The sequence below is a fragment of the Chrysemys picta genome, unplaced genomic scaffold (assembly GCF_011386835.1).
Source record: "Chrysemys picta bellii isolate R12L10 unplaced genomic scaffold, ASM1138683v2 scaf370, whole genome shotgun sequence".
Classification (NCBI taxonomy): domain Eukaryota; kingdom Metazoa; phylum Chordata; order Testudines; family Emydidae; genus Chrysemys; species Chrysemys picta.
The window spans coordinates 1-63,000 of record NW_027053077.1 but is presented as its reverse complement, the minus strand read 5'-3'; the positions used below and the strand labels follow the sequence as shown (position 1 = coordinate 63,000).

The 63,000-nt window shown below is 43.9% G+C and overlaps 1 protein-coding gene across 3 annotated transcripts; it reads right to left on the bottom strand.

The window, feature by feature from the left end:
* Positions 1-21,493: 21,493 nt before the first annotated feature.
* On the bottom strand, positions 21,494-57,287 carry LOC135978660 (centromere protein F-like). 3 transcript variants are annotated; one of them, XM_065579524.1, is made up of 11 exons: positions 57,184-57,286; positions 51,754-51,946; positions 45,499-45,600; positions 41,916-42,038; positions 39,567-39,689; positions 34,648-34,783; positions 32,363-32,508; positions 29,341-29,422; positions 26,324-26,404; positions 24,929-25,122; positions 21,506-22,078 (listed from the first exon to the last, which is right to left on the bottom strand). In XM_065579524.1, exons 2-11 carry the CDS (start codon positions 51,760-51,762, stop codon positions 21,872-21,874), a joined length of 1,203 nt encoding a protein of 400 aa, XP_065435596.1. In that variant the 5' UTR covers positions 51,763-51,946; positions 57,184-57,286; the 3' UTR covers positions 21,506-21,871. The 3 variants fall into 3 exon arrangements, with proteins under 3 accessions (XP_065435598.1, XP_065435596.1, XP_065435597.1); XM_065579526.1 differs by lacking the exon at positions 39,567-39,689 and having other exon boundaries at positions 21,494-22,078; positions 57,184-57,287; XM_065579525.1 differs by lacking the exon at positions 57,184-57,286 and having other exon boundaries at positions 51,754-51,968.
* Between the last annotated feature and the right edge of the window lie 5,713 nt (positions 57,288-63,000).

Below are 63,000 nucleotides of genomic sequence, written 5' to 3'. Positions count from 1 at the left end.
GCACTGGATGTATGTCGCCATGTCAAATTACAAACAGCAGTTGACTTTGAGGGGTTTTAGACATTTCAAGTGCAAACAGTGAAATGGGAAGAGGAGTGTGGAGCTCTGTTCTTTAATGGCTTTTGGAGGCTGTTAATCGAGTTGTGCTTCAAGAGGGTCTCTTTAGTTAGCCCCCCAGCAACACTAGGCATGACAGCAACATTTACAGAAGTAATAATACTAGTTTCTAAACCAAGATTGGGCCTTAACCTACAGATAGTGTAAGTAGGATACCTAGGAGTACACTTTTTTCGACTTGTTTTATGGATCTAAACTGGTGATTTATGGGCTTAAATGGGTGAATAAACCAGAAGAAACCATCGCTATAATTTTCTGCAATAGACACTCAAGCGCAGTGCAGTCCAAACTACATCTTTCAAAAAGTAAGGCATGAAAGACATGATTTGTACGTTGAGCACGTAATTGACATTTTCTGTCGTTTAATCTTAGGCGCAATTGCTGTAACCAGATGCCACAGTTCAGTCGCTTACTGGTTATATTTATATAATTGTCTGAAAGCTATACAAACAAAGATCTGGAAAAAGGTTTGTTTCTTTAGATTCTGGACTGCAAGTCTGAAACAAGAGCTGAATTTTCCTTGGCCAAGAGGCCAGTGTAAATCCAAAAATATTGTCAATTTATATTTTGAGATGCTGGAAAGAGAGATGGTTCAATTATGCAGCCCATAGAATACACAGAAGTGGATACTGTTTTCTTTAATTCTGTAAAGAACAAGTATTTCTGAGATACATGTTAGAGATAAACAGACATTTATAGCTGTGTGTGGAATTAAAGGGGGGAATTAGAGTCACATAAACAGAAGTTATACCACATCTGGTATTAAAATTACTGTTTTCAATTTAAAGATTTTTAAAAGTACAGCGATGTTTTAAAAAGAAAATATCTCAGGGGCGGGGGGCGGGGGAGGCTCTGCACTGGGAACGGTAGGGAGCTGTTAGAGGAGTTGTTGCAAGGGTGGTGGTAGGGGGAGAGAAATAGGCTGGGCTCCCCATGACCACTCCACCAACAACCACGCTGGAATGGATCATGGCCCCAGTGATCTAACCACATGGGGCAGGAACTACTCCATCCTAGGGGGCTGAGAAAACAGCAGGAAGAGAGAGAACAATACTGGGCTCCCTCCAGTCACCCCTCTTAGCCATTGTACATGTCTCTAGCAGCCCATCCCTCCAATTGGGGCACCACATGGGGTAGATACCCCGCACTCCTGGAAGTGGGGAGAAAGAGAGACAGATCAGTCTCGCCCACCCACCTCTGGACCCAGTACACAGTCTCTGGGCTAACAGCCTTCTCTGGCTGCCTGCTAATGTGAGCTCTGGAGCTAAACTTGTTCTGCAATACTGAAGATTCAGTGTGCATTATGTGGGGGTTGTTTCATTGCACAGAATAGAAATTGTTTTAAAACTTTTTCCAATTAAAAAAATACATAAAATTACACACAAAAACTACACTAGAAGAACATGACTTAGATTGCAAAGTCAAACACAAAATGTTAAGCAATGCCAGTTTTGCAGTTGTCCATGCCACCTTAGTTCAGCCTCCTTGTACATATGCCTTATGACAGTCTTTAATTACATGGTCACATACTGTTTTTTCCGTAGGACCCTTCCTTCATTCAGTGCACACAATGGTCACACAAGAGGGCAGAGCTTAGATTGCACTGACCTCTATTAATCCGACTACGTTTCCCAGACCTGAAGAAGAGCTTGGTGTAAGCTCAAAAGCTTATCTCTCGCTCACCAACAGAAATTGGTCCAATAAAAGGTATTGCCTCACCCACCTTGTCTCTCTAATATCCATACATCTGGCATTTCCAAATTAAGTACTTAACTTTATAACTTAAAGTTCTTTTGACATATTTTTGTATGTTATGTATTAATAGATGATATGCAGTGTTGTAGCCATGTCAGTCCCAGGATATTAGGGAGACAAGGCGGGTGAGGCAATATCTTTTATTGGGCCAGCTTCTGTTGGAGAGAAAGACATGCTTTTGAACTACACAGAGTTCTTCTTCAGGTCTGGGAAAGGCACTAAGGCCATGTCTACACTAGCGAGCTTACAGTGGCACAGCTGTGATGCAGCTGCGCTGCTGTAAGATCACTTGTGTAGCCGCTCTATGCCGATGGGCGAGAGCTTCTCCTGTTGATATAGCGCTGTGCACACTACCACTTATGCTGGCGAAACTTACGTTTTTTTCATACCCTGGAGTGACATAAATTTTGCCGACATAAGTGGTAGTGTAGACATAATCCAAGTGTGGCGTGCTAAACTATCTGTTCCATCTTGTATTTAGCTGTAAGTAGTTAGCACATATTCTAAGGGACCATTCAAGGTGAAGTGGCCCATTAACATATGACTACAGGGGGGTTAATGGGCCACTTCACCTTGAATGATCCCTTAGAATATACACTATCTGTTCCATCTTGTGTTTTAGTGGTGGGCATGACTACACTAGAGAGTTTACAGTATCATGCAGCTGCGCCGCTGTAAGCTCTCTGCCAATGGGAGAGAGCTCTCCCGTCAGCTTAATTAATCCACCCGCAACGAGAGGCAGTAGCTATGTCAGTGGGAGAAGCTCTCCCACCACCATAGAGCGGTCCACACCGGGGCTTAGGTTGGTGTAACATATGTCGCTCAGGTTGGTTTATTCACACCCCTAAGCAATATAAGTTATGCCGACATAAGCTGTAGTGTAGACATAACGTCAGTATCTTTCCCAGACCTGAAGAATTGCTCTGTGTAGCTCGAAAGCTTGTCTTTCTCACCAACAGAAGTTGGTCCAATAAAATATATTAACTCACCCACCTTGTCTCATATATTCATAGAGTTTAAGGCCAGAAGGGAGCATCAGATCATCTAGCCTGACCTGTATGTAACAGGCTGTTAAATTTCACCTTGTTGCATCTGTTGTGGAGCCCAGTAACTTATGTTTGACATACTAGTCATTAAGTTAAGCAAATAAGACTTTGAATACATCCAGGAAGTAGAATTGCTGCGGAAGAAAGTTACATTTTAATGTCACTTTTTGGGGTGGAGCTACACTTGAAGAGTGTGGAGGTAAATTAGAAAAAGCAAGTGAATTTAGAAAGCCATAATTCAATTAATTTGAGGTGAATAAGGAGAATTCCAGTTTTGTCTGGTTCTACAGAAACTTTGCCCACCAAAGCTTCTCAGAAGGATAACCAGTTACATCATGAGAACAATGTTTCATTGGCTAATTACAGCCAGAGGGTGGGATGCTGTTACTCTCAGATCTTCCTAGATGTCTCTAGCTTTTCTTACAGATTGGAGTCGGTTTCCCCCTACCTATCACAATCATTTTAATAGATTATGTAATTCTCATGGCCTTTTCACTAAATTTAATGAAGTGTATCTAGTGAATATAACTTGGGCTTCAGTGTCTTTCTTTTGCTAACTCTTTGTGGCAGAACACATCACGTTTTCGGAAATTTAAAATGGTCTGTTAAGAAATATTTATCTCCTATCAGACAGTGCCATCTAGTGACTAGATGTAGAAACGGATATAAGTATAATGTAACTAATGGAGCTTCTTGTCAGATAAATAAGTAGTTTCAGGATAAATAAGTAACATTTTCAAAATGAATGAGTTTTACAAATTGAGTTTATCATTGTAAGTTAATAGCATTTTGGCAGACGCAAAAATGTTATGCTTGTGCATACAGTATGTTGCTTGTATGGGGATCATCAATGGGTAGTAACATTTACTTATTTAGATTTTTATGGCACTAATTTCTGACACTGACACTTTGCAATATTTGAAATCAATTCTAGTAATGTATCAAATGTGTATATCGATAATTTGCTTCTGGCTCCACCATTATCAGTAGTTAAGCAACCTTTTCCACAGCAGAGGCAACAATCACAAAAGAAACCCACCACCTCAAGCCTGTCACCAAACTTCACCCTGAAGCCCCTGAAAAGATTGGGATCATAAAGGTCAAAGGCCCAATCCAAGGCTTATTGCATATATAGGCCCTAAATTAGTCTAGAAGAAGTTGATTGTAAATGTTAATGTCTTCATAATGATCTCATTTCATCTGGCCATGCTCTGCCTATCCCTCCTGCACTACTTCTATTGTTGGGCCACACCCCAGGCTGCCCTTTTATGCCTGACACAAAATGCTGCCATTCTCTCTTCATTCAAATCCCTCCGTAAAATACAATTCTTCCTCCATTCCCACCCCGAGTTAGCACACGCAACTTGTATGTGCTGCTACACACACAATACCAGGGGTACTCAAACTGGGGGTCGGGACCCCTCAAGGAGTTGTGAGGCTATTACATGGGGGGGGTGAGTTGTCAGCCTCTACCCCAAACGCCGCTTTGCTTCCAGCATTTACAATGGTGTTCAATATATTAAAAAGCCTTTTTAATTTATAAAGGGGGGGTGTCACACTCCGACGCTTGCTATGGGAAAGGAGTCACCAGTACAAAAGTTTGAGAACCACTGCACAATACTTTTTATTTTCTAGTTAAACCACTCTGATAGAATTCCACTGGTGATCCAAGGGAATTTGTATTGTTCTGCTTATCCATTTAGATGCTGATCTCCATAAGTAGGGACCGTGTCTTCCCGTGGCTTTTATGGCACCACACATGGAATAAGAATTTAACAAATATTAATATTTGTATTTAAAAGCGACAATAAAGGGACATTATTTCTCCTGTACCTTAGAGTTGCATTCAGCATTAATCAATGGGAAAAGATGCTCCCCTTTAGGCCCAAAGCTATTTCTGCTTTTTCCCCCTTCTTTCTTCCCCACGTTCCTTTCTTGTTTCTCTCTGCACCTTAGCTGAGGCTATGTCTACACTACTTATGTCGGGATAACTTATGTCGCTCGGGGATATGAATAAGCCACCCCGTGAGCGATATAAGTTACACCGACCTAAGCACCAATGTGGGCAGCGCTATGTCAGCGGGAGAGCTTCTCTTGCGGACACAGCTACTGCCGCTCATTGGGGGAGGATTAATTAAGTTGACGGAAGAGAGCTCTCCCATCAGCTTAGAATGGCTACACTTGAGAATGGCACAGCTGCATCAGTGCAGCCATTGTGCTGCTGTAGTGCTTCAGTATAGCCACTCACGGCAGAGATGGGAGGGGTCCTCCCATTGCTCTAGTTAATCCATCTCCCCACAAGTCAGGAGCTAGGTTGACAGCAGAATTCTCCCGCTGACCTAGTGCTGTCTACACCGGGAGAGCGGGGGGGAGATTAGATCAGTTTAACTACGTCACCCAGGGGTGTGGTTTTATCACACCCCTAAGCGATGTAGATGGGTATACTTAACTTTTTATTGGCCTTAGTTTTCTATATTTCCTTCCATGCAGCAACTCCCAGCTCCTGTCCCCAGCTCCAGTCCTATTTCATCCACTAAATGACCAGCAATGAAATAGTTCATGCTTACATTGAAGTGTCCTTGTTGGACCTTAGCATTAACACTTCATCAAGATTACTTGTGGGGGGGTGAAATCTGAAGATGTTCATACCCCCCAGCCTCATTGTTTCAAGCTGGCTGCAGACTCAGGAAGACAACACTACTTTGTTTACCCTTGGTTACATTTAGAAAGAAGGTTCTCTCTCTGACCATAAGGCCTAGTAACTTCTTTTTTGTTTTATTTAAATCTTAAATTCCAAACATTATCTGGGTCCCGTGTAGCCTGCCTACCAAGCGTTTGACACCACTGACACAGAGGGAGAGTCCCTACCCTGAAGAGTTTGTAACCTTGATTAAGATATAAAACATGAATGTATTAAATAAACGAAGAGAAAGAGAGGGTGAGAGTAAAAGTGAAAGGAACACTTGGCTCCATCAGTAGCTTTGTGAACAATTAGATCATCTCAACGCAAAAAAAATTAATTATAAGAAATAAACAAAAACCAAAATAGATTTCACTAATGGCTGCTGGCCCCCTGCCTAGCCATGGAAGAAAAAGTCATTATCATTTGAGTTACTCTGGTTACAAAAAATAGACTACAAGGTGCACAGCTACTCTCATTCCAGTGGGAATTTAATTTAATTAGTGTCTAATTTCAGATCACATTTCTGGCAGCTGTGTTTATTGCACATTCTTTAAAGCCAGAAATTAGCATGCATTGAAGTTACCATCAAAGCTCATTTATCCGTATGTCTACATCCTGCCGGCTTGTAGCAATCTGGGCTTGTGTGTTTATTTAGCACTTTATTAAAGTTACAGTAAATAAGATTTCAGTAGATATTCTAGGTTTGTCACAGTATTTAGTATGGACTTGTTACACTGTCATGTTACAGCCTTCATTGGAAGTTTGATCAGAGAAATGCTGTTCAGTATAGTAGATGGTATATTAATATGGTGGCATATTGGTAACAAGAATATGCTCCGATCTTGATAACAGCATGCTCGCTCTCTCACACACCCCTCTCCTGCTCTCTCATTAACAATAAAAGCTCTAGTTGACCTTTCACTCCTAAAGCTACTGAAAACTTTATGAAACTGTAAGTTGATCACGTTGTTGGTCTTTGTAACTTCTTATAGGTTTAGGAGAAAGATTTGCTCTTTAGTCAACCCAGCAGTCCCTGTCATAGCTGCTTGGTCTATTTGCCAGCACTTGCAGAGGCACTATCTGATGAAACAAGGCAGTGTGACAGACAAGGAACTGATATATATTAATTTATGAAGATTGATATGGAATAATGGTTTGAATATTGTAAATGACCTAGTCAATCAGGTAAAATTATTGTATAACTATGTTGGGTTATTAGAATTACCTGTATGGATCTAACTTAATAGGGGGTAGTGGGAAAAGCAAACAAGAAAGCAACACAATATATCTAAATAAGAACACACCACCAGCACAGATTTTAAACTCTGCGACAAACTATCATCTCCAAGGATGCTGTCTCCATCAAGTTGCAAGCCTTTTTTTGCCAACGCTAGGAGCCTTGAAATGAAATAAACACTAAAGAGTTTAAAAGTACTTCTCAAGGGAAGAAAGGAGTGTCAGCAGCTGTTTAGGAAGACAGGTAGAGAGAGAAAGATGCTGTAGAGGGAGCCTAAAGAAGGTTTCCTTCCCAGATCCAGGGAATGGTAAGACTTAGGGAAAAGCCAGAAATGCTTTCAGTATATTTGTTGTTTTAAGATCCATTTTCTCTTAAATGTTTTTGTTCAAAATAAATAATACTTTGCTCCAAGGAGGCTGTTCACTCCCAGTCACTGCTGTCATTGCTCGTGGAGAGAACAAAACTTCAGAGTCTGAGCCTAAGTCAGGCCTGCTGAGGTCTGGTTAATGCCTGGGGACTGCAGCCAAGGCCCAGTCTCGGAGTGGGAGAATTGCATGACTCCACTCAAAGCCAGGTGACAGCTGGAGGCCTAAAAACACGAAGGGGATGCACTCGACAAGACCAGAGGTCAGGGATGCAGTTTGCCTGGGAACTGTGACAGACAGCGTAAGCTGTATTAGGCTAGCAGGGTTGGGGAGAAATACAGCTTTCTGTCTGATGTAAACAATAATCTTCATTGAGGTAGTAAAGAACTCCCCATAGCTTCATTACAGCTGAGTCCTGTCTCTTCTTTTACACGAGGGATGCTCCAGGCCCAAATAGAAACACCAAATCCAGTTCTCCTTGAATCCTGAGGAAGTCCTAATTTGGGTCTACATCTGAAAATAACTGTTCTAGCCAGGAATGGCACTAATGGAGGAACATGAGAGTGTCCAACAACCTAATCCCAAATATGTATCTATAGGGGGATGTGACAGGGAGGCATCACACCCTCTACATTATAAAGTTTGCTGGCACATCAGTGATTGTGTTGGTACACTTAGAAATCCTGCAGAGGGAAACAAAATCAGTTACCAGTATTGTGCATTCCAGATTTTTGTATAGATTTATATTTGTTGTATTGTCCAGAACCACTGTTCTACAAACAAGGCTCAGGACCTTGTGTTTATTTGTGGCCTGCTCCTCTCTGCATAGTAGGCCCCTGTTGACACACAAACTTTCCAGTGGAAAGAGGGGGGGAAATGAAGATGTTCTGTGTTATCAAGGGGCTTATAAAGGGGATGGGTGGAGAAGAGGAAATCAGAACTTTTACAGATGAAGTCTGCATCTGACCCACTAACCTCCTGTCTCACCACACTCAGCACCTTGTTTAACTTGCAATCCTGGATTAAGCTCTTACCCTCTGTAACACACTGCTGGGGATACGCAGAACTGTGAGTCACTGTGTTACCTCTCTGCCTGAGCAAGAATGAGTTTAGCTGGCAATTAGAGTGTGTGTCAGCTCCCTGCCACACCAGCCTGTCTTCCTCAGTAGCAAACTCCTCAAGGTTCGTCCAGCCCAGACTTTGCCTAGCAGATAACCATCAGTGAACTCCAGCCCCCCAAGTTCCTCAAAGATGTTTCTCTGCAATGCACAGTCCCTACATTCTTCAGTCTTCATTCACAGAAGAGATTGTTTGCTGCTCTGTTAAAGAGTCAGTACGTCACAGCTTATTAATTTAACTGAGGTAAATACTCCCCTTCAAACACAGCACTGAATTGGTTTATAGTAAAAGTGAAAAGTTTATTAACAGAAGAGTATGGATTAAGTATATCAAGTAAAAGAGATAAAGATAGAAATGGTTACAAGCAAATAAAAGTGAAAACACACATTTAAAAGTCAAAAACTTGATCTAGCAAGATAGTTTCTCTTACCCCGAGTCTCCTTTCCAGCTTTTTACGGCCTGGCCTGGCCAGGACCCATCACAGAGATCCGATCACTTGGTTTAATTGTCTCCTTAAGGTGCAGGATCAAGATGGAGAGTCTCTCTGTTCTTTCTATTCCCAAAGGGATATCTTCGTTTTACAGGTCAGAAAGGTGTCCTGGGACTCAGTCACCTGTGTTCCTCTGGGGTGCAAGAGCCAGATTAATTCTCTGTCTTTCAAGTTCAGTCTCAAGATAACCCCCACTGCTTTCAATGATTTCAATGAAATCCTAGTGAACTTTAAAAATCCAAAGTACTAGAATCTAACTCAAAACATTCATCCTTGGTAATAATCCTACAAAGGAGCAGCAGCCAAACAAATCTCAGTTTTGTGCTTTTTCTTTCATTACTAGGTAAAAATGAGAAGACTATTTCAAGACCTGAAGGATGAGCTGAACCGCACTTATCAACTAGACCCTTCCATCAGCTACACTGGCATACAGCATAGTGATACCAGCACCTTTAAAACATGTTTTTAGCGTATTACTATCAAGTCACATTGATTTTTTTTCCATTTCCAGACACTTCAGGAGACAAACATAGAAAGACAGCAAACTAGACTAATTAGCATGAATTGTACTGCGAGCCTTGCACAAAAAGGAAAAATCCAGCCAATGCATTCTCTGCAACAGAATATACAATTGTTTAATATCACTGTTGTAATCAGGGCCGGCTTTAGACCGATTCAGCCGAATTGGGCCCCGCGCCAAGAGGGCCCCGCGCTGCAGCTGTTCACCCCGCCCACTTCCCCCTCCTCCCCTGCCCTGCACGCCCCGCCCCCTCCCCTGCTTCCCGCGAATCAAAGATTCGCGGGAAGTCTGAGACTAAGCAGCAGGGGCGGGCCGGCCGGCAGCACGAGGTAAGCTGGGGTGGGGGCGGGAGAAGGGCTCTGGGGAGGCGCAGCCCGTTCCCGCAGGCCCCAGCACGGCCCCCGTGGCCCGGCTCCGGCCCGGTCCCCGCGGCTCGGGCCCCCCCGGCCCCCCTGCGGCTCGGCTCGGGGCCCCCCGGCCCCCCTGCGGCTCGGCTCGGGGCCCCCGGCCCCCCTGCGGCTCGGCTCGGGGCCCCCCGGCCCCCCTGCGGCACGGCGCGGCTGGGCTCGGGTCCCCCCCTGCGGCGCGGCTGGGCTCGGCTCGGGGCCCCCCCGGCGGCGCGGCTGGGCTCGGGTCCCCCCCGGCCCCCCTGTGGCGCGGCTCGGGTCCCCCCCGGCCCCCCCAGCGGCGCGGGGCGGCAGGGCTCGGGGCCCCCCCGGCGGCGCGGCTGGGCTCGGGGCCCCCCCGGCCCCCCTGTGGCGCGGCGCGGCTGGGCTCGGGTCCCCCCCGGCCCCCCCCGCGGCGCGGCTCAGGGCCCCCCCGGCCCCCCTGTGGCGCGGCGCGGCTGGGCTCGGGTCCCCCCCGGCCCCCCTGCGGCGCGGCTCGGCTCGGGGCCCCCCGGCCCCCCTGCGGCGCGGCTGGGCTCGGGTCCCCCCCGGCCCCCCCGGCGGCGCGGCTCGGGTCCTGGGGGTGGGGCTTACAGCAAGCCCCGCCCCCAGGAATCGGGCCCCGCTCTTGCTAAAGCCGGCCCTGGTTGTAATAGTCAGATTACTGTACACAGAACAATACTGGAGTGCCAATGACAGCATTTGTATGGAGACTTTCATAAATCAAAATGGAGTGTTAAGGACAAGTGTGCTTTCACTGATGATTTATCAGCCCTGGCTCAGAAAGTTGCCTTAATTTATACAACCATCTTACCTGGAATTTACTCTAGGAATTCTTCTTGTTTTATGTACCACACACCTGATTAGAGATAGATTAGAAATTAAGAACTGAGGGTAAAATGTTCAAAATCACCTAAACAACTCAGGAGATCATGTCCCGTTTGTTTCCAGAGACTTAAGCTCCTAAGCAATTTGGGAGCCTTTGAAAATTTTATCATACAAAAAAATTAAGTTTAGAGGGAGTTAAGGTAGAGAGTCCATAGCACTAAATCACATTACAGGAATGCTTTAAATTTTCCCAAAACTAAGCACCACAAATGCAGGAAATTCAATGTTAAAGTTACATTTAAAAAGTAGTACAAATAGATTAAGAAATTAAAATACACAGTTAACACAACCTTAACTCTTCCCTGTAGTGACACCATGCAATAACCGTAGGACAATAAATGTTTTCGTTTTTGTGACCTCAGTTCAGCTAAAACTGATTTTTTTTAAAGACTTTTTTCCAAACTCGTCTCCCTCCTGTCGTCACTACAAAGTCAAGATGGGATGGGAAAAATTATAAAACCCCTATAATCTCTTTTACCCTTACATTACTGATATATACTCACAACCATAACTTCATCTTAATGTACATTTTGTATGAGTTTCGTTAATTTTTAATTACCAAAAATTTCACACATGATCACCAAACAAGGAATCAAAAGAAAATGCTACTACGATATTTCTAATTAGTAGAAGATATGCAGTGTCAATCTTTAATCATTTTATTTTAATTTTAACTTTCAAGGTCAGATTTGCTGGCATACCAGAACAGCCTAAAGCAGCCAGGACGCATTGGCCATTTAAACTTAATGCTAATTGGCATCACTAGAACAACACAAAGCCGATAAAGTATAGCGGTGAATCTGTCTCTTAATTTGCAATTGACTGGTTGCTTTAGAGAGCGGTATTATTGAGATTCATGCTATGTGAAAAGGGGGTGGGTAAAGCACAGTCTGCAAGTCTCAATATCTGTGAAATTTAAAGACTCCTCCTATGCGCCTCAGTTTCCCTGCAGGGGCTGCCTGGGTGCACAATAGAGATAAGGCAGCAGTGTCATCGGGAGCCTTTCAGGCATTGATACCCAAGCTAGTGTGCCAGCATGGAACCTTCAAAGAGCTGCGAAATTGGGCCAACTAATCTACCAATAAGCACTCCACTCATGTCCAGTCTCCTTCATCCAGAGTCATTACACCCCATAGAACTATTGCATGAAAAATAACTTGAGAGAAAGGGGGGTGGGATTGGTGAAATTGCATCTGATGTCACAATGGTCCCAATTAAAAGTTACCTGACCGGTTGAACTGACCCTGTGTGTAGTCTATATAACAATTAGATTAAAAAAATCCTTAAAATAGCTTAATTGCAACCTAATTTCTTGCAATATAGCCTACACACAAGTTTTCAATTAATTTTAACTATATAAAACATTTGAAGAGTTTATGTTAAGATCATTTGGGACATAGAAGAGAGTGATACAAATGCTAAATTTCTTAAGGGTCCCAGTTTTCAATTAATTTAACTAATTAATTTATTTTCTTGTAATTCTCAGAAAATTCATTCTGTGCTCAAAAGGAAAGTACTGTAAGTTTGAGCAGGCAGGATAATGCTGTGTTTTCCATACATAAAAGACGTTGAATCCTTATTTGAGTCTAAAGCTCAACCTGAATTATGCTTAATTTTTTCTTCCAACTCAGATCAGTAACAACTGAAGAAGAGAGACTGTAAAAAGTAGAAGATACAAAGAAAAAATGAAATCATCTATATATATTATGCAAGTTACAGTCTTACAGTGTTAATATTAGTGTCATAGCCGATCTGATTTTTCTAATACATGGCCTGGATAGGGAAACATGATCAGCAATGCTTTGGGAAAAGTCATTTCTACTCAGTTGGACAATTATTGATTTTAATTGATTCGGCTGATGTGACCCTTTATATGTTCCACTGCATTGCGGTGGGCTGCTAGATTGAGCCCACTGAGGCCTTTTGAAGTGATGAATACATTTTTTTAATGTAGAGTTTATTTGGAATGATTTATCCCAAACTCAAGTGCATTATGATGAACAAAGAGGAATTCCCATTTTTACTGAAATGCAGCTAGGCTTGTAGACATTCTACTGTGGACTTAATCATCCACTTGTATGTCATCCTTTGTCCATTAAACTTTGTTATATTTACAGTACATTCTATTAATAGCCTCAGGTAAAGATGGACTGAGAAGTTGAAATGATAAGAGCTGGAGGCCAAGACCTCTGGGAAACCCTTCTTCAGAGGTTTAGCCGTTAGATGGTATCTTCTGCCTTTCCAAGTAACTGGAAGGAGTCCAACACCATTCTGCTGTGCAAGAAGTGATCGTGAAGATCTAAAGAACTTTTGTCCAATATGCCTGCTCTCACATGTCTACAAGCGGTTCACCAAAATAATAACAAACCGACTCTCACAGAGTGTGGACGAGCAACAGCCCAGAGAACAGGCAGGTTTTCGGAGGAATTTCAGCACATGGACCATATTTTCACTATATTCCCTTTATGTATTGCCTTTGTCGACTATGAAAAAGCGTTGGACAGCATAGAGATCAATACAGTGTTGAATGCTCTTGCAGAGCAGGGCATCGACACAAATGATATCAAACTATTAAAGGAAGCAAATTGACGGCACAACTGATACAATCTTATTTGATACTCCCCATCCCAGTTAAGAACAGTGTGAAACAAGGCGACATGGTTTCACCGAAACTCTTCACAGCCTGCCTCAAAATAGTAATGAGGCAGATGAATTGGAAGGGTGGAATCAACATCAACAGAGAGCAGTTTTACCATCTTGGATTCATGGGCTATATTGTGTTGATTGCCAAAAATGCTAGCAAAACTACAGAAAATGCTGCGAGAACTCAACACAAAAAGCAGCCAAGTCAGATTGAAAATTAACCGCTCCAAAACAAAATGTATACGATATACCACCTTGCCAAAAGCCCAAATAACAATGAAGGGAGAACAAATAGAAGTTGAGCAATATATCTATTTGGGCCAAGGAATTAACATGCGCCACGATCAGGAAGCTGAACTCTCGCGAAGAAAGAACGCACATTGGTGTGCATTCAGTTCTATCAAGGATGTCCTCCAAGGAAAAATCAACAAGGCAACATGTGCCAGCCTCTTCAGCTAAACAGTACAGTAACTCCTCATTTAAAGTCATCCCTGTTAACGGTGTTTCATTGTTATGTTGCTCATTAATTACAGAACACGCTAGTTTAAAGTTGTGCAATTGTTAGTGGGGGAATGGTCCCGCTATTGTGGGGAACTTTCCTGGCTTCTGCACTACCCCGGTGAAGTGGGCTAGCGAAAGGATCTGAGTCCTCGCTCCCACTCCCTTTACCCAGACGCCTCCCTGCCCTTGAGGGCTCCCCTTCCACTCTCCTGTCTGGCAGAGTCCTCGTAACCCTAACAAGGCTGGGCCCAGGATTGCTGTGCCCAGGATTCCTGGGGGGCTCAACCCCCAACCCTGCTGTGGTCACCTAGGACAGGGGTTAGGGTGTCCCCACTCTGGGGTACCCTCTCTGCACTGGGCACCTCCCTGACCCACTGATTATTCCATACAATTTAAAGCAAATACAAGTTGTTTAATTAACAATTAATCTAAAGAAAAGAACAAGGAAAAATGGGAAAGGTTAAAGGAAAACACATCACCCTGCTCTGTGGCAGGGAACATCACAAACAGTGTCTCTGGACATCAGGGCACTTCGCAGTCTGTTCCTTGTAGGTCCCAGATTTCCTTCTCAGGCCCTGGCTGTGCTGCAGGTATGCTGCGGGTTGGACACTTGCAATGGTGGTGGCCACACACCTCCGGGCTTTGAGTGGTGGGACCCTTCTTTCCAGCGTCAGCCCCCCGTCAGGTTAAGGTCCCCCGCCCGGTCTGGCGTGCAAGGGCCCTTGGCTAGGGGTGTCTTTCTGTGCTGGGCCCTTTGCCCGAGGTCCCCCTTTGGCTGGTCCCAGTTGCTCACCACACCTGGCTCTGTGGCTGCAGCTCTGCTCCCAGCACAGGATCTGCTCTCCCTGGGCTGCGTCTCTGGCTGTGCCTCTGGGTCTGGCACAGTTCTGCTCTCCAGCTCAGCTTGGGCCCCTGCTTTCTCCTTAGCTCGGCCCCACTCAGTCTGACCCAGGCAATTCCAACTCACACGGAGGACGGGACCCACCCTGGCCTCCTGTCATGCTGATTAGCCTGCCTGCCCTGTCAATCAGGCTGACCTGAGCATTGGCCTCTCGCCATTGTTCCTGGGGACTGTCAGTCTCAGGGTCCTGATTTCCCATCGACCCCTCCCCTTTTAGTGCTGGGAGCTAGCCAACCAAAACACCCCCACTGAATGTTAGTAAGGGGCAACGGTCCCCTTACACAATGCTGCCTTATGTCATAACAGATAGTTAAGGGTTAATGCCTCTTTTATCTATAAAAGGTTAAGAAGTTCACCTAGTCTAGCTAACACCTGACCAGAGGAACCAATGGGGGGATAAGATGTTTCAAAAGGAAGGAGGGAAGTTTCCTTTGTTTAGTTTCAGTTTAAGTTTTGACCGGAGTGGGCAAGCTCCAGAATTCAGCCTCTTATCAAGTAGTGAGTATTAGTGAAGGAAATAAATAGGTTTATGTTTATTTTCTTTGTAACTTGTCTTGGGCATTAGGGAATAATCAAATTGGGTATTTTTTGTGTAACTAAGTTTTTGCCCAGGGGAACATCCTCTGTGATTTGAAGCTGTTGTCTGTGAGAGTAGCTGGTATGCTAATCTCTCCCAGAGGGTTTTCTTTTACCTTTCTTTTCTTTAAGTAAAAGCCTTCTTTTTAAGAACCTGCTTGATTTTTCCTTGTTTTAAGATCCAAGGGGGTTGGATCTGGACTCACCTGGAATTGGTGGTGGGAAAGGAGGGGGAATGGTTAAATTCTCCTTGTTTTAAGATCCAAGGGTTTGGATCGGTGTTCACCAGGGAATTGGTGAAGAAGTCTCTCAAGGGTACTGTAATAGGTCCTAGCCGGGGCTCGACCCTTCCGGGCAGGAGGGGAGCCACACCGACTCGCTACTGTGGGAACAAGAAGTCAGTTAGTCTCGAAGCTCCGGCTCTTTGGTGCAGGACCGGCGCGACCACAGTTAAAGCTCAGGCCCTTGACTGCAGGGGCCGCGCGAGCCAACAGTTCAGAGCCCAGGCCCTGGATCAGGGCGGGGCAAACACAGTTAAGCTCTGGCCCTTGTTGGCAGGGGCTGAGCGAGCAGGCAGTTCAGAGCCCAGGCCCTGGATCAGGGCGGGGCAAACACAGTTAAGCTCAGGCCCTTGTTTGCAGGGGGCTGAGCGAGCAAATAGTTCAGAAGCCCAGGTAAGGCACGCCTAGGCTTTCTGTAGCCGAGCGTTGGGTGAGGGGGAAACCTGCCACCCGTGAGCAGGGGTGGCAGGGGGGAACGCAGGCCCACCCACTCCACTGCGTTCCAGCCTGGGGCCCTAGCAGCGGTTACTGCCGCTGCTGGTCAGTGGGGTATCCAGACCGCAACACACTGACATAGGCTCACACTCGGTTGCAGCTGGACCGGGGTCGGCTACCCCTGGGCTACTTCCACGATCCCCCTCAAAGCCTACCTCGTTCGTCGCGCCGGGCTCGGGCCAGTCCATCTGCATGGGCTCCTCTCTGCCAGGGCTCGGTGGCAGGTCCGGTAGCTCTGCCGGGAAGTCAGGCCAACGGTCCTCAGGCGGCTCCTCTGGGTAGCAGCAGGGGCGGAGGGGTTCGGGTACAGTCTCACCCTCAGGGTTGGTGGGGTGGGGTTCCCAGGGATTCTCCCAGTGACGGGAGCGGACGGGCTCCGATGGCTCCTCCTCGTAGCGTGCCCGGGGTAGCTCGGGCCAGCTAGGGTCCAGGCCACGGTCTTCGGCGGTCTCCTGGCCGGGAGCTCCCGGCCACACGTCTGCTCCCTGCGGTGGTTGGCCGCCAACTGAGCTCTGGCGGCCGGCCTTTATACTTCCTGTCCCGCCCCTTGACTTCCGGGGGGCGGGGACAGGCGGTGGTGGTCCCACCCACTCTGGTGCCTGCACGTGGGCTCCCTCTTCTGGGCAGGAGGGGAGCCACACCGACTCACTACAGGTACCCAGGAAGGGAGTTAGCACTTGGGAGTGGTGGCAGCAAAACCAGATCTAAGCTGGTAATTCAGTTTAGAGGTTCACATGCAGGCCCCCATCTCTGTACTCTAAAGTCCAGAGTGGGGATGAAACTTAGGACACCTTATAACGTCGTTTGGCAGCCGCCTGCTTTGTCCACTGCTTGCAGGAAGAGCAGCCTGTTGCAGCTAGCTGCTGAGGGCTTAGAATCTGGGTGGACCAGCAGCCTCCCCTTTCAGCTCCCCACTCCCCTAGGTTCCCTGTGCAGCAGCTGCCCAGCCAGCTATCAATTGTGGGCAGTTCAGATGTCCCTCCGCCCACTGCCATGTGCTGCTCCTGCCCTCTGCCTTGGAGCTGCTCTTGGGAGCCTCCTGCTTGCTGTGCAAGGGGGGGGGCTAATATCAGGGTTTCCCCCTCTCCCCTGCTCCTGCACCCCACTTACCCCTTCTCCATATACAGCAGGGTGGGGACACTGATGGAGAGAGACAGAGAGAGCTTGGGGCAGCAGCTGCTGTCTCAACTCCCAATAGACTTAAAAAGACAGTGTACTTACGAGTGGGGTCAGCATACTTAAAGGGGCAATGTGCATATCTCTCTCCCTCTCCCACACACAGGGTGCGTGTCTCTGTTTGCCATGCTGTCTCCCCCCATTGGTGCTGCCTTGTAGAGTGTGAGGCTACATTAACAACATTTTAACCCTTGAAGGCTCAGCCAAAAGCTAGTTCATCATTTAGCAGTAAGGCATTCCCTGGGGAAATATCTCACTCGCTTCCACCCCCTCAACCAAGCTTCACAATCGTCATCGCTGTGTACAGTATTAAAGTGTTTGTTTAAAATATGGTGTGTGTGTGTATAGTTTTTCCTCTGGTGAAAAAAATTTCCCTGGAACCTAACCCCACCCATTTATATTAATTCTTATGGGGAAATTGGTTTTGCTTTCCAATGTTTCGCGTAAAGTCATATTTTTCAGGAACATAACTACAACGTTAAGCGAGGAATTACTGTACTGCAATGTTGTATGGTAGTGAAACATGGGTGCTGACAGAGGAGCAGCAACTGTTGTCATGGAGAGTGTGATGGAAAGAAGAATTCTGGGAATTTCAATCCACGACCGAGTCCCCAATGAAGAGATCAGACAGCAGAGTGGAGTGCTGAACGTCGTTGTTGAGAGCAGGCATAGTAAAATGCGATAGGCGGGCATATAGTGAGGCTCACTGACAATCGATGGACTAGCAGCTGCACTCGGCCAAACTCCAAAGAGATGGGAAGATGTTACCATGAAAAGACATGGCCGCACATGGAGAAGGAAGGCCATGATACAAGAAGAATGGAAGACGTGTTGTGATTGGTGCAATCGAGACGAGGGCTGAAGGACCAATCGATCAAGGTGATCAAGGTGAACTTCTAGTAATGAATAGTCTCAGAAATGTGTTTTGGAAATTTAATGAAACATCTATATACAGAAGGAATACTGCTAATGTAATATGTGGTTTGGTATTTAACTGCATTTCTATTAAATTTTATCTCAAACAAGTTTCTACAGAATTATTTACAGAACATTGTACAGCGATCAGCTATATTACCAACATGTTGTGAAATAAAAATGGATATGACCATTCTTTCAAGATAGCTTTCCTGACATAGTTCTCAGGAAATGTTTAACAACAAGACCTGTAAAAATGATTTAGTGTTCAAAGTATTATACAAATTATTTTGACAAAAAATAGTGAGCATATAGTTTTCATTCCTAGTCATGAAAACTATTTATCTTCCAAAGGTTATCTTGATCTGAAGTGATATAACTGCAGTGTAGAAGTTTCGTGCCGGGGCTCGACCCTCCTGGGCAGGAGTGGAGCCACACCGACTCACTACTGGTGGAACAAACAACCAGTTAGTTCAGGGCTCAGGCCCTCTGGTGCAGGGGCTGAGCAACCGTATAGAGTTAGGAAGCTCAGGCCCTTTGGTGCAGGGACTGAGTAACAATATAACAGCCAGTTGGGAGGCCCAGGCCCTGGATCAGGGCGGGGCACAAACAGTCACAGCTCAGGCTCTCTGGTGCAGGGGCTGAGCAAACAAGCAGCAAGTTCAGGTAGGGCCCAGGCCCTGGATCAGGGCGGGGAACAAACAGTCACAGCTCAGGCCCTTTCGTGCAGGGGCTGAGCAAACAATATCCCAGTTGGGGTAAGCGCAGGCTCCTACACCTCCTGCAGGGGGGGACGCAGGCCCACCCACTCCACTGCGTTCCAGCCCGGGGCCCTAGCAGCGGCTATCACCTCTGCTGGTCAGTGGGGTATCCTGCCCGAAACACGCCGGGCTCGGGCCAGTCCAGCAACATCGGTTCCTCTGGTTCGGGACTTGGGGGCAGGTCTGGCAGCTCCTCGGGGAAATCCGGCCACTGAGGCTCCGGCGGCTCCTCCGGGTAACAGCAGGGGTGGAGGGGCTCTGGGGGCTCCTCGCCTTCATAGTTGGCGTGGGGCAGGTCTGACTGCTCCTCCCAATGACGGGAGCGGACGGGCTCCAGCGGCTCCTCCTCGTAGTGGGCTCGGGGTAGCTCAAGCTAGTTAGGGCAACAGCCTCGGGCCTCGGAGGTCTCCCGGCCGCACGTCTGCTCCCTGCGGTGGCTAGGCCTCACTGAGCTCTGGCGGCCAGCTTTTACACTTCCTGTACCGCCCCTTGACTTTCGGGGGGCGGGAACAGGCGTCGGTGACTCCGCCCACTTGGGTGTCTGTAAGGGCTCTCCCTCTGCTGGGCAGGAGGGGAGCCACCCCGAGTCACTACATGCAGGCTAGTAACATAAGGGTCCTAAAGTCAATCCAACCCTAACCCTGTCCCTTGACCCATTAAGCCCCACCCCTTGACCCGTCAAACCCCGCCCACCTGTCAAAGGAAGTCCCGCCCCAGAGGGTATTACTTCCGGGGTCAAAGCAGCCACATGATTATAAGCAAGGTGCCTTCTGTGACCCCTGTAAGAACTCCTCCCACTTCCCTCTACCAATCACCATGGGTTTTGCCCTGATAGGACCTCCCAGAGAGGAGATTTGACCAGTCAGGGTGAGTCCTAGGGCGGGGTGACCTGTTCGGAAGTGGGTCGTGTTACCCCTCTAATAACTCCTCCCAACACCCTCTGCCAGTCAGAGTGCAGCACCATTACCCCAGAAGTCCCAGCTACGGGCAGAAGAGGCCGTCTCTTACCAAGGACACGTGTTTTAGAAATTGTGGAAAGGCTGCTGAGAGGAAAGGTGGACTCCTTTACCACCCCCGTGAGAACTTCGGACTTTGTTTTAGACCTGAGCACCTTTGGACGTGTGTGGAGAAAGCGCTACATCAGTGACAGTTCCAAGGAGGACCTTTTGACTCAACCGTTGATGGATACGTTGGAATCCAACCCCAAAACCCTTGTGAGGCACCCCGATGAGTGTGACGGCCTCTCATTGTTCAACCCCCTAGAGGTGGAAGGTGATCATGGCTTGGAGGAGTCACCGGCGGGCAAGGTGAACGGAAAAGACGTTGCTCAGGTAAATGAATGATTAAGAAGCGAAGGTCGAGGCAGGGCCGGCTCTAACTTTTTTGCCGCCCCAGGCAAAAAAGAAGAGCACCGCCCCGCCGTACCCCGCCCCGTGAGTGACGCACAGCTGAACCCGCCCCGACCAGCGCCGCCGAAATCCCCACACCCCCAGCAGCAGGCTGCCCGAAGCCCCACCCCCCGAGCAAGCCCCTGGCCCCCCAGCGCCGCACCGCCCGAAGCCCCGCCCCCTCCAAGTGCCGCGCCCCACCTCCGAGCGACGTGCCGTTCCAAGCCCCTGCCCCCCCTCTGACCGACGCGCCAAGCCCCCGCCCCTCCGAACGTCATGCTGCCCAAAGCCCCACCCCCGGAGAGCCACGCAAGCCCCCGCTCCCCCAGCGCTATGCCGCCCGAAGCCCTGCCCTTTCCGAGTGCCGTGCCAAGCCGCTGCCCCCCCCTCCGAGCGCTGTGCTGCCCGAAGCCCCACCCCCCGTGCGCCGCGCAAGCCCCCGTGCCCTCGGCGCCGCACCACCCGAAGCCCCGCCCCCTCCAAGCGCCGCGCCGCCTGAAGCCCCCGCACCTCTCCGAGCGACACGCCATGCCAAGACCCTGCTCCCCCTCTGAGCGCAGTGCCAAGCCCCCCGAGAGCCCCGCCACCAAACCAAAATAAATAAATAAATAAAAATCCTAGCGCCACCTCGCTGTAAGGTGCCGCCCCAAGCACGTGCTTGGTCGCCTGGTGCATGGAGCCGGCCCTGGGTCGAGGATGGAGTGTAATGGGGCTAGGAACCAGGGATTGCGTAAATTAACAAATTAAAGCCTTATGGGAGGTACCGTCACAGCATCGTCGAGCTGTTGAGAGATTTTCAGAAAAGCAACAGTGTAAGCACCCCACTGCTGCTTGTTAATTTACGCAATCCCTGGTTCCTTGCCCCATTATACCCCATCCTCGACCGTCGCTTCTTAATCATTCATTTACCTGAGCGACGTCTTTTCTGTTCAGCTTGTTAGCTGGTGACTCCCCTAAGCTATGATCGCCTTCCACCTCTAGAGGGTTGAACAATGAGAGGCCGTCACACTCATCGGGGTGCCTCACAAGGGTTTCGGGGTCGGATTCCAACGTATCCATCAACGGTTGAGTCAAAGGGTCCTCCTCGGGACTGTCACTGATGTAGCGCTTTCTCCACACAAGTCCAAAGGTGCTCGGGGCTAAAACAAAGTCTGAAGTTCTCACAGCGGTGGGAAAGGAGTCCATGTTTCCGCTCAGCAGCCTTTCCACAATTTCTAAAACACGTGTCCTTGGTAAGAGATGGCCTCCTCTGCCCGGAGCTGGGACATATGGGGTAATGGTGCTGCACTCTGACTGGCAGAGGGTGTTGGGAGGAGTTCTTAGAGGGGTCACACGACCCACATCCGGACAGGTCACCCCGCCCTAGGACTCACCCTGACTGGTCAAATCTCCTCTCAGGGTGGTCCTATCGGGGTAAAACCAATACCGAGGAGGAGTTCGTAGGCGGAGGGTCACATGACACACCTTGCTGCCGGTCATGTGGACGTCTTGACCCCGGAACTAACACCCCCTGGGGCGGGACTTCCTGTGACAGGTGGGTGAGGTTTAAGGGGTCAAGGGGCAGGGTAAAGGGGTCAAGAGGCAGGGTTAGGGTTTTATTGACGGTAGGGCCCTTATACTACTCAGGTTTACAGTATTATACAGTTTTGGCCTTCTTCATTTTGCTCAGGTGATGTTTGTGTGCTCAAGGAACATCTGCCTTTGTGAATGTTAATATTCTCCCTAGAGGTCTGAGCAACAGTTTTTGTGGGTTGTTCATTTATGCAAAGAGATCTTGAACTAGATTCCATGGGTTCAATAGCTGTTTCTGCTTCGCACTGTTGAGTATCATCTACCTGCAACACAACAAAAAATAGTCTTGTTAAGTACCAGCAGAAAGTGAGAGACGCATTCCAAGTAACCAAATACCATGAATTAGCAGACACCCGCTAAATGCAAGAATCTTCAGTGTTTATATTGATCACTTTGAAAATACAACAGTGCTGTGCAGAATGCTTTACAGCAACTACCTACTCCTCACCACGTTCAAGTTTTACAAATCGCAAGTCACATAATATAACAAGGTATAGGCAAAGCTAAGGAGTAGTACACAGTAATTCCTTGTCTAGTCTATTCTTGCTCAATCACTAATCTGCAGAACTGTATTTTGAGATATGTAATTTAAGTTTAATTACTGATATTTCATAATGAATTTGTAAATGTCCTATAGTTTATTCTGTAAATAGAATAACACTTGAAAAAGTTGTTTTCTCCTGAAGCATTTACACTGGCCTGCAGAGGATATCTTGTCCAGATGTTCTGCTGTTCAACACTAGCTCTGTAAAACTGTTAAAAAATTTCACAATATTTATACCTTTGGAGTTATCTCAAATTCCAGTCCCCACTGCTATTACAATCATCCTTGGCTCCCCTGCACTTCCCACCAAATGCTGACATGATTTTAGCATTAATTAGTTAAAACTTAAGTAGTTATAAATGTGTGCTTCACGACAATTGAAATCCCAAATGCCACAGCTTCTGATAGTGTAGGTAATTGGTCTCAATTCTCATCCCACTTACACTGATGTGGGTCCTGTGTGAGAGATGAGCATCAGGGCTTATCCTTCTAGCGCCGATATTTATCAAAATAAAAGCTGTTAAAATGTTGATGTCAAGTGGAAAAAGGGAAGACAGTCCTTACAGTTCCGTAATTGTAATAGTAGCTTGAGAAATCTACGGCTAAGTCTAAAAATAAATGATTTTTACCACTGAAAGCAGACACTGTGGAAGCATTCCTTTTTAGACCTAAGAGTTGTGGAGATAGTGTGCCACCTCTCTAATTGTTCCGTCACTCTAACAGTGTTTTTCTAGCAATGGGCAAAATCTCCGATTGTGGACATGCAGTTACCAGGGTCTGGTTGAGGTTATCACAATACAAGCATTAAGACAAAGTACAGTACCAAAACTTCTAAAGAATGAGATCAATTTTCATTCCAGTGTCCTCAATAATTAAAAGCAAAGGAAAAAAATCAGATCAAGTTTGCATAAGGACTGAGAAACGACTTCAGGGTCTGGCCCTAAAAAATGAAAACTCTGGGAACAGAATATCTCTTTAAACAATTTGTTGAAGCATGATTGTTTTTGTAGAGATTGTTACTTAAAGAATGATTTTATGTGTTGTTCACAGCAATGCAACAGCAAAAACAAAATTGTTACCAACATATATTACTGGCAAAGCTAGTAGGATCATTTATTATTAAGGTTACCTGTCTCCTCCCATTACAAGACCCTGTTTTCTGCTGCTTATAACTTTACAAACTTTAATTGCTTGGGCTGAAATTTTCCATGCTGTATGTCTGCCTCATGCTCTTTTTCTTCGGGGGTGGGGGACAGAGGCAGAATTTCAGCCAAAATGGCTAAGCTATTCCCAAGAGCAAGGCTAGGGAAATCTACATTTTTCTCATATTAAAATATTCTGGCAACTTTTCTTTGAAAAGCTCCATGTGTTGGAGCAGGAACTTGTCATTTGGCAGGGAGTGGCCTTTGTGTCAGAGAATGTGCTTTTTGCCATCCCCAGGAAAACTTGCCCAAATTTGGCCAAATTAGAAGCCTTTGAAAAAAAATCACAGTTCACAGACGCTCAGCAGAGAGAATTCTTATATTTTTAGCAGCTAAAATCCCTGAAGATTTCATCCTCGCTGCGTATACTTGGATCTCGCACAGCTCTTAGTGCTAACCAAACTGCGCATGAGCTATTCCCCACAGAGTGACTGCACATCTGCCATTTCCCCCACAGCTCCTGGATATGAAAACACAGCACTGAGCCATCCTCACAGAGCAACTGATATGCTCCAACCCAGGCCTACAGGGGTCAACGCCAGAGTTTCCCTGCAACGGTTCTTCCCAGCTGCTTTGGGCCAAGCACCAGAACTGAGACAGGAACCTTTCTTTCCTGTACTCCCAATGACCCCTCCAAGCTGGTGCACATGCCCGGTGGTGGAGGAAGATACTGGACTCAAATGCAGATGGGACAAAAGGCAAATGGGGGTGGGAGGGTGGGAGGGCAGACTGGGACAAGGAGTATGCCAAGATTGGGACTGGAACGGGGGTGAGGAGAGGGGGCCAAGGACAGGGAGCCAGTAGGCGAGGCTAGGGCTAGAAGACTATGAGAGAAGGCGGGGGTACGGGGAAAGGAATGTGTAGGAGACACTCAGAGAAGACACAGAGCTAAGAGGAGGAGGAGAAGAGAACTGGGGCTGGCTGAACAGAGAGATTGGGACAAGGAGCCTTCATTCCAGCATATCCGAACTTTTGAGTGCTTTTGTGTGTAATCCATCTATGCACGCACACACGCACCCCCTGCTCTAGGCAGCCAGGTCTTTCAAGAAATAATCAAATATTTGTGATGAGCATTAAAGTGGGAAGATTTACCTCATTTCTATTTACCAAGTTAATGAGCACTTGGCATGAGATCACAGATTTGATCACACCAACAATTTTAAGTTTACCATTATGCCCAGATCTTTGTTATATGCCATGCTTTATTGATTGTATTTACATTGATGACCTTGTCTTCACTATATTCATGGCAAATAGAAAGGAGATGTGAATAACACAGCATATCTTCAAACTCACTTGGAGAGATAAATACATGATGTGGATTGCCCATGCCCTGCACATTCAGATACATTTTTAAGATCAGTTACCTTTTGTGATTTGCTGCCACCAGCTGTCGGTTTACAGATCTCCCCAAGATTATCTGACCTGCCTTTTCGTAAAAGTTGGGAACCTGGTGACAATTTTTGGCTTTGGGCAGCAAGACGGGGACTGGTCCTTAGGTGAAAAGTTGTTCTGCACAAAATGTAAGGGTCGGTTTTCACAATAGGAATAGCAGGAAACCCTAAAAAATAAACAGCGTCTATTAACCAAGGTTGCTTAAATTACTTTATTGTTCTAATCAATCTGATCTTGCTCATTTCAAGATGGTGATGACAACTGGTAATAATTTAAGACAGTAAAATGGCATTTACTCACTGAATAAAATATAATGGGGGAATTATTAGGACTATCTTGCGTTCCTAGAATTTTATAGGTGAACTCAGGCAAGGGTGTGGATCTGTGCAACAGCAGCTTTACTAAAATGGCCAAAAGCGTTTTCCCCAAGAAAATGTTCTCTTTTTCCTTTAAAGGAACACCATTAACTGGAAAATCATTTCCATCTGAAAATGATGTCTCTTCTACTGTTCTAGGTGGAGCTGGCCGGAGGGCGACAATTCTGTTTTGCGACACCTTTCGAGGTTTCAAAATTTGTTTTTATTCTAGATTGGAATGAAAACATAAGCCTTTCAAATGCTTTCACAAAATGAAATTGAATCAAAAACATCAGGTTTTCAATTTGGGGGCCTTCCTCCTTGCAAGAGTCCACTTTGCACCTCAGAAACCTTCCCAGCAAAAACTTTGTCTGAATCAATACATCTCCGTGAAACATTTCGGCTTTGACAATGCAGCACATTTCAATGAAAAAACATTCAGTTAAAAATGTTTCAGCAAAAATTTCCCCCCTTCCTCTCAACCAGAAGAAAAAGGTGTTTTATACTGGGAATGGCTGGGCCTAGAATCCCTCTCTTTTTGCCAGAGGTCTTTTGCAAAGTTTTTGGAGGAGTCCCAAAGTCAACAACATGTATCTAGACTGATTTTCAAAACTACAACCTGATATTAGGATTCTGGATTTCAGAATTTTTGGCTGTTTTGCTTTTGTCATCAAATACTACAAAATTGTACAGATGGGAAGACATCACACAGACCAAAAACCAAAACCACTAGAAATTACATACATCTACAACAAAATATACTAGCCCCCTATAGCCTCAATTGTATACTAGGGCTTTTTTTTAAAGCACATGCGGCTAAACTCAGCTCTGACAAGCAGTTGAGTTAAATGGACTTATGCAACCTATACGAGGGCTGAATCTGGCCGATGATGTCCAAGTTTTTACAATGCTTCCAAGTCACGCATATGACAAGACGATTCTCTAGATAAGCGTGCGCGCACACACTCCCCACCAATGTGGTCTCTTCTCCTCTAAAGAAGTAACAATTACCTTTTTTCACCACCTCTGGGAGTCCGTCTAGCTCATACTCTGGCTCATTCTCATGTAGGGAGATGGCAACCTCATCAGCACCTGACCAAAGGAAAGAGTCATTACCTGTACAAATAACTTTAAGGAGACTCTGGAAAGATGAGTTTAGAATGCAATGATCTCAATCATTCATTTGTTAGTTAAGTACATAAGATGTGTGCTTGTGCAACCACAGTAAACTATACCAAATAAAACAAACCAGACATCACGTAAAGGTTACTTTACAGAAGAGATCTCTGTTGATACCATATTTACTGTCAGGGTGCCAGGTACCCCGATTCGTTGGAATCTGACCCTGGACACACAAAGCATGGGCAACATTAATTCTGGCATTTCCTAACATTTAAGTGCTTAACATTACCACCTTACCATTATTTTAACAATTTTTGGGTATATAATTGAATATAGCTCGTCTCAGAAATATGGATCTCTTTTTATACCGCTAGTGATTCTGCTTATTGGACACTCATGAATATTTGCTAGCCTAACTTACCCTAGCTAATGGCAGACAAGTTGTAGTATATTTTACACACTGTGGTGACCACTTTAAACTGTTGTCCTATTAGCTCTATACTTAGCCCCTGACAACTCTTGAAATGACTGAAGCTTGTGATCAATAAAACCCCAATGTATGTGTCTTAAAAAACATTTGTTAAAGTTAATAAACTCCAGCATTTCCTGGTCCCAGAAAGCTGCAACTAGTACCAGGCTGATGATAGTTAGAAAATGGAGGAACTGTCTGAAGCATGTTTCTTCAGATGCAAGTAATGGAAATTTCCAGAGGCAGGTATAAATCAGTATGGAGATAACGAGGTTAGTTCAATCAGAGAGGGTGAGGTGCTCTGCTAGCAGTTGAGGTGTGAACACCAAGGGAGGAGAAACTGCTTCTGTAGTTGGATAGCCATTCACAGTCTTTGTTTAATCTGATCTGTTGGTGTCAAATTTGCAAATGAACTGGAGCTCAGCAGTTTCTCTTTGGAGTCTGGTCCTGAAGTTTTTTGCTGTAAGATGGCTACCTTCACACCTGCGATTGTGTGGCCAGGGAGGTTGAAGTGTTCTCCTATAGATTTTTGTATATTGCCATTCCTGATGGCTGATTTGTGTCCATTTATCCTCTTGCGTAGTGACTGTCCAGTTTGGCCAATGTACATAGCAGAGGGGCACTGCTGGCACATGATGGCATATATAACATTGGTGGACGTGCAGGTGAATGAGCCGGTGATGTTGTAGCTGATCTGGTTAGGTCCTGTGATGGTGTTGCTGGTGTAGATATGTGGGCAGAGTTGGCATCGAGGTTTGTTGCATGGCTTGGTTCCTGAGTTAGAGTTGTTATGGTGCAGTGCGTGGTTGCTGGTGAGAATATGCCTAAGGTTGGCTGGTTGTCTGTGGGCGAGGACTGGCCTGCCTCCCAAGGTCTGTGAAAGTGAGGGATCATTGTCCAGGATGGATTGTAGATCACTGATGATCACTTCAACCTCCCTGGCCACACAATCGCAGGTGTAAAGGTAGCCATCTTACAGCAAAAAAACTTCAGGACCAGACTCCAAAGAGAAACTGCTGAGCTCCAGTTCATTTGCAAATTTGACACCATCAGATCAGGATTAAACAAAGACTGTGAATGGCTATCCAACAACAGAAGCAGTTTCTCCTCCCTTGGTGTTCACACCTCAACTGCTAGCAGAGCACCTCACCCTCCCTGATTGAACTAACCTCGTTATCTCCATACTGATTTATACCTGCCTCTGGAAATTTCCATTACTTGCATCTGAAGAAGTGAGGTTCTTACCCACGAAAGCTTATGCTCCCAATACTTCTGTTAGTCTTAAAGGTGCCACAGGACCCTCTGTTGCTTTTTACAGATTTAGACTAACACGGCTACCCCTCTGATACTTGTCTGAATCATAACACTTTAAGAGTTGCTCCTCTCTCCCTGTCTACAAGCCAGAAGGACACCAAAAGCTGTTTGGAAGGACATATGTATAAACTCTAAAAGATGTCAATTTCTCCATGGTGGATGCTGAACTATCAGCCATCTATACCCAGAATGTGAATTTTCTTTGTTGTGATGGCCAGCAACGGAAAGAACAGACACACTCCAACATTTTACACTCTCATGTCTCAAACAAAGCATTGTAAGAAGTTATACACACCACTCTAATGTTCTTTAAAAAATAGCCTCCCCTTCATCCTAAGGTCATTTTTGATTTCAAAACATAGGCATTGGAAATCTATATTCATAACATATAAGGAGACTCTGAAATTTGAGGAGACAGATCTTGGGCCAAATTCTCAGGTGGTGTGAATGGCAGAGCTTCAGAAACTATACTGATTTACACCAGCTGAGGATGTGGCGCCTCATCTGAATCAAACGTAATAATGCATGTTTTGAAAACATATTGTATAAATAAATGCATTAAGGTTAGAAACAGGATCATGATTAAGGCTATGTTTTAGTCTCGGGTATTTTTAGTAAAAGTCATGGAGAGGTCACGGGCAATAAACAAAAAGTCACGGCCCCATGACCTGTTCATGACTTTTACTAAAAATACTGGTGACTAAATCTTACCTACTGGGAAGGGGGACGCTCCTGAAGACTGCTGAGGAGTGGGGGAGAGAGAACAGGGTGACGCTGTTGCTGGGGGGATGCCCAGGATCCCACTGCCACTAGTCCCAGACTCCTGCTCCAGGGCAGTACCTGGGACCATGCCTAGTGCTGCCGGAGCAACGGCCAGTGCAGCTGGCTCCGGGGCTTCCCCAGCTGATGGGGTGGTCCTGGGATCAGCTGCACCAGCACTGCAAAATTCACAGAGGTCACAGAAACCGTGACTTCCATGAATGATTTGCAGCCTTACAATAACATTCTAGTAGAGCATTTCCTTCTTAAAACTACCCCATACTTGGCTTTTGCTCCTTTAATGGAGCACCATGTTCAGCAATTTGTTTCTGCAATTTTTTTTTTCCCTTCTCTAGCTGCTTACAGGATTTCATCCACGTCTTCGTCTCATTGCAAGCAAATCCATTTTGCTTTTTCAGTTGAATTCTAGACTTCAGATTGTCCAACTATAAAATAAAAAATTGTTTGTAGTTGCTAATAGGAAACTTCATTCTTCTGTATAAGCATTATACTCTCACTAATGGCATCTCACCTGTCATTAAAAGTTCAGTGCAACTAAAAAACCAGACAAAAGTTATAATATGCATTTGTATAATAGATTCACTTAGTAATATACAATTGAATTATAGCAGCTTCTAATTCCAACAGAGAAACATTAAAGTCATGTTTCTTGGAAAGCTACATGTGTGTAGATTTCCTTGATAGAGAAATAATAATCTAAATAGAATATTCAAAATAACCAAATGACAAAACCCAGCTGAAAAGCATGTGGTCCAGGCAGGTTTGTCCACCCTATGTGCATTGGAATGCCAAAATAAAGGGATGGTGGATATCTGGCAGCCTTATAAAACACACTTCAGGATAACGTAAATATCAAGCACAGTGCTCCATTAGCTGGGCATGGAGTGAGCACTGTAACTCAGTGCCTGCTTGCCACAATGCAGGCTCCACACTGTGCTACATGATTGCTTTTTCATGTGTTTATTTCTGAAGCGAGAGCACAGAACTACAGTCCGGCATTCACCGCAAATGGAAGAGAAAAAGACTGCAGGCTAGAAAATGAAGAGGGAATTGATAAGAAGAAATTCACCTAGATGGACAGGTTTAAAAACTAAAAACGCCTATCTAAATTATTAGCAAAAATAGTGCTGTCATAAGAAGAATCACTTAATTAATAATTTAGATGGAAATTCTGCATACATCAGAACTGATATGCTCTCACAAGTTGCGTGTGACATAATGAGGTAATAGAAGCAGTTTAAAGACAATTGGGGCACGTCTACAGTGGGAAGTTTCACAAGGTATTAATTAATGTGTTCATTAACATGATGTTACAACATGCAGTGTAGACACTGCATTGTTATGTTTAATATCACATCAGTCAGTTATGGTTAATCTTAGGGGCAGAGTGAAAAGACATGTTTAAACACGGTCTAATTTTGAAGTACAGACCCTGGCAAGTAAGGTATTGTTTCCTTTGCACCATAAGTGGAGGCATGGCGATGTCTCTCTCTGGTAGGACTACTGCTGCACTTAGGTTCCCCAAACTTTCAAATTTTCCTTACATTTTAGTTTAACATCTAGTTTTAACCGGAAATGATGATCTCAAAGGAGGAAAGCATGAGAAACTAGATAGTTTATTATTATTGAGGTTTTTTTCAAGACACTGGCTTCCGGTGATGGGAGAGTCATGTGGGTTTGGGATTTCTTTTTTGTGTGGTTGTGTACATGGGGTACTTCCCCCGATTGTTTACAGAAGTGAGGTAGCACGCTAATCACCCTGCTCTGGGCATTTCTCAACTAAGTAGGGGTACTGAGACAAATGCTGATTGTTGGAATAGCTTGCTAGATGGCCCCAGGCGCCTGAAAGGGTGTCTGTCTACATCCTTCCGAAGAGAATTAGTACCACTTGGGGGTTTTTACTCAGTAAAGCAGGAGCCATTTTGAACATGGGAAGGGATTTCTCCTTGATGCCTCTGTAATCCCCTGATGGTGCAGCTACATAAGGAATGGAATTCTTATGTGCCTCTGTTCTGGGCACACACTGTCTAAAGTGCTCTTTAATCCTTCAATGCTGAGCAAGCCTATGGAGAGGGGGAGGAGACTCCAAACTCCTTTCCCTGGTAAAGCCTGGGTCCTTCACCTGATAAACGGACAGGGACAATTCCCACTCCATTGTGACCTCAAATTTGGGCCCCCTTCCCTGGTTGAAAGAGGATCCCAGGTTGAAAAGCAGAGATGAACAATTTACATTACCCTGCCACCTGAGACAGGGCTTCACAGAAGTAACACATGTCTCTGCACACCCAGATGTACTCCAGGGTGGGAGGAGGCAGTGAGTCTGATACAGAGCACTCCAGGAGACCCGCATATAGGAGAAAACCCCAGCAAACACATCCTAAGGATGGGAAGGCAAGAGAAAAGATTTAAAGCCTGATGTTTATACTTCCTGCTCATTAATTATACATATTACTTCCTTACAAAGGGGACAATTCCATTTGTCTTTTTGGGACCCAGAGCATATGGAGTTTCCAAGTGTTATTCCTGAGCAGACTATGTGGAGTTCTCATCTCCTTGAGAATCCTCATGCTCCTTCTCACAATGGAGTCAGGGCTTCAAATGGGTGTGTTTATGTGCGCATGCAGGGCACTAGTGCGCTGGCCCAACAAAGCCCCATCCCCTCACACAGCAAGGGTTGGTGGCTTGTAGCAGCAAGACGTAGGTTACCCTCTAAGACCCCTAAAAAGCTGCCCACTGAACTACTTGGACTTAGCTTGATTTTGCTGGGCTTTTCTACCACAGCACTAGTGGTCAAAGGGAGTTATTGAGAAGTGCTGTGTTTGCGGATCCAGAGAACTTACTTGAGGAGAGAGAAAGAGGAGCAAGAAGTTGAAATGAAATCAATGTAGCAGAAAAATGAACAAAAATTCATGATAAAACAAAGTTGTTGGGAGAAACTGAACCGCCAACTTGTTCTGCTGGTGGACACAATTTCTGGTGGCCTGAGGTGAAGGATGGAGCTTAGTCCTGGAGCCTTCAGCAACAACACTGGTCCACCTCCCAGTTCTACGGGTGAGAGGAATCACCTCTTTGTTCCAAATGAGGAGAAAAGCTGGGCCACAGAACAGACAAAACGTGCACATTTTATCATGTTTTCAGGTGTCCCGCTAAAGACCTCCTGTATCTTTGATAGCCAGAAGTTTATAAGGTAACAGATTTAATGAGATTTCCATGCTACTAATGGAGAAGTTATAGCAAATGTTATATTAGAATAGAGACTAGATATTATAAAGGACACAAATAAATATTTTGGCTCTTAAAAGCTTAAGTATAAAATGCCTTATTAAACTATATGAAAAACTTATGTTTGTTTCTAGTAAGTCTACTTTTTCTTCTTCTAAAGCCTTCTTAAGGGTTCCATTTTCAAGCTGTAGCTCCTGGACTGAATCCTGGAGCAATTTATTGTTGTTTTTTAAATGCTGAAGCTCGGCTTCTTGTGCTTCCAGTTCTATTTTCTGAGACAAACTCTTATCTATAGTAATAAAAAAAATTAAGTGGTTAATTTGTGAAAGCAAACAATGTCAAATATGCAATATTAGCTTTTATGGGTAACACTATAAAATGGCAATATTGACAGTTTTCAATTTTTCACCTAGCAATAAATTTTCTTAGTATTTCAGAATATAATTACGTATGTGTTCTAAAACTGCCTTTATTCCCAAACCATGAAATTGTATAGCATTGCCAGAATTCAGTTTTGCAGAAAGAACATACTGCTAGTCAAATCGCTCTATGCTTCACAATTGTAACTCTGTTTCTACAGCCCATCTTCACTGAGGTCTGATGGCTTGTACTCTGAAACTCATGGTTGACAGGTAACAGTATCAATGGCTAGATAAAGAATTTTGGTGCCCTATTTGTCCATTTTCCTGTCTTCAAAATCCAGAATATATAAAAATGATCAAGGTGTTTGATGGACTGATGTATGGAGTAAAATTAAGAGAGACAGACAATACAAGAGATTTCCTGTATTGCAAAGAGAATTCTATTGAATAACACCAACTCATCAGTGATTGGGGAGGCAGCTACAGCTGGGCCACGCCCCCATCAGGCCACAGCTGGCCCTTATAAAAGGGCTGTGAGCCAAACACTCAGTCAATCTTTCTCTAGCTCTGAAGGGAGAGGGACCTAGCTGTTTGGGAAGCTAAGGGTACTGGAGTGAAGCAGGGCTAGGGAAAGGCCAGAGGAGCTGGGGAGCTCCAGGCTGACAACTCCCCAGGCTGCAGGGCCTTGTCCAAGGCCCAGAGTGGTACTGAGTTGTAGGGAAAGGCAGCAGGTCCAAAGTCCCCTGCCAATGATGAGTGGCCATTACAGACTGCAGTCGGCCCTAGTGAAACAGGGCTAGATGGTGACTGGCAGTAGCCACTGAGGCAAGGTGGAGGATAGCGGGGGGGGGGGGGGGGATTCCCCTGGGTGGGAATCCCCAGATAGTGGGTTACTGTTGTGAGCAGGACCCTTACAGGGGAGGACACCAGGGTCCGGGAGGGACATGGGGGCTAATGTCGAGCAGGATGGTGACCATCAGAGGGTGCTCTGGCTAGAAATGAGCTAAGTCCCTGGATGACCAGAAGGGGGCGCCGCAGGGGTGAGTCCCACACCATTACAAGGGGGAAAAGGTATAACTAGAGAGGATAATCAGAGACTTCTTAGAGAGGAAGAACCGTCCGGGGGTTAAGAGTGACAGTCTAGGACTCTGGGCACCAACATTCAGTTATGTTTCAATTAGGACAAGTTATTGTTGGCTGCAGTGAAGAGCTACAGCACAAACATCTTCTGACTTATTTTTTTGTTCATAATTATTCCCTCCAGAAAACTGAGAGAATGCTCCCATTTGACACCTTAAGAACCACAGATAAAAGGTAGCGAAAGCAAGAAAATGGGCTTAGAAGGCATTACATTTTCTTAGCTAGCCGAAAGTGCTGCCACTTGCCAAGAATAAGATCAAAACGCAAAGCAGTTATTTGGATGGCCTCATGGATTGGAGAGTGCAGAAATACTGATTAAAATAGGAGCAGGACTAGGTCCATAAATTTAATTTTGAAATCTCATTAAGTGAGGTTAGACTTCTACAGCGATAAGTGGGAGCAGTCTCCTTCTTTACAATGGCTATTTAGCAGAATTACCTGTTCTCTCAAACCTCAGTCTGCAAAATGCATTTTCCCAACCAGATAGACAAATGTAGGGAAAAGTCAAATTAGGGCTCGGCGGGTAACATTTCATCACGTTTTAGCTTGATGGAGTCCATATACAAGCTAAAGGATAATAGTTTGAGGTATATTTGTTTGCTTGGGATTTTAAAACACAGGAGCACATTGTAGTATTTAATTTGCTGACCATATAGTTTTGTTTGGGACATATTTATTCCTCATTTTAAATCGCTTTAAAACCATATAATTTTATGAGTTAGTATATTTGTATAAAGAAGTTCCATCTCAGTTTGGAAAGAGAATTGCGTGTATTAGCTGAAAGTTAATTGAACTATATCACACAGTGGGAACTTATTATTTCTTGGGGATGCTTCAAATCACCATTTATAATGAAGTTTACAGATCTCCCACACTGAAGTAATAGTTTGTAACGGGATTTAAATGGGTAGAAATGTGTCACTCACTTTTCATCTCTTCAGCATTCTTCCGGGTCTCTGTTAGAAGGTGTTGGGCTATTTTAAGTGCTTCTTCCAGCTGATGGATTTTTTGTGTTTTTTCATCAGACTGGCAGCAAAGAAGGTTTTTTTCCTTCTTCATTTCCTACAACAAAACATTAGTTACAAAACAGTCGATTAAGTCAATAAACTGAGAGTAGTGTGATGTGGCATACTACCCCTCTGAGTCCCATGAAGACTCTGGAAAGTTGGGCCTTGGTTTCTAAGCACTTACAGTGGTTAGGAACACAAACTGCACTCTTGGCAATCCTCAGAGGGCAGACAATCCTTTTGGGACATCTCCCAGCTGGCACAGATCACAGCAGTACTTAGCTGGCTCAGGATATGGAACCAGGGAGCTGCAACCAGTTCTCTGTTGCCTGCCCATAGCAGATCTTGACACAGGATAGAATCTAGCCCACAAAAACTGAGTCAGTGAAGTTAAGTGACTTGCCCAAAGCCACAGAGGGGAGTCAATTTCACTGCCAGTATCAGAACACAGGAGACGTTTCCAGTTCCAGCTCCTGTTCTCTGACCACCCATCTCTGTGTGGATGATTCAAATATATGAAGTTGCTCTTGTTAGCAAGATAGCATTAGATGCAAAGTATTATTACTCAATAATACCTGGGGGTTCGGGAAAGAAAATTTTCTAAGCATCTTTTTTCCAAATAAGTTAAGAAAAGTTAGAATACCCCATACAACTATGTCCTACCTGGGAACTTAAAATAAAAGTGATTTCTAAGAAACTAACTCCTTCCACCCAAACTCCTGCATTGCTGGGTAACAGATGGCATGGCTCTGGTGGGACTCTCTTGGAAGCAAGCCATCATTTATTCATCTACTTACTACTAGCAGATGGGCACTAGTGCACAGAAGCCAAATTCAAGAAAAGGGAGGGTCTGGATGGAAAACAACCTAAATCCTTGCTGGCACAGCAGGTCTGTATTTTCAGCTATTTAAACAAGTCACCCAAAGAACATGAATAAAACCGTTGCTGCTTCTAGTTATTTTCCTTTTGTTTCACAACCTCCTAGTCCAAAATATCCAACTGTTATATTGAGAAACACACACACACACACACACACACACACACACACACACACTCTATCATCAATCATTCTAAAATACACAGTTGTCAAGAGACAAAATTTTTAGACAATGCTGATGTCTGAAAAATGTCTCAAAGCTGCAGGAATTCTGAGCTTCCTGTGTTCAAAATACCAATGAAATTCAAGGGGTTTAAATGGCTGAAAGGCCCGCCCCTCTTGCTGTGACTCAGCACAAGTGGCTCTAATTAAGAAGCATTCAACAAAAATCTGGAACCAACAACCTAACATAGCTGCAAAAAAATCCCATGCTCTGATGCTGGACTTTCACAAAACCATTTACAAGACATGCATTCTGCCACCTTCATGTACATCCCATCCCATCATTTGCAATTATAATTTGGCCTCAGTCACATAGGCCATCATTAACTCTTGCTTGAATAATTGAAATCCAATGTATTTAGACTCGAATGCATCTGCCCTGAAAAATCTGCAACAGTTACAGAACACAGCAGCACACCTCCTCAGTAATACAGGTTCACTTGAGTACATCAGTCCTATGTTTCACTCACTCCGCTGATTCCCCAACAGAACACTCAATCAAATCTGTCTTTATTTTTGAAGTTATAAAGAACATGGGCCCAAAATTCCATCTTACTCTCTCAGACTTCAGTAGCTGTGTTTCTCGGGAACAACTGTCTACACATCAGAAGTAAAACTAGCATATGCAGGAGACAGGGCTTTTTCAGGAGCTGGCCCAATACTATGAAATTCACTCCTGCAAAAACTTAGAATGACAACTAACATCACCATTTTTCATATTTACACTTCCCCCACCCCACCCCACCCCACCCCACACACACACCCTTTACCTTCTGGGACAATGGCTTTCAACCTCTTTTCCATTTGCGGACCCTAGAAAATTTCAAATGGAGGCGCAGACCTCTTTGGAAATCTTAGACATAGTCTGTGGATCCCCACAGACCACGGGTTGAAAACCACTGTTCCGTTGTAAGGACAACCTTTCGAGGACCTCTTAGACAGTCTGCAAACTCCCAGGGGTCTGTGGACCAGCGGTTGAAAACCACTGCTCTGGGGGATATGGGAGAAATAGAAACCTCAAATAACAGATGCTAGTCACCTTAATTATTCTTAACTTTGGAAAGCATTCAGATACACCAGCAATTGGCACAATATAAGAACTTAAAAAAAAAAATCTCGGCTGTTGCTTCTATGACTATTCTGACTTCTCTTCCCTTTCATTTTCCTTCTAATTCCAAATTAAAAGGAAAATCTTTTAATCTACAATCAAGGTTTTTTTTTAAATCAAAATTTACAGCCAAATCCTTTTCGTGTAAATTGGAATAACTTTATTGATTTCAATGGAGCTATGCTGATATATTCCAGGTCAGGATCTGGCTTCATAGTTAGAATTTTGATGATAATGCTAGTGCTTGAAAAAGTAAAAATGTACAAATCATTTTGGGGATTTTCTCTTGCTTTAAATTGATTGTGTGACCAAAAAAGTACCCATTCCTCCACGAAATCTTGGAATTAGGCCAAACACACTTATACTTAGGAAGCAGCTAATGATTCTAGAATTTCCAAATGAACTCAACCCGATATTTAATATATTTTATTTTTAGGACTAAACAAAGAGTCTTTTGAACCATACGACATAATTAGATTAGACAAATAATTCCATATGAACTGTAACCCTATCTGTAGTATAGCTAGTGCAAAATAATTTTTTGAAACCCTGACCATACAACCAATTTTGTGCCTGGGGTCAGTCCACATGGAATCAATTGCAAAAACTGCAAGATCAGGGCCTTATTTTGTATCACTTCTATAGGTCTTGTGACAGGGTCGGGCCAGAGGGCTACAGGAGAGTGATCCTATTGGGATCCAGGAAGTGCTAAAAGATCCCCCCAGCCTTAGCGGGGGATCCACAAGACCTGGAAACCAAGTGATTTTGGGGGACAACTAATGAAATAACAGGGACAGGAGTGCGGTCAAAGGGTCCGAAGGGAACCTGAATGGGACAATGAGAAGAGAACCCCGGACAGTGCCCACTGCTCCTCGAAGGCGTCAAGGGAGTCAGTGGACGCCGCCCAGAGGAACTCTGCCCAGATGCATGAATGGACGGAGGATCAGAAAGAGGCCCCACAGTCACAGGAGACTCCATCCGCCAACCTCCTCTCCCTGGTTTTATAGATGACCATTTTAGCCAGGACCAAGAGGAGGTTGACCAGGAGGTCCCATGACTTTGTGGGGCCACGGATAGAGAGTGCATAAATAAGGAGGTGAGGGGAAAAGTGCAGCCAGAAACGCAACAGGATATCTGTGAGGACCCGGAATAGGGGCTGCAACCTGGTGTACTCCAGGTAAACGTGCGCCAGGGTCTCCCTCAGGCCGCAGAAGAGGCAGGTGTCCCGGGACGGGGGTGAACCGCGCCAAGTACATGCCCGTGCTCACAGCCCCATGAAGGAGCTGCCAACTGACATCCCCGGCAGGCCTTGGGAACAGGGTGGAGTATAGGCTGGCCCACCGGGGCTCCTCACCCTCTAGAAGTGGCAGGAGGTCCCGCCACTTTGTGTCGGGGTGTGACGCGAGAGTGAGGAAGTGCAGGGTGTGGAGCACGAGCGTGTATAGATGTTTCCTTGGTGCAGTCTGGAAACGAACCAGCTTCAAGTCGTATAGCCGGCTTACGGTGAAAGGGCGGGGAGGCCGGTTGGGTCCACAGGGCAGGGTCCCGCTACAGGAGAGTGAGAGAAGGCAGATATATTAGCCCCAGATTAAGCAGGTCCCTTTTCCCTGGGTAAGATAACGGGGCAGTTTCAGAAAAATCAGGAATTTTCTGAAACCAATTAAGGCAGGCAGGCTAATTAGGACACCTGGAGCCAATGAAGAAGCTGCTAGAATCAATTAAGATAGGCAGGCTAATCAGGGCACCTGGTTTAAAAAGGACCTCACTTCAGTCAGTGAAGGGTGCGCAAGGAGCTGAGAGTGAGAGGGCGTGCTGCTGGAAGACCGAGGAGTACAAACGCTATCTGGCATCAGGAGGAAAGTCCTGTAGTGAGGATAAAGAAGGTGTTGGGAGGAGGCTATGGGGAAGTAGCGCAGGGAGTTGTAGCTGTCACACAGGTGTTACATGAAACTCTGTAGACAGCTGCGATCCACAGGGCCCTGGGCTGAAACCCAGAGTAGAGGGCAGGCCCAGGTTTCCCCCTCTCCCTTCCCCCTATTGGATATAAGAGGAGTCAGGGTGACCAGACAGCAAGTGTCAAAAATCGGGACAGGGGGTGGGGGGTAATAGGAGCCTATATAAGAAAAAGACCCAAAAATCGGGACTGTCCCTATAAAATCGGGACATCTGGTCACCCTAAGAGGAGTTGACTTGGACTGTGAGTCCCACCAGAGGGGAAGGTCCCTGGCCTGTCCCCATGACCCAAGGTGGGTCAGGAGAGACTACGGGGATTGTTCTCCTTCCTTTTCCCCATGCTGGCCAGTGATGAGGTTAGCTGAATGAACGGCAGGTTTGAGCCACAAAAGTGTCCAAACTGAGGGCTGCCCTGAATCTCTGAGGTGAGCAAATCCGCCAATAAGCGCAGGGCTCACCAAGGCAGAGGAGGAACATTGTCACAGTCTCAAGATGGTCCAAAAAAGGACAGCCAGATTAAGACAGTATCGAAACACAACTTCTGGTGGAAATACACTATTCTCCAACACACAGCTTGCAGAGTTCCCCTGTGAGTCAGTAAGGCCTAAATGGCACCAGTTCTTACTGATTTCCAGTTTAAATTGTTAATTATTCCAGTTGCCCCTCTGATTTCTTTACCTCAAAGTTTCTCCTCAACTCATTTTGCTTTGACTGGCTTGCCAGTAAAGCCTCTTCTGCTCTGCACAGCCTCTCTGTAAGCTCATTGGAGTTGTTTTCCAAATGATGTTTCACTGCTATTGCCTATGAGGAAAACACATCACATTTTATTTGTAGTCATATTTAATCTATTTAAAAAAATTAAAAATTCCTGATGTCCCTTGAAATGATGAGCTCCAAAGATACGTTATAAAACAAAGCAAAAAGAATAAGCTATGTTCTGCTTCCTCTTACAGAAAGAGAACTTTGGAGTAACTGTTGACTTCTGCGTTGTATAACTAAGAGCAGAATTTGGCCCTAATCCTTGAAACTCGGCATGATGGCTTTAAAAAAGTACAATTAAAAATAGGCCAGATATCTGAAAAATCCATCCTCCTTTCACTGTCCAGTCCCGGGTTCTAGATTCTGTATCATACCAAAACATGTTAAGGTAACACAAATCTTTAACTCAAGACTGGGCAAGGATATGAAAAATATTTTCAGGCACATTTTCAAGTATATAGTTGTAATGTATAAATATATTCATAATTTAAGCAATATTTATAGTACAGTCTGTTAATCATTGGGAATCCTAACCAGAGCTTTCTTTTAAGTTCAATCATAAGGGCAGCAGATTTAACACTTGCTCTCAATTTTTTTTAACGTAACATATTTTGTCAAAGCAAGCACCTATTAGGTTTAGAAGATGCTTCCCCATTCCCACTCAGTCCTCAACTGCTCATTTGAGAGGTAACGTTTAGGTGTTGGACTGATGATCAGCTATCACCAAATATGCCATTGAACAGCCAACAAACAGAAAGGATCAATACCAAACTAGACTCAGTTCTGTACAATCCAAATGTCGGAGAAAAACACAGTTCTCACTTTTTGTTTGGGTACAGCAAGTCAGATGCTTTATTTCTCTCACACAAATATCAAGAGATTGACAAATTACTCTACCTTTCCCACTTACTATATATTCAAGGAATAGGTTACATGTTCTTAAAAACCAGTATTTGTACACCTTAATTCCCTGTATTTATGGACCAACAAAGACATTCAGCTTGCACCTCTGTCTCCAGAACCACATTCTTTGGGGATAAGGGAAATTAGTGTAGTGCTATGCTCAATCTTAAATTTATCACCTGACTTTATATCACTATCTAAACCAGGAAGTTAACGAGACCATAACTGTGACACCACCAAATTCTACCTGGTTTTCAACCTTTTTAATCTGTTTTATATCTGTCATAAGAGCTCTATAGTACTCCAAATTAAAAAGGAAGTAAATTTATTACCAACATCAAGAGAGAAAAAAATGAGAATGAAATAATTTAGTTCCATTCTAGAAAGGAGTACGCTTTTCTGGATAAAAACCTTTAGACGTCCAAGTTTCAGTATGAAGCGAGTGTTTCAAGAGTAAACATGGAAAGAAGAGTATGTGTAGTGGTTAATATTTTCTCCTCTGTAGAAAATGTTTGATTAATGTGCTCACACAGCTAGGATGACACATAGCTATGCCGGACAGCTATCGTGGACAAATTTAGAACCTCTGTATTAAGTCAGTGTAGACCATGTGTATCAAAAATAAAAAAGCAGTTTTCTATTAGAGAGTGTGGGTAGAAAAGAAGCAGTGCTCAAATCCGAACAAGTCTAAAGGTAAGGGTTCCAGGGCATTACCCCCAAACTGCCTTTGGGCCCATCTGCTACCTCAGTTTACCTTCAATCTTGCATCAAACCAGCTATCACATGTGGCAATTTTACAGTAGTGCTCTCTTCCAGTTTGGTTTATTATCATAACACAACACTCAAACATACCCTTATCAGCCTCAATTATTCCTTTCCGTTTATAATGCCTCAAGTTTTTCCAGGTTTTTATCAGAACATGCCCATCCCTGCAGTCCAGCCCCTCTCTTAGCTGGGATTTCTGCATCCTGCAGGTCCATCAATGGAGGCTTATCCCTGCACAGTTTCCAGTTCCTTGTAAATCTCTTCCCCCCAAAGTCTTCTGCCTTAGAGTTCTGGAAAATTGTCACCTGTCCTCTTCACAGGCTCTCTGCCTGGGAACTAAGGAGAGAGAGTCTCTCTGAACTTTTGGCGCGTGGTGAGGGGGTCTCTCTCTTGAATGACTACAGGCTGCCATGCATCTAAACCAGCAGGCCTGGTTTAGACGCATGCTTCTGTCACATGACCATTGTATTCATTCCCATCATAAATATTAGTCATGTATAGATCTTTAAACACAAAAAAGAGGACAGTTAAAATTTTACATGAAATAAAAACTCAGCATCACCACTTCCATTTGAATAGTTCAGATATTAAAAATCCTACGTTGTCAAGTTCTGCCCGTAGACCATTGTAATCGTTCTTGGCTTGCTGCAAGTCCTGGTTGAGTTTCATCTCCTTGCACTGCTGAGCCACTGTCTGTAAGGCACGGAGCTGACGTAATACTTCCTAGAAATGTAGAAGATGGGGGAGGGGGAGCGAGGAGGGAGAAACACACTCCTGTTACATGTTTCTAGTCAAGTTACTATAACTATTAACACTGGAAAACATGGGGGAGGGACAGTAAATAGTCTCTGTAAATAGTTACCAATTACACTAAAGCCCTCTCTTACAGAAGCAAAAAGAGTTTAAAAACCATTTTTAAGTAAAGCCTAAATTCGGTTATGGCCACTAATGGCCATGACTCAGTTTGGCCAATCAGAGTAGCCTACTGAATCTGTTACACCAATACAGGTGGATCAAAAAAATACTAGCAAATAATGGAATGAAGCTTATATATCAATTCAAAAGTAGATCTCCATAACAACATTGAGCATTACAACTAAGCAACCAGACTAATCCCCAATAATCATGATCCTTTGGGGGAAAAAAATCCCTTCTTTGCTATGATTACATGTTTAACTTACTGCTGTAAAAATGTTTTTTGTGAGGAAACTGCCTTAGTTTTTTTCAATTTGACTTAACATAAGACTGAGTAGCAACAGAAGTTTGGTAGAGGGGCATTCACTCCTCCCGCCTCAGTTCTGGGGGAGCAGAACTTCACTAATGCACACCTCCGAAGATCCTTAGGAATCCAGCCCATCTCCTGCAATCTTTAGGAGATGCAAAGTAGATATCCATCCAGGTATAATTAGTTTTTGAGGCTTCTTCCCAGCCCCACGGTCCTTATGGTTGGGGCTCTACATGAATTTGAGAGGGAATTTATGTGGGGGAATAGGGCTATGAGGGGCACGGAACTTTTAGTAGAGGGTGTTGAGGTTGGTAAGGAAAAGAGAGAGCTAAGTGGGGGAGCAGAAAGTGGAGGAAGATAGGGAAGGGAAAGCACTAGTGGCGTCTCCTGGCAACAAACCTCTCTGCCAAACTTCTCTTGGCAGCAGTTGCAGGACTCCCCTCTAACAAATCATAGCAGGTTTGTCAGATGGAGAAGGTAGTGAAGTGCTAGTGCTTCCCCTCTGCTTTCTCCTAAGCACCCTCCTATCCTCCAGCAAGACACCTGCTCCATCCCATGTCCTCAAGTACCCCCACAGCCTGTTCCCACTCTCATTGCCAGCCAGAGACCCATCCTATGAAGTCCCCAACCCTCTTGGATCCCAGTGATCCATTTCCCCAAATCTTTGTCTCCCCCACTTACCCCCAGCCCCTCTGCCCTCATAACCTTTCCAAAGGCCCACTCCTACCCTGGGCTGGCCTGCCAGGAGCAGAAGAAGGCAGGTGGGGAGGGTCACACTCAGGAATAAGTGAGCCAATTACTAGCAAAATGTTCACGCTTTTTTCTGATTTTTTTATCGTCTAACTATAAATTAGAGGTGAACAAATTGGTAGCCTGCCTGCCCAGCCTACCTTGAAGAAATACGGATTCACTTCCTCTTACCAAGTTATAACCACCAGACTACTATTATCAACAGGTAAGGAACATGGCTTTAGTCAATTTAATTCGTGGTAGGCCAATAAATTGTTTCACTAACAAATGCAGATCCATCCAGCTGCCAAACTAAAAGAAAAGAAAAAATCCAAATAAAAGTAGCAAGGGAGAGTGTGACAAAGGAGAAAAAAAATGAAAGAGGGAAGGTCAGAGTGGAGATACTTAAAATATTTTCCCACTAACTTTCCCTCAATTTGAATACGAGCTACTAAAATTTGCCCCTTAGTGGCAAAATCAGAATATCATGTTACAAAAAAGTTATTTTCTTTACACTAACTGGCTTCTTTTGAGCTGTTTTGGCTACATGGATCCTGCTCTAGGTGTGCACGTGCCCCATGTGCATGAGATTGGGTTCTTTTGGGTTGACAGTGCACAGTGTAGCATCAGCAGGTATCTTAATATGCACGCACACACACACGCACCCCCCTTTCTGGGGAGCTTCCTGGGGGGAGTATGGATAAGGTTTTGGGCAGGTAGCGGGTAGGGTCCCGGGGGACAGTTGGGGGGGGTCTCAGGAGGGGGCAGTCAGGGGAGAAGAGGCAGGGAGGCTTAGGTAGGGGGTGGAGTCCTGGGGGGCAGTTAGGTGCAGGGGTCCCAGGAGGGGGCAGTCAGGGGACAAGGAGCTGGGGAGAGGGTTGTGGGTTCTGAGGGGGGCGGGAAGTGGGAGGGGCAGGGGTGGGGCTAGGGCAGGACTGGGTGGGGCTAGGGCGGGGCTCCTCCCGTCCTCTTTTTTGCTTGCTAAGGCTATATGGTAACCCTATAATATGAGAAGGTGGATCTAATTTATTTAGTTCACAGAAGATCTTTATGCAGTCAAATATCCATTTCAAAAGTCTCTGGGTTGAAATAATGAGCCCTCTAGACCTGTCCCAAATATTACAAAAAAAGTTCTAGGCCAGTTATGGAAAGGCGTTGTTCTATGGAGGTGATAGAAAAGTGCCCTAAAGACACCACTCATATGAAGTTTTGCCTCTCCAGGAGTCAAATGAGGTTTTGGGGAAAACACTGAGGGTCTATGCCCTGATGCAAACAAAACCTGAGACCACTCTGAATAAGAACCTAGGGCGAGATCAAAGAACAGTCATCTTGTCTTTGTGAAATATAGTAAAAGAGGTCCTGCCATTAACACCTAAATCTAGCTTATCCTTTGAGCAGAGATAACAGTCACCAAAAATCCTGTCTTGATAGAGAGGTGATAAAGGCTCTAACAGGGACAGGGGGGAGATCATTAGGTCCAGGAATACAATACTTTGGTCCCAGGAAGGTCCCTCACTTGGGGAAGTGTAGTTGCTGTAGCCAACTACACTTGAGCACCACAATCTCCAGCGGCATGGTTCCAACGCAGGGCACAGGGCAGCCTCCATCAACATGGCTTTAATCAGATATCCCTGTCTTTAAGAGTGCGAGGTCTGAAGTTTTTGCAGATCCTACACTTCTCTTTAATATGCGCCTCTCTGAGGCACTTAAGGCAGCTCGTGTTCATGTCACTAATAGACATAGGTTTGCTGCACCCAGCCCATGGCTTAAACCCCAGGGACCCGGCCATACCCCGTCCTTGGGGCTATGTCCCTAATGGGATTCCGCTCCTAAATGCTAACACTACAGTAACGATATACAAGAAAAACTCAGAGTCCAAAGTTAGAGAAACCACTATCGGACTTGTGAAAACAGGAAGCGTTCCAACAACCGTCACTGGTGGAAAGAAGGAACTGAGAGGGCATGGGACCAGCAGGGCCCAATGTACCAGCGCATAAGCACAGGGCTCCAGAGGTTGCCAAAGCCGGCCCTAGGGGGCGCGCACACATCAAATATGGAATCAACATGAGCAAGCATTCAAAGAAGAAGAATCCAATCTTGCGTGCCTGAGGCACATATGCACCTAGAGTGGGATCTACATGGACAAATACTCAAGGAACAACTTGTTCACTCTGGTAACAGCAGTCTGGAGGCAACTTTAAACTTGTGAAAAAATGGGTCTTGTCTTACCTTTTCCCGTTCTTTTCTTTTCTCTTCTAAGGAGCGACGATTAATTTCAACTTCTCTTTGCCATTTCTGTACTCTTTCCATGGTTTGCTCCATCATTTCAGTCTATAAAAAGTTTAATCATAAATCACAGTGATGCAAGGGGAATACTTATTATTTGTACTACAATAGCAATCCCGCCCCCGCAATCAGGATTGAAACCCCACTTTAGTAGGCACTGTTAAAAAAAAAAAAAAGACCACATACATACGAGGAAGTCATGGTCTCTGCCCCAAAACTGCTTACAGTCTTCCATGACCTAGTGAACACCCACACAGGTATCCCATCCCAAACTGATAACAGATTACACTTGGCTATAGTACAGGTGTTTGCTAAGTTTCAATAAATGAGCAGCAAAAACTAAAAAAAAACTAGAAGTGTTTAGGCACAAGAGATAAATTCAATGCAACTTTCAATTTACAGTGAATCAGCACATTGATTCAACTGAAAAAAATGAGTGAACTATTTTGAACAGCAAGAACAGAAGAATTTTCATTGTTTAAAGTAGGTTAGACTGAAATTTTAAACTGAAAATCAATATGCTAAGAATTTCCTTTTTAGAGGAAATTCTCCTATTAGAAGTGTTTCAGTTTATCTGTCATAGAGGAAATTCTCCTATTAGAAGTGTTTCAGTTTATCTGTCATTTTATTAAAATAATATATTGCTTGTAATTTTGGTGGTTTATAAAGAACTAGAGTACACTGAAACCCCATTTAATAAATTCCCAGGGTAATTTCTATTGTGAAAACAATCTGCTGATAAAAGTCTGAAAGTTGTCCAAAGCACACTACTATACATTTTCTCAGAACACAATACTACCGCCGCTCCTTTGCCTCTTACAGTTTCATTGTATTCACAGCATGTTAGGGAGACTTACAACCAATTTACACAGAAAGCTGTCCTAGCAGAATAACTGTTTTTCTCTCCACAGAACACATTTTTATTTTCTGAAATCTTTTCTTTAAGACAAGTAACTATTTTTAAAGGTAATAAAAAAGTGAACTGCTGCTAAGATTTAAATCATCTTCATGGTTGGATGCTTTTAAAATAGAAGATGAACAATTTACTTGAATATAATTTTAAAGGGATGTGAAAAAATGCTTCTTTTGCTTTATTTCTTAGTAGTTTAACACAATACAGTACTGTATTTGCCTTTTGCGGGGGGGTGGGAGGGAAAGGGGGTGTCTCTGCTGCTGCCTAATTGTGTTCTTCTGGTTCCAAATGAGATTTGTGTGGTTGACTGATCAGTTTGTAACTCTGGTGTTCGTAACTCTGAAGTTCTACTGTAAATTATGGAGCCACCATGAGCAAGCACATACATAGTTAAGCTTTGTTGGAGAACTGTGTAATGAATTGTGTTAGTCAAATATGTACTAAGTAATGTTAGAGAAATTATTATATATAAGACTATAAGAAAATAGGAAGGAATTTTTGCTTTTTGTATGTATTTCTGCTGCTTTAGATCATCAGATTTTGCTGAAACAGTCTGTAAATCAGAAAACTGATTGTGTGTCTCAGAAATAAAGTTCTTGACCAAGGAGAGAGCAGGGTAGAGAAGAGAGCTGTTAGCTTTCAGTAAGTCAGGTACAATCCCTCATCCTCCACCCGTCCAACAAGTAAAAACTCAAGACCACAAAAACAGATGAGTAAAAAGAATAAAAATTGCTGTAATGTAAGTACAACTGCATGGAGCCAGTGAGCATGACAGCAAGGAATAGATTCATTGGGAACTACATAGATATAAGTAAGTTTTAGCAGAATAAGCAAAAAATGTATTAATTTGGGTTAGTTATTGTGATTTATGCAGGAGAATCTTTTAATTAGGGGGTTAGAGTGGAATATATACGGATAAAGACACAGATGAGGTAGCTTGCTATATTGAGTCTGTGCAAAGTTACAGAACAGAGGATTAAAAAAATAGATGATTGACATAATAGTGGAGAAGATACAGAGGAAAAATAGCCAAGCATAGCAGAGATTTGAAAAGAGTCACCCTGTCCCCAAGAAAGATAACTTGAGCATTTCCTTTTCTTGTCTTATCTTTTTTTGCATGTTTATGTAATTCATAGGTGATAATAGCATTGTCTGAAAACATATATAATAAAGGCTAAAATAAATTGTTTCAGCCTAAATTGAAGTGGATTTGGTTCTCACCCAACAGGTTGACATTGGCATTTAAAATGGAACTAAAAATGCCTGTTTCACAGTATAATAAATTAATCTACTTTCCAAGTTTAGCAGAGTTACACTTTAGATGACATTAATTTTCTGCATAAAGTAGTTTCTTACTTTGCCAAAGAAAACAATTTAAAAAAAAATCACAATATTAATAAAATTCACCACTTGTTCTCTCACCTTTTCCTTGGCTTTGAATATTCCAGTGACAGACCACCCCAGACTCTTCATATATTCCATATTTAATAATATAATTTGTAATTCAATCAGATTTCCAACTCATTTAAAGAAGCTAGACTGTAATAAGAAAAACTCTTAACAGTCACACCTAGAGGTTATGGTGACAGAGCTATGCCAGTAACTCAGGTGATTTATAAGTAGCATCATTGTGACATCAGAAGTAGCAACCAATCAATCTTTCCTCTGCAATTTGCTCAGTAACTCAGGTGATTCATAAGTAGCATCATTGTGACATCAGAAGTAGCAACCAATCAATCTTTCCTCGCAATTTGCTATCAGTCACTGAAGTGGAGAGGGCCTAGTCACAGCTCAAAAGTTCTCATTGTTAAATTACTTGAACATCTGTATACAAACATGGTAATAACACTGGATTGGCTCAATGTCCCTGGCCTCAACCTTCTCCCAGCCAAGACCGTCTCTCGATGGGCTCCTCACAGAGGTAGGAAAGAACAGCCCTTACTGTACCTCTCCAGAGGGAAATTCTTAACCCCCATTCATCTGATGGTATAATCTTCAGCATCCTGTAGATAGGGTGTAACATTCTTAAGTAGGCAGCAGAATCTGCATGCATCCATTAAAACCCTGACAGCAAAGGGTAGGTGACAACCATCACATCTACAGAAGACACATGTGGAGGTCCCTTTCTCCACGGCAACATAACTTCTGTCATCTAAGTGTGTATGGAGGGGCACAAAGGGGATGGGAAAAGAGTTAAGCTAAAGATAAATATGAAGAATCATGGAATCCATGACTTGCATGAGCTACAATGTTCTACCAAATGCACAGGAAAATTGTGGAGCTGCAGCAATTGGCAGAGGCCAAAATATTCAGCTGGACTTCCCCATGTTCTCAGGAATTCCTGTAGCCCCTCAGAGTTTCTCCACTAATCTCAACTCAGAGTGCCTGCAAAGTTCAGAAGCTCCACCAGAACCTGCAGTCCTCCTGGTAACAACAGAACCTGAGGAATACAGACTGGTTAACCCCTATCATACTTCTAAGCACTACAATGTTCCCTGTTACTTAGCTCCCCCATTGTTCTCTGCATAACACCGGGGACTCTCTGCCAGCTTTCTTTCTTTGCATGGAAAAGATTTCAAAATGTCTTAAAAAAATAATCAAGAAAATCCCCAGGCAGAAACCAAACCAAACAAATCATTAACATCTGTGAGTAAAGTTGACAGTACATGTAAGTGTTTTTTTAAATTCATAATAATGCTGCAGTTATTAAAAACAAACAAAATCAAGCATTAGAAACCAAGGTAATTCAGAGTTAAGATCAAAATAAAAGACAGCCTAACATTTGAAAGTAGGCAAGTCCCTCTGCTCCTAAAGCAGGGGTGGGCAAATTTTTTGGCCCGAGGGCCACATCGGGGTGCAAAACTGTATGGAGGGTCTGGGGAGGCACAGTCTTCCCTACCTAACAGCCTAGCTGCTTTACGTATTTCCACAACAGAAACATATCAGCGATGATGCCTAAGCTCTGTAGAATAAATGCTGAATGAAGCAGGAGAATCCATATTAACCACTTATTAAACAGGCCCTCACACAGTCATCTATGCACCTAACTGGATGAAGATCTAAAAGATTTCATCCTTTGCAAATTAACATGCCAAAGCACGTCTGACATTCAACATAGAGAGCATAGCAGCAGCCTTAGAAGCGGGTGGTTCAGAGAAAAATAGAGGCAGATGAATCTGCTAGTTCAGATGTAAGTCTGTGACAACTGTCAGTAGGAACACAGGATGTGTCCTAAAGACGCTTTGTCCGGACATAAGGTAGCATAAGTTGGGCTTTGAGCAGGGAATTGGACTAGATGACCACCTGAGGTCCCTTCCAACCCTGATATTCTATGATTATATGACCCAGGGCCTGAAGCTAGTCTCATTGCTTTACCCATTAAGTACATCTGGAGCAGGGCTTCTCTAGATTTGCAGGTCCTGCAAGTGAAGGACTTGCAAATAGAACATTTTCCAGAGATATTCCCCCAGACAAAATAAATATTTTAAATGCCAAACATTAAAGGGTATAGTGCCCTTGTTTGATGGGCAGTATGTAAATCCAGGGGACTTAGAAGAAGCCATCCTGGCACCAAAGAAATAGCTATTCTGGTTAAAAAAGCAAAATGCCAATGGGCAACAACTAACTATCCCTATCTATACGATGCACAAATTTGAAAAGAGCCAGTTATTTTGTTAGCACTGCTCACTGCCCATGTTCTTCTTGAAGCCAGGAGGCATGAGAGCAACTGAGTGGTGGCTGGCCTGCTCCACCCTTTTATGCACTCGGTGCAGGACATGAGGCTGCTCAAGGTGCATGAGACTCTGAACATGGGTGAGTGGGGTACATTGCACACCGTCAGCAAACTGTGCATATGGATAACCACTCGAAGGGGAAAAAGTTACAAAGGGATAGCAGTGGTCTGTTCACTAAACCGATAATACACTGGCTTTTACAAATTGTCCTAGAGCCAGGACAAAAAGCCCTTGATCAAAACACCAGTTCAGTATGGAGACCTAATCTTGCAAACTCTGATGTGAAGGACTTGTAAACAGCACATTTTCCAGGAAGAAAGATTAGAGGCTAGAGTCACTGACGAGGCAGAGTTGAGGTGGTTTGAGAGCCTTAATGATACATTTCCAAATTTTTAAATGTTGGGTTGCAATTTCCGTTTAACTTAAAAATACAGGAAATTCAAAGTTAATACTTGTTAGTTTTAATTACTACAAATTTATTGTAAGGGACTCTCATTCTTAACTCGAGTTTACCCAAGTATTTAGCCTGCGATAGTTTAGAATCCAAATAACTTTCCCGTGAATTTATGGTAGTTTAGGCTGAAAATGTTAAACTATATGACAGTGTCCCTTTAAGGTCACAATTGGCCACCAGGTGTCATTCTTGCTCTATGTAATATTATTGGTAGGGACTACAGTCCATTTTGGTCAATTTTACCGTCATAGGATTTTAAAAACCATAAATTTCATGATTTCAGCTATTTAAATCTGAAATGTCACAGTGTTGTAATTGTAGGGTCCTGATCCAAAAAGGTGGTGTGTGTGTGTGTGTGGGCGGGGGGGGGTCACAATATTATTGTGGGAGGGGGCGTTTGCGGTGCTGCTACTCTTACCACTGTACTGCTGCTGGTGGCGGCGCTGCCTTCAAGCTGGGAGGCCGGAGAGTGGTAGCTGCTCGCTGGGAGCCCAGCTCTGAAAGCAGAGCTACTGTCAGCAGCAGCACAGAAGTAAGGATGGCATGGTATGGTATTGTCACCCTCACTTCTGCGCTGTTGCAGGTGGGGCACTGCCTTCAGAACTGGCTGCCTGGCCAACAGGCACTGCTCTCCGGCTGCCCAGCTCTGAAGGCAGCACAGAAATAAGGACCCTCAATTTGAGGAACACTGGTCTCCCCCATGAATCTGTATAGAATAGGGTAAAAGTACACAAAAGACCATAGTTCATGGTCCGTGATGCGTTTTTCATGGCTGTGAATTTGGTAGGGCCCTACTGGAGAAGATGTTCCAGATCTTCAGTGAATCATGCCCGAAGGCATGAGGCTGCAAGATGCTAAGTACCTGCTGAGAAGTGCTTGGACCCTTGCAGAAAATGGCAAGCTAATTAAGAACTTAAGGTTGTCCAACATAATGCATACTTTCAATTCATTATCCTCAGGATGTTCTAAAAAACATTATTCAAGTATCTTGAATCTTGTAAATATGACTGAATGTTTGACACACACTACTGCTAACAATCATTATAAAAGCAGCCAGAAGAGGCCTGGTGCAACATGGTACAGTGCCTGGGCAGTACCTTGATCATGTTGTGCTGTCATTCTATTCAATTCATCTCTAATTTTGTGCAAAGCAGAATCTTTTTTCTGTGAATTCCAATTTTGTTTTCTCCAGCTGGAGTTGAATTTCTTGAAGTTTGTTCATATGGAATTTCTTTTCTTTTTCTTGATCTTGTAGCAGATATTCCAGTTCTTGAACTTTAAAGTTTAATTCTTAATTTAAAAGAAAAAGGATTAATATGATGCCTTCTACTTAAAAAGGTATTTACTGTATTAGTACTTTAAAGCAGCCTACACATTCTAATTAGACATATTCTATGCACTTGATAAGATGCAAATAAAAAAATAACTACTTAAAAACTGCTTATCAGGTTAAATATGTAGCAATATAAAAAATTTTAAGACTCTATTATCAAATTAGGAAAATTGAAAGGCCTTTAAAAGTCTAGTTGGCACAATTTAGGTTTATTTTTTGAGCTTGGATAGTGACTGTAGATCAGTTTCACTTTGTTTTTTACTAGCTTCATTTTCTGCTTCTTATGCATTGGCACAACATCACAGTGTTTAGGCCACAAATTTTGCAGAGGCTCTTTGTCAGGGGTTCTCAAACTGGGGGTCGGGACCCCTCAGGGGGTCTTGAGGCTATTATGTGGGGGGTCACAAGCTGTCAGCCTTCACCGCAAACCCTGCTTTGCCTCCAGCATTTAATATAGTGTTAAATATATTAAAAAGTGTTTTTAATTTATACGGGGGGGGGTGTGGAACTCTCAGAGGCTAGCTATGTGAAAGGGGTCACCAGTACAAAAGTTTGAGAATCATTGCTCTTTGTTTATAAGAACTACCTCCACTGGAATTTTCTAAAACGTTATTGAAACATTTCTTTTTGGTCTTAAGTTTTGAAAAAGCTGCTTCTTAAGAAAAACTATTACAAACCTGTGTTTTGGGCCAAATTTAACCAAATGGTGTTCATTTAACTTATTCAATGCATGTCTCCCTTTTTGGAAGGGGCTTTAGTAAATATAATATAGGCTCTTTTTTCACATCACTAAAACACTGTGTATCTAAAAATCGAAACTGCTTTTGTCATGATACACATGTGTGTTTGGGGAGGCTCAGAATCTATAGTTTCTTTTCCACAGACTTCAATGAAATTTTGCACATGAAGAACAGTAATCATCAATTTCAGATTATTAGCATGTGAAATAAATGATCTGATCATTCTTTTATGAAGACCTATTCCACTGGTACTCTATCTGCAAACAAACAGATGGCAGCCAACAGCAGTTGAGAATTTTCCTTTTTTCGGTCATTGACCCTTCACCCTGCCCCATCCCCTTCCTCCTCCCCCACCCATCACCCCCCCCCCCAATCAAACAAAAAAAAACAACCTTCAGGCTTCCAAAGCTGAAACTTCATCTTAGGTTTGCAATTAACTTTACGATGTGACCGTGCATATAAACTAAGCCTTGAATGAAAACTCTTCCCATTTAAACTAACGGTAAGCAAAGGGTGAGTGTTTGAATTGAGACGACTATCCTGCAGAACAGCATTACCATTTAAAAAATTATCTTTTCCGAAGACCATTTGCCAACGATTTTGGCTTAATTGGATTAAAGTAGAAATCTAAGAAAGGAGACCCATCCAGTCACTGAAAAAAAAAAATGTAGGATACAGATACTGTCCCAACAATGTAACAAAATTTACTGACAGAAAATCTGAAGACCAAAGACAGATGGCAGAGCAGAAGACATGAAATGGCCTTAAGTCACCGGTCACCTTATCTGCTGAAGATAAGGTTCATCCTATAGTGTTTATTAAATGTTTACAAAGACTTCCAAGGGAATATTCTGCACAGCTGCACTGACACTATGGCTACACTACAGCTTAAGTCGACATAAGTTGTGTTGCTCAGTCGTGTGAATTAGTCACCCACCTGAGCAACATAACTTACACAGAGTTAAGCGTCAGTGTGGACAGCACTGTGTCGGCAGGAGACATAGCTACCACCGCTTGCGGGGCCCGGAGTAATTAAGCCAGTGGGAGATCTCTATCCCATCGGCTTAGAGTGGCTACACTAGAGAGCTTAAGCTTAAGCTCTCTAGTGTAGCCGCAGGGGGGATTGTGGGGGGAAAGACTTCTCAGTTGAAGAAGCTCCAGATGCTCATTCTACTATGGTTTTAGTTTAACCAGGCAAGGATCCCCATGAAAAATGAGTTCTTGATAGAACAGATTACTCTACAGAATCTTCCAAAGAATTAAATTAAAAAACACAATAAAACAAGTCAGTTTCTTAGCTCCGTTAATTTTTTCATACTGGAAAAACTTTATAAATCAATAAAATAATTAATAAACATGTACATAGTGTTTTTTACCCAGAGATCTCAAAACATCTTACAAATTGAGTAGGTATTTTACCCCTATTTTATATATAAAACAGTCTTCGGTGAAGTCCTTAAACACTTGCATCTGAAGAAGTGAGGTTCTTACCCACGAAAGCTTATGCTCCCTATACTTCTGTTAGTCTTAAAGGTGCCACAGGACCCTCTGTTTCCTTAAACACAGAGGGTTTTAATTATCTTTAAAAAAATAAGATGTTCTTATTTACAAAATAGATTTAAAGTCAACTACACTTGCAAGATACCTTGGTTCTGTGTTTTTAATTGCTCGATGACAGAAGAATTATTGCAATTGTCAAAGAAACTGTTGTTGAAATCTGTCTTCTTTGATCTTAAGCCACGGTGGCTAGGAGTTGCCTCTTGTTCCCATGGAGAATGGGAAAAGTAAAACTTCTCTTTAAAAGGGTTTCTTGACTGCTGGATGAAGGACAGCTTGGTGTCTTTTCTTGTTGCCACGAGAACACCGATGAAGAAGCCTGATGCCGAGCAATCTCTCTGTGACTCTTAGTACTTTGAGGATGAGAATGATTTATTTTCTATTTAAAAAGAGGGGGGGAAAGCATATCTACCTTTACACAGCTGACAATTCATAAGAGAATTAGTTCACTACTGTATGGTGGAAATAAGATAGGGCAATTGGTCAAGCTGTCAGTTACAATTTTTGATAACAGAGTCAGCGACACAGATCATCCATCAACACAAAGTACTATATGATTCACATGAGTCTGCTTTTATACCTCCAGCAGTCAACTGACTGGAATACTGTACCGATTAACATCACAAGCAGCTGAAGAGCGTTGGGAGAATACTATCTGCAATTCAAATATATCTAAGCTGGCCAGCATCTCAAGGATAAGAAGTTTGACTTGTGGTTCCTTATATTTAGTAGATCAAGTTTTTTGTTGGGCATCCTATCAATTAATATTGAGGTACCTTCCCTGCACATTCCTCACCATCAGATCAGTTTTGTAAAGCTAGATGTTGACATGCATAACATTCATTTTTGTACTTCATTCTAGACTTACTGTAAATTAGTTCTGATCCTCCTTTGTGTTCTGTGGACAAATATAGCTACATTTTAGACTATGGGCTCTATTCATCTCCAAATGTGTGGTGATCGCATTAGCAAGAATTCTACATGTAAATCATTCCACACACAAAAAAGAGACTCATTTATTTGCACTTCCTTTTATAAAATACCTGGACTCCAAAAACATGTTTTGGCTCTAATATCAGATATTTTTCTGTCCCTAAACCTCTGACTGCCAGAAGCCGGGACTGGATGACAGGGGATGGATCACTCAATAAATTGCCCTGTTCTGTTCATTCCCTCTGAAGCATCTGGCACCATCTGGAAGCCAGGATAATGGGCTATATGGATCATTGGTCTGATCCAGTAGGGCCAGTCTTATGTTCTAAAAATACAAAAAAGCTGCTATTGATACTTACAGAACTTGGTTTTTCAATACATCTAACATTTGAATGGGGTTTTTGACTAAAGCACTAAGGGCCCCAATACTGTGTGATTATTTACATGAAAACAATATGTTTAAAAAGTCCTTTTTGTGTATTCTAATTAGTACTAACTTTTCTAAAATGCTGCCAGGAAATTAACCATACCCACTGCTTACTCTTCTTAAATCTATACTTTAATCTCAATGGCATGACCAGTGAGCAAATTTAATTTTACCAGTTTCCCTGAAAAATCATATGGCTAATTTTGAAGAACTGCACCTTTCTCCATTTCACACATTAAATGAGATTATAATGCTGAGATACTCTATACCCATACTTTAATCTGGATATTTCTCAGATCTGCCTCCAGTTTTTTTCTTTCTTCAACTCTTTATTGTATTTTTCTTGGAGTTCTTCAAACTTAGACTCTACAAATTGACAATGAATATTTGCTAATAATCTGGTTCATTTTATACATAATATCTTTCCTATTCCATTTCTTATGTCTAATATTAGACAAGGGTGATAAAAGCAACAGCTCTCATTAATCTGTAGTGATATATTAAGAAAACGACTCAAAGGGAGTTCTAAAACCAATAAAACTGAATAATTCAGGGACTGAAACCTGAGATCTGGAACTCAGTGCAACAATGAAAATGCAACCACTAGACTCAGGGACCAATACCAGGGGTACAAATGTATATTGTAATATGGCCTGAATGAAGAATTTTTTCCCCCCGTCCCCCTGGCATTAACATTCGTTTGTAACATGACTGAAAAATCAGGCATTGAGATTCAAAGGAGCTTAAAAAGAAAAGTCAGTGGGAGTTGGATACCTAACTTCTTGCTAATGGGACTCACCACACATTTGAAAACTCAGCCTAAAGTCACATCACTCAGATTCCTATCTTGCTTCTCTCCACTTCCTTCATAACTGTAGCAGCCACTTTCTCAAGGAACACCATAGCCAGAATGTTTTGCATCTTCTGAAAGCATCTGAAATCTCAGCTTTCAAATGAGAACAAGGACTGATCTCCAACTCCAGTTAGTCAGGTAGCCAAATGCAAGTCAAATGGCAGTACCTTGTTTTAGTGTCCATGAAATTTGTGTGTTTTGTTTTGTATTGTAGATTCTGAATTTCACAACCCTAAACTCAAGCCAATTGTGCGATGGTACATTGTCACTGGTAAGCATTTTGAACTCTGAGCACTTACTCCTAAATCCCTCAAGCCCCCGATTCGCCAGCCAGCGAAACTGAATTTCAATTGTTTTTAATGAAAACTTCACCTGAATATTTTGTTCTAGAACATAATTAGTTAGGATGTACATATGTTATGTCTATATTAGTATCTGCATTTGTACCTCCCCTGAATCAAGACAAAGCATATTCTCGGACTCATAAAGCATGCTCACTTAAATTCCTACATATTCACTCATGGGAATTAATTTTCAAATATTGGAAAATTACAGACATTGGCAGATTATAAGCCAAACAATTCACCTTTTGTTTTCTTTTATGCTTTCTGGAGTGACATGTACTTTCAAAGGAATTTACATTTTATTCAATTGCATACTAGACACGGTGGGTGGGGGGGTTACCATTGTGATTTTGATTTGGTGTTAAAGGAGCAGCAAAATTCTTCTGTGGTGTACTCCTAAATGATAAGTCTCCTGTAATCAATGTTTGCTAACTTCTTTCAAGTTCAGATTTGTACCTGTTTAAAAGAGAATTGGAAGTGCAATTAATTAGTTACAGAAACAAATAGGGCCCAATCATACATTTTTAAGAGCCCCAAATGCACATTGAATGGCAATTTTGGTTCCTCAAGAAATATAAAATTAGGCATAATAAAGATATATCACTAAAAATATGATTCTAGATGACAATACGACACCTTCAAATAGATATTGGAATCTGTACTTTCACTTCTAGTGATATTGGGTTGTTGTTTAAATTTGTTCTTATATGAAAGAGACAGTTTGTTTATATTTTATATATACACTCAAGGTTTGATATTTCAGAAGACTGAAAACTAAAAGAATTATACACAAAAAGGACACATGGATGAACAGCAATTACAATGATTATCCAGTCACAGCTCTGATAAAGCTCCCTCTGCTGGACATTCACAAGACTGCTGTGTTTGGGTCCCAATATGCTTGATTTGTGCTCTTAAGCTACCCTTGGCCTGAATAGGCTGCAACAACTGCCTTTTCCCTTGGCTTCTCTGGTACACTTCCAGGGCAGAGGCTCCTAATTCCACTTCCCAGAAAAGGACCAGACGACCTAGCTGTCTTAAGCACCCAGGCCAGCACTGACCCCGCAGACTGAAACACACCCTTTTCCCAAAGCTTCAACATTGTGGGCACTCTGGGTACACAGTTCACCTCTTCAATGATATGTAGTAGTTGAACACAGACACACAGACTTTACAAGGGTTCCCAAAAACCACTCTCTGTTGGCAAGCACAATAAGTATACAGATCTGGACAAAAAAATAATAAAACCCTATACGCAATTCCCTGCCTCAATTTCCTCACCACTCTTGGAGCATAGCATTGAATTGTATTGGCAAAAACATGCTGCACTCTGGATAGGCATTCTAGTGTTACATTCCCAAAGACTCAGCATTCAAAGACTCAACTGAGTCTAACTGGAAAATAAATGCAGAGGCTATTCATGGAACAACCACATTTGGTGGAGTGGGAGTTTTGAGCCTGTCTAATGAGTGGTGGGACAATCAGTGGTTCTAGAACTTTTAGAGGCAGAAGTTCATTCCTAGAGTTGCATGCTCAGCTCACCCCACTCCCCCAGCACAGAAACAGCAAGGCGAGAGCTGCCCTTACAGTGGGGAAACAAGTGGTGATTGCCCTATGGAATCTTACACCACCAGTTTGCTATCAATTAGTGGGGTAATCAATTTGGTGTTACAAAAAAAGATCAATGGTAAGGACACTCATCACTGAGGTATGCAAGACAAAAAAGCATCCCCATTCTGTGCTCCCCCTTCCCAGCTTCTGAGCATATTAAAAAAAAGGTACCTTCAAAATTTATGCAGGCTTTGGTAGGTCAGAAGGGACACGTTACTGACAAACACTGGCTGGTTCAGAGAAATTCAGGACAACCACGGCTTTAGAAACACTGTGCTTTTTGACATATTGAAAGCAGACTCCCCACTCCATCCAACTGGAATTAATGACATTTCTGTGCCAATCATAGTTTATGGAAACTGCCTACCTTTAATTCTCTGGCTTAAGAAATCATATACTAGCAAGCTAGACAGAAACAAGGAAAGATTTGACTCTCACCTGTGCAGCTGAAGAAGGAATGTGAAGTGGGCAGAGTTGGAAGACAACAGGATAGGTGGAGGGGTCTCATGCCAAAGCTCCATATCAACAAGTAAAACATTCTCAGTTCTTATGCAATGCACCGCATGCAGCACTATCTGAGAGACCCTATTGCCAGGGTGGATGAATGAGGTGGACGGGCTGGATCTAAAATAGACTAGCTAACAGTTGCATTGCTAACACAGTTCAGTTAAAGGAAGCCTTAAAAGCTTACTTCGACAGTAGGTAATGGCCTAATCCTGTTTCTATGAAACTATTAATAGAACAGGTGTGTTTTCTGTGATATACATTACTTTTAAGGAATTTGTTATTGAAGTATGGAAAATGACTGGACTAATTGACAGTTATTTCAATCAGCATAGTACAGGTGGTGTATTTCTAGACTCAATAAAGGCTAGCACTTCTGTAATATACATGCATTGACTTTTTTTTCCCTTTTTTAAGAGGTATGGAAGCCTTTCTGGTTATATTACTTTCTAGCACCGCAATACCAAAAAGTCACAATAAAGTTGCACCAACTTTCAAGTATGTACGTTATTACCACCACGGCATGCTAGACATACAAAAAAAAAAGATAACTTATAATTGACTTTACTAGCTATATAATTTGACTAGGTACAAGTACAACACGCAGCCTGGATGTCAGTGCATCACAGATGACTGTACGTGTAATCAAAGTTCTTTGTTCCCTGACAAGTTGTCCATGGGAGTAGAAAACACCAGGAACTGACACAAGGGGATGAGGTGTCTATATCCCTGCCAACACCCCATATTTATCCATGCTTTGGAGTGGGTGAACTAATGCAGTGAGATTCTTAATCAATAATTGATCAACAATTCATTTGAGCAGCTGGGTCAGCAGCAGCAGCATTTATTTTTGATTTTTGTCCTCCCTCTACCCCTTCAGCAGCTGTTCACACCCCTGCCTCATTGCCCTTGCATTTCACTTTTAGACCTGCATAACCTCACAGAGCATGTCCTTCTCTGTGCGCTTCCTCTTGGCTCTGACAGTGACCAGACAGCTGTGGAGGTGTTAGGGAGAATCTTGAGGAGAGCCCCACTATCAAGGTTAGCGATAAACACAGAACTGTTAGGTGGAAAGGAAGGGAGGCAGCCTTCCCTGACATAACTGTCGCAGCTACTCAGATTTTCCCACCCTGTACAGCATAACTATGTGGATTGCCTCCAAATTACTAAGGCATAATGAGTGCTAGACCTTACATGAAGAGTAGATCAGGATTTCTTAACCCAATGCCTTGGGGAGGGGATGGGGTTCATTCTGATATAGAAAAAGGATAGTATTTCATCAAGACAACTGCACTTATTTCAGGAAGTCATGCTCCTTGATGAGCCCAAAGTGACAAAGAAAGAGCTGTTTAAGAGGTCTTAGTCTGCCCATGGAAGTATGCAGTCATGCTGTTTTCTGCAATGATCCCCCTCAGAGGTCCTGGAAAAGTGGCACGGGGATGTGCCATATCACGGTGGGCTGGCCAAAGCGTATCTTCAACATAATGTTTGGGCAAGTCTTACATACTACTCACTGAAAAAAAGTTCTGTGAAATTGTGCCCACAAACCAGAAAGCTTTGTGTGTAAAAATCAACAGGCTGCTCTGTCTGTACCTCAAAGTACCGCAAGACACCAACTGATGGAGTGCCAACTCATGTGTGTTTACTTGCTTCCGTTCTCGGCCTCTGCTATTGATGCAGTTAGAACCTTCCCAGTAAAAATCGTTTTCAGTCGTTTATTTAAGGCGATAATCACTTTCACCTACCATAATCTCCCTTCACCCAAGGAGGAAACATATTGGTGCGTGTCATGGCTAGGTATGAAATAGCCCCTGGCTGTCACCCGCCTTGCTGTATCCCTCCTTGTTGTCCCCCTCCTGGTCAGGGCCAGATACCTCTTGTTCATCCATTGCTCCAGGGAGGGATTTCTTTCTCCTCACCAGAACACACAGAGTATCTACAGAGTTAAAAGGAGGAGGTAAGGTCCTTCCAGAATATAGCACCCAGCTCACTATGAGAGAGGTCATGTAATATGTAGCAGGGAACAGGAACAGGTGTCGCTGTGAAGAAACACGCTGGCATATAAAAGTGAGGTAAGGACAACTTCCAGGTCGCTGCAGAAGCGCGGGCGCCGCTTCTCCCCCTCCCTCCCAGGCGCCCAAGCCTGGGAGGGAGGGGGAGGAGCGGCGTGCGAAATGGCCGCTTGGGATCTCCCCCTTCCTCCCAGGTTTGAGAGCCTGGGAGGGAGGGGGAGATCCCGAGCCGCCGCGGCGTGCAAAACAGCTGATTCGCGCGCCGCTGCTTCCCCTCCCTCCCAGGTTTGAGAGCCTGGGAGGAAGGGCAAGTAGCGGCGCGCGAATCAGCTGTTTCGCGCGCCATGGCAACGGGAGCGGAGGTGAGCTAGGGCAACCGGGGCACCTTTTTAGGGGCGGCATTCTGGCGCCGGCCATGCTGCCCCTAAAAATGTGCCGCCCCAAGCACCAGCTTGTTTTGCTGGTGCCTAGAGCCGGCCCTGGTGGGAAGGCCATTGTTAAGCAGATGGTCAAGAAGGGAGGAACGAAGACACTTATCAAGATTTGTTGATGCCAAAGAACCATCAACACGTATCCATGATTGAGGAAGGGCAAATTGACAACCCTGAGGTGAAGGCTGGCACCCCTAAGGACAACTGATTAAATCGGAACCAGGACAGGATGACTCTCTTGGAGGTGTATTGGAATGTTTACATCAAAAGATACACCAATTAAGAAGTAACCCGGTCACAAAGTGACACAGCAAAATCCATAGACTTCAACAAAGAAAAAGGACTATAAGAACAGGGTGCTTGGCCATAAGACTTTGGGGGTTTGTCTTGCCACACTCCCGGAGCATTGGATCGCGACCGACAGAGCCATGCTCCCCTCTGCGACCAATCTGGCTGGCCACTAGATTGATCCAGACTCTGGACTGATAACTATAAACATCAACTGGCAGGACTGTGTGCACAGTATGTGTGTGTGTGAGAGACAGGGCCGGCTCCAGGCACTAGTCGAGCAAGCTGGTGCTTGGGGCGGCAGCTAGTAGGAGGCGGCATTCGGCCCAATCGTAGGGCGGCACGGCTGCTTTTTTTTGTTTGTTTGTTTGTTCCGCTCCAGCCGCTGTGTAGGGGGCGGCGGCGCAGAGGACGGGAGCACCCTGCAGCAAGCCCAGCAGGGCAGTCCGCGTCCTTCCCTCCCAGCCGACCGGAGCGGTGCGGAGCCTCCCAGCAGGGGGCATGTCGGGAGGGGCCGTGTGGCAGCGCCCCGCTGAAGCCCTGGCCACCCCCCTTCTCTCTCTCCCCCCCCGCCCCCTCCCCCTGCCCCTGCTAGCAAGGGCAGGAGTCCCCCTGTACCCTGGCTCTGGCCGCGCCGCAGGTTTTTTTTTTTTTTTTTTTTTGCTTGGGGCAGCCAGAAAGCCAGAGCCGGCCCCGGTGAGAGAGATTGAAAAGCATATGCTAACTGTTGTAGTCTCAATAAATGCGGCATGCTGCCTTCTTCCCTATAACGATCCCTTGTGCTTCTTATAAGTATAACAATGTGGGACTCAGGAACCTTGTTTTAGGCACCCAGGTTTGAAAATTTTGGCCACAAACTCAAACATCTATTTAAATATGGAGTACATTTAAAGTAAGATACAGTGGACAAAGACAGTAATTTGACAGTCATTTACATGTCTAAGCAAAATAATAGTTAAATGGGATAACAGCCACACTTCAGTTAAAGCAGAACAGTTTGGTCTCACCTTTTAAGTTCTTGTTCTAGTCTTTCAATTTGTTTCTTGCTTGAAGTTAGTTGTCCCGCTTGATAATTAACTTGTGATTCTTTTACTTGAAGGTCACATGAAATTTTATGCTTTGTTTTCTCAAGATTATCACACAATTCCATCAAGCTCTGGTTTTCTCTTTTTAGTGTTGCTCCTTCATTTTTTCCATTTTCAACCTAATTTAATTAGTCAATTATAATATATATATATATATATATATATATATATATATATATATATATATAAAGATTTTGATCAAGCCTGGGAATACACATCTTTATTC

Coding starts and splice junctions, on each gene's coding strand:
- LOC135978660 (XM_065579524.1), bottom strand. Junction 29,423..32,362: donor AGGCTTTAGAAGAAGAAAAA/GTAGACTTACTA, acceptor TTTATTTTATAG/TTGGACAATCTGAAGTCTAG. Junction 22,079..24,928: donor GTGGCAGCAAATCACAAAAG/GTAACTGATCTT, acceptor GTTGTGTTGCAG/GTAGATGATACTCAACAGTG.